We start from the raw sequence: 72,089 nt of genomic DNA, 5'->3' as shown, positions 1-72,089 counted from the left end.
TTTTATACCCTTGGATACATGCTTAGAACATCATCATATCATTACTTGTCCAATGACTAAAACTGTTGCTATCCTTTCCCTGCTAGCTTCCTGCCTCTCAATCCATCAATGTCTCTCTTATCTTGTAAGTACAAGGATGCATTTACATCTTGTTACAGCCCTGTACATTCCCATCTCATGATGTTTTACCTTACACTATTCAAATGTTAAATGTTAAAATTGATCCCGCATTCAAGTCAATGCATTCACTTTCTTCTTTTACCAATGCAGCCATGAGCTGTTTGAGTGACTGAGACCCTGTCTCTCAGTGAGCAGTGGAGTTAGGACCCAAATCCATTGTCCTTCCACAAGGAGCCTTTTATGCTGGCTCCACTGGAATGTGCCAGTTGGTAGCATTGGCTCGTTGTCATCTTGTTGCACTGAAAGAGCAACAAACTTCAGGTGGACCACGATGTGTCTTCCACTGAACAGATGATCTTCTGCTGCAGTTGATGTTTATTTCAGGATGTGTTCCCAGGAACAGCTCCGACGTCATGGAATCCTCTGTTTCATTGAGTCTCGGATCAAGCCCCAAAAGGGATCATGGTGCGTCTCGGGTCAAGCCCCAAAAGGGATCATGGCATCTGTTTCATCGTTGCATGAACTCAGGCAGGGTAGTAATCTGATATTCATTCCCTCTCATTCCTACCTCCTTTACAAAATACATTGATGCCTTGAGAACGAATGCAAATAATCTCAATGAGGACAACTGCTTTGTTGCCCTATAAATAGTGCTATGGGATTTAATTTTACATCACTCAAAACAACAAATGGAATTACCAACTGTGGTCATTATTAAACAAAAGCACTACTTACCCACTAACTAAAACTCAGGAGAAGGCCATTCTACCCATTAGGTCCAAGGCAAGTCCCAAAAGAACAATCAGGACAATCGCCTCTCTCCTTATTTCTCTGCAGACCAACAAGTTATTCTATGCCATCGATCCATCAACTCTTTACCATCGACTTAACTGAGGGATAATTTACAGTGACCAGCTAACCTACTAGCACATCTCTGGAACATGGAAGGAAACTGGAGCACTTAGAGGATATCCATGCTTTCACAACAAGAATGTCATAAAGGACCCCCATCACGCTGATTATAATCTCTTCTCACTGCCGCCTTCAGGCAGAAGGTACAGAAGCCTGAAGACCAGCACCTCTAGGTTCAAGAACAGTTTCTTTCTAACAGCTATCAGGCTCTTGAAACTCCCCTCATTACACTAATCATGACCTGCTACCACACCACAAAAGGACTGTCTACATTATTGCTGTCACTTTCCTTTTGTATCAGGTTGACTGTGAATATTTATCTACCCATTTTCTCATATTTATTGTCTCTTTTTAATTCAATTAATTTTTTTTTTACAATAAATTTTAGCTGCTGCAAGTAAGAATTTTGGTGCAATGGAAATGACATTAACTACAACACAGGAGAAGCCCCTTCTGCCCATCATTATTATCGTGCAATCTCCATACACACAGCAGCCGAAGGGAGGATTTAACCTAAGTCTCCAGAGTTACCTTGCCATGCACAAGTGACCCAAACAGTTTCTGCATCATTACTTGCAGGCATGGGAGTTCTCCCTGACATTGTGGCTAAATATCTTGCCTTCAATCAATATTATTGCACAAAAGATTATCTTCCCGAAGGGAAGACTGACAGCTCACCAGAGATTCACCACACATGTGTTCTTGGATCTCACCTGGGACAAATTGGTTGTCACAACTCCTACATTACAAGAATTTAACTTCAAAGGGATTTCACTGCCCATAAATCACTGTGAAGACTTGTGATCATGGAAAGGTGCTATATAATTGCCAGACTTGTCTTCATTCTCAGTAGTATCTGGGGGTAAAAAGGTCTCTGGAGCAAGTTCAGAAAGCATTTAGACTGCATTGAGGAGGAGAATGTGACCAGTGTACAAGATGAGGAAAGCACAATTAGATCTTTAAAAACAGTGAGAAATTAAAGGGACACATTCCTGGTGAAGGAAATTAGAGTGTAGAATACACAGGGCAAGATTATAAAAAAGTATTTTTCATAGCAGAGTAATGACACAGAGCTGGGCGATTCAAGCTGTGCAAACCAATCCATTACTCTCTCAGTCCAGTCACTACATGAACACCAAGAGAAATATTCCCTCATGACAGGAAATAATTAATCTCCAGATACATGGTCTTTCAATTATGAGACCAGAAATGTTCCCAGGGTAAGGTTTAATACAGTCAACATCCAGTGTGCATACAATAGTACAATAGAAATTTTCCAGAAATTATACATTTAGGAAATATATTTGCATGCGCATTCACCAAACATGAATGGAATTTGTAATTCTATAAATTCAATTAAAAATGATGCAAAGGATAAGGGTTTCAAAGGTGTTTGAAAGAGAGCAATACAAGGTGGATGTTCTGTAGTTCTGTTGCATGATGAAAAGCAACAGAATTACAGAACAAAAGTCGATTACCAATTCAGGTTAACATCAAAGAAATGTGGGATGAGAGATCATTGTGTGCAGCATATTGTGGCTGTGCCAATTCTTCATTGAACTCTCAAGCTAGTTCCCTTGCCCCTTTACAAGCAAACTTTTCCCTTTCAGTTCCAAACCAATTCTTCTCTGAATGCCTAAGTCCGTTTCTGCCTCAACTTTGCAGCTGTGCTTTCCTGATCATAGAAGCTTACTGTGTCAAAGAAAATCTCCTAACGTCAGCTCGGATTTTTCTGCAAATTACCTACGTCTATGACCTTTGATAATAAAACATACAAGCATGACAAAATAGGAACAGAAGTGTGCCATCTGACCAACTCCACCATTCAATGCCATGCTCATCTTTTACCTCAGCACCAGGTTCCTATACTCTCTACAATTCTGCTCATTCATTGAATAGAGAAAGGATCTAATTGAATTGGAAAAGTGGATCAAAGAATGGTTGATGGAATTCAAATGAGAAGTGTTGGTCTGGTAGAGGACCTGGATTAAAGGTGAAAAGTGAAATATTTAAAGGGAACATTAGGAGGAATGCCTTTATACAGAGAATGATGAGAGTGTAAAACAAGCTGCCAAATGAAGTGGTGAATATGGGCTCAATTTCAACGTTTAAGAAAAATTTGGATAGATATATAGATGGGAAGGGTATGGAGGGCTAGGGTCTGGGTGCAGGTCAATGGGATTAGGCAAAATAAAAGTTTGACAGACTAGATGGTCCAAAGGCCCTGTTTCTGTGCTGTAGTGTTCTATGGTTCAACTTGGGTAGAACTTGCACAGTGAATGGTAAAGCTCTGGGGAGTGTTGCAGAACAAAGAGACTTGGGGGTTCAGGTACATGGTTCCATGAAAGTGGTGATGCAGATAGTCAGAGTGGTGAAGAAGGCAATTGACGCACTTGCCCTTATCACTGTGAAGGAGCAGTGTCGTCACATTGCAACTGTACAAAATGTAAGTGAGACCGTGTGCAGTTTTGGTCACCCAGATGTAGGAAAGATATCATTAAGCTGGAAAGGGTAAAGAAAAGATTCACAAGCATGTTACTGGGACGGGGAGGATTGAATTATAAGGAGAGACTAGATAGGCTGGGACTTTTCTCCTTGGAGCATTGTAGGCAAAGGGGAGATTTTATAGAAGTTCACAAAATCATGACAGGCATTGATAAGGTAAAGAGTTGTATCCCTTTTCCCAGGGTAAGGGAATATAAAAGTAGGGAGCATAGATTTAAGGTGAGGTGGGAATGATTTAAAAGGAACCTGAAGGGAACCTTCTTCACACAGAGGGTGGTGGGAACATAGAATGAGCTGTCAGAGGAAGAGGTAGAAGAGAACAATTACTGTATAACGTATCCAGGGACCGTGATGGAAGAGTCCAGAGAGCCTGCACCTCAACAAATATCTCACAAGTAGGTTTGCCATTGCCTTCAGGGAAGTTTTAATCCAGTTCAGGAGAGAAATGGGAAGCTGAGTAAAAGCTCTCATGAATGGAGGGAGAACAAATGCTTTTATTAGCTTATAACTAAGGGTAGGGTCTTACAGTGGATTTCAGAAGGGCTTTGGGTTTTGGCAGGAAACCAGGGTTATATATGGGCAGATGGGGGCAGAGCTGGGAGGCAGGGCCAGCCATTAGCACAACACACTACCAGTGAATTCAACCTCACTGCATTCACCCCTTCCTGTAGCATTTAGCGTCTATGAATGAAGACAGAGAACATAGGTTCAGAAACAAGTGGTAAAAAAATATCCAGTTATTTCCAAATTTACAATTTTAAGCGGTCTGGGGGCTCTGGAGATCCTGGTGGAGCACCTTAGCACCGGGGAGCGTTGGACTCCTTGGGTCTCCTGGTCTCCTTGTGAGGTGAGTTGGGTCTCCAGCTCATCGATGGAGGGGGTGCACTTTCCTCCTGAACCGGATCCCCCGAGGCCCTGACGGTGAGAATGAGCTCCATGGCTGGCAGGGCATCTGAGGCAAAGGACCCTTTGTTCCGGTGGGTGCCAGGTCCCTGATGGAGACGGTGTCCTCCCTGCCATCCGGGTACTCCACATGTGCATGGGATTGGAGAGGAGCAGTTTCACCCTTTCCACATGCTTCCTGAGAAGGACTGGACCAGGAATAGTGAGCCATATTGGGAGTGTAGTTCCCGATGACAACCTTCTTTCGAAAGTGAATAGGAGCTCATGAGGAGTAGCGTTGATCATGGTACATAATAGCAACTGGATGGAGTGGAGCGCCATGGGGAGGATCCTGCCAGCGTGAGTCCAAAAGGCCTTTTGACTTCAGGGCCAGCATTCTCCTTTTCAACCTGTCCATTCCCCCAGGGGTTGTAGCTATTAGTTCTGCTGGACACAATGTCCCTCACCAGCAGGTACTGACACAGCTCATCACTCATAAAGGATGAGCCCCGGTCACTATGAATATAGCTGAGATACCCAAACAGAGTGAAAATGGAGTCTAGGGCCTTCATAACTGACGAGGTGGATGTGTCTGGGCATGGAATGGTGAACGGGAAGCAGGAGTACTCATCAATGACAGAGAGGAAGAAGGTGTTCCTTTTCGTGGAGGGGAGAGGTCCCTTAAAGTTGACACTGAGCCGTACAAAGGGCCTGGATAACTTGATCAGGTGCACCTTTGCGGCTTGCACTCAGCACAGGCCTGGTAAGACCTGGTCATTCCCCTGATGTCTTCCATGGAGTAGGGCTGATTGCGCACCTTGACAAAATGAGACATGTGGGTGACCCCTGGATGGCAGAGCTCATTATGCAGAGACCGCAGCTGGCTGGTGTGTGCAGAAGCACATCTTTCTCTGGTTAAAGCATCTGGAGGGTCATTAAGAGCTCCTAGTTGATAGGTAATGTCATAATTGTAGGTGGAGAGTTCGATCCTCCACCTAGCAATTTTGTCATTCTTAATTTTGCCCCTCTTGATATAATTGAACATGAATGCGACCAAGTGCTGGTCAGTGAGGAGAGTAAATCTTCTATCATCCAGGTAGTGTCTCCAGTGCCTTGTAGCTTCTACAATGGCTTGAGCCTCCTTTTCTACGGATGGGTTCCGGAGCTTGTAGCCTTGTAATGTCCATGAAAAAAATTCAACTGACCTGTCCGCTTGGTTGAGGGTAGCGGCCAGGGCTATGTCCGAAGCGTTGCTTTCCACTTGGAAAGGAGCATTCTTGTCCACCGCATGCATGGCGGCTTTCACAATGTTGTTCCGGAGGTAGGTAAAAGCCATTTGGGCTTCAGTCGAGAGGGGGAAATTAGTGACTTTTAAGAGAGGGTGAACCTTATCAGCGTATTGAGGGACCCCCTGGACGTAATATGAGAAAAATCCCATGCATCTCCTCAAGGCCTTTGTGGTCCTGGGATAAGTAGCTCTAAAAGGGGGTGCATCCCATTGTGATAAGGGCCAATGATGTCATTCTCCACCACATAGCCAAGGATAGCCGGCTGTTTAGTCCTGAACATGCACTTGTCAGAGTTATAAGTGAGGTTCAGGACTATCGTCGCATGGAGAAAACTCTGGAGGTTGGCGTCATGGTCTTCCAAGTTGTGGCCACAGATGGTGATGTTATTGAGGTAGGGGAAGGTAGCCTTCAACCCATACTCATCCACCATTCTGTCCATCTGCCTCTGGAAGATAGAAACCTTGTTAATAATACTGAAAGGGATCCTCTGGAATTGATAAAGACAACCATTAGCCTCAAATGCCGTATACGGATGGTCCTCGGAACGGATTGGCAGCTGGTGATAGGCAGCTTTCAGGTCGATGGTCGAATAGACCTGATACTGCATAATATCATTCACCATGTCTGAAATTCGAGGGTTTGGCTATAGTCAATTACTAGCCTGGACTTGTTTTCCCCCTTTAACACTCCCACTTGTGCTCTCCACAAGCTGGTGCTAGGTTCGATGATACCTTCATCCAGAAAATGCTGAGTCTCTGACTTTATAAACTCTCCTGCTCTTAGTAACAATGGGCTTGCAGTCTGGGGACAGATTCGGGAAGGGAGGGGGGGGGTCAATATTCAGTGTGGAGAGGCTGCATGAGGGTTCTGATTTTATGGGACCTCCGTTCCACACCGTTACAGGGGGGAAGGGATCAGAATACACCAATATCATGCTTTTAATGTGACACAGGAAGTCCAGACCCAACAACACCGGAGCACATAATTCATCAAGTATATACAAACAAAATTTACAGAAATCCCCCCCCCCCTTCAAATGACAGGCGTACTATAAAATGTTATTGAACATGCGTAGAATGTGAATGAGATGCGAGAAATATGCAGTAATTAGGATACATCTTCAGGTGGTATTTTTACACAGTGCATGAGTCTACTAAGCTTTCAGTAGAGCCCATGTCGATTAGGCATTTAGTTGAATGTCCGTTTACCTTCACAGTCACTCCTTCTTCCTCCAATGATGATGGCACTGAGTTTGAATTCTGGTCGCGGAAATATGGCCACTGAGCCTTTTTGTGCCATTTCATCACTGCCACCCTCCGTTAAGTGAGTCGGTGCCTCTCTAAGACCTCATTCTGCGACTTCAGGTACCTAGCCTTCAACGCCTCAATAGCAGCGTCATATGTAGAGCAGATCTTTTTGTTCCTACCCTCAAAACGAGTGCAAGTGGGTTCAGGCCATCTGCCTTGGGGCTGGAATCAGATCCAGGAGCGGTGCAGGCCACACACTTCCCCAGGCTTCCCCTCATGTGGCAAACCCTCGTTCAATGTCCTTTCTTGCCAAGCCGGGACATACTGAGTCTTCTGCTGGGCAACAAGATTGGGTTTTCTGGCTCTTGCCACAGAAAAAGCCCTCCCTGGCAAGGGAAGAGGCAGCTTTTAGGGCAGGGGTAGTGGGAGGAGCCAGTCCTTGGAAGGGTTCACCTGGGTGAGTGAGTTCGCTGGCTTCGAGGTCATCATTCTCGAGCTTGGACTATTCCAGCGATTTGGCCAGTTCGACGTGGCTAGCCAGGTCCTTCCCTCCCAACTCAAGCAGTTACAGCCTCATGTACCTCGAGTGGATCCCGTGACTAGAGTGTCCCGGATCTATTCTTCCTCATGAACGCAGCCCATAGCCGCTTCATACCTGCATTTCCTGGCAAGCGTCCATAGATCTAGCAGGTATCATCGATGGTCTCTCCTGGCTGCTGGTGACCTTAAGTGAGTCGGTGCCTCTCGAAGACCTCATTCTACAACTTCAGGTACCTAGCCTTCAACACCTCGATAGCAGCGTCATATGTAGAGCAGATCCTTTTGTTCCTACCCTCAAAACGAGTGCAGACCTCCTGAGTTCATTGGTGTGGAAGACTTCTCTGGTTGTGTTCAGGTAGGGCTGGAAGCAGTCTACCCAGTATGTTAACTCCTAAGCCATGTCAGGTTTATCAGTAGCATACCTAGCTTGAGTAATGCTTCCATCATAAGGAAATAAGCTAATAAAATTGTAGGATTAAGAAAAGCTCTCTTTACTGGAGGGATAACAAATGGTTTTATTAGCTTATAACTAAGGGTAGGGTTCAACAGTAATTTTCAGAAGGGTTCTGGGTTTAGGCGGGAAACCAGGGTTATATGTGAGCAGATGGGGGGTGGGGCCAGCCATCAGCCCAACACCCTACTAGTTAATCCCAGTTCATTGCACTGAGCAAAAATTCAAAGGAGAAAATTAGCTTCCAAAATAGGATGTTGAACACTCTTGAATGATGAAATAAAGAAAGATTTTAGAACAGACAGATAAGGAGACTGGCTGTGTTTCATGGCACACAGTGAGATTCAAGAAGTTTAGAGAAAAGAGCTGAAGGCACTGATAGGTATTTGGAAATCCAAACTTTCACTTTAGTGAAGTGCAGCTTAACATGGCTGGAGATGAAATATTCCTAGGCATGGGAATCTCAGATATGAAAGAGACAATAATAAGCAAGGAGAGTGAATGGTGTGGTGGTCAAATCACCAGACTAGTAATCAAGAGGCCTGGACTATAATACAGAGATCTGAGTTCAATTCAAGCTACAGCAGCTATGGATCTTAAATTCTCCGATTAATTATTTGGGAAAATGGTTAATTAATCTCACTAATAGTGGCCACAAAAATTGCTGCATTATTCTTAAGAACACAGCTGGTTCAGTAAAATCCCTCAGGGGAGAAATCTACACTATGTGGTTGATTCTTAATTGTTCTCTCTGAAATGACCTGTTACTCAGAACTGCTCCATTCAAACAAAGAAGGAATAAAAGTGGATGGAATATGCGATAATGATCGAGGCACCAAATTCAGACATGGTGAAGTTGCTCGCAACCCAACTGTCCTTCTAAGGTTCTCGTCACAAATATCTGGGATTGGAGGCTACATTGGGAGAGCTGTTGCATTAAAGTCTTCCTCATACTTTATGGGCTCTTCCATCGCAATCACAGATAGACTGCCCTTTGACCCAACAAGAAACATACCATCCCACTATCTGGACAGATGCACCAGGGATGGCATTTCAGTAGGATGAGGGCTTGTTGAGCAAGGAAATCTCCTGATGACCACTACCATCCTCTCTTAGCTGCAAGGCAGTCCTCCTCTGCATTGAACTGCCCTTGTAAGAAGCACTGAGGGCAGTAAGGGAACAGAATGAACTCAAATACACCAGCTTTGTGGTCCTCCGCTGTCTGAGCTGGCCATTTCTTCGAGGACACAGATTCTAGTCAGAGTCTGCTACAGAACCAACACAGAGGTACAGCTATTACAGACTAACTGGTGGAGTAATCTGTGCTCAATCCAGGAAATTCTGATGGACTACAACCAGCACCCACCACTTCTACAGCTGCATCCTAAAAGGTGCTGATACGGTGAGTCTGAGAGGGATGGATTGGAAGAAGTATGAACACAGATCAATATCAGCTCAGTTGTCCAAAGTATTTCTGTGCTGAATGTTGAACAAAAGGACTCAATATTTGTATATCACAAATTTTCCTCCATCTATGTCCTAAATAGAAATATCAGACAATTAAATATTACTTGTCTGATTGAAGAAACAGCTCAGCAACCTTTTGCACATCTTCAAAGGATTTTTTTGTCTTACTCTCTCACTTGCTAGGTAATACTAAATATGATCAATCTTTGCCTAAAGACAACCTTTCAAATGTTTTATTTAACTTCACTTTTCACCACATCCTGCTTAAATGAAGTGCTCTGTCATCAAGCAGATAAAGCATTTAATGTGCGACTTTGTAGATGAGGGTAGCACACAGGATGGAATGTAACACTTGAATACTTGGTGATTACTGAGCTACTTGACTATGAACCTGTTGCCATACCATGGAGACGACTGAGAGTTATTCGCCTACTGCCTCTGTCCTGTGATATGCAGGCAAAAAGAACAGCAGTTCAGTGCACTGAAGCTATCTCCTGAAAGAAAGAAGAAAGGATTGCACTCATAAAAACACTGATGACCTCAGTGAATCTCAGAGCAGTTTACAGCCAATGGAAGCATAGTTGCTGTCATAAAGTGGGAAATATGATGGCCAACTTATACACAGCAGTACCGTGGTAATGACCAGATAATATGGCCATGAAATACTTGGAGAGGATGTTTCCAGTTACGGAAGCATCTTGGAGCAGAGAGGTCAGCTTCAGAATAAAAGGATGTCCCTTTAGAACAGAGAGGAGGAGAAATTACCTGCTAGAGGGTAGTGAATCTATCAAATTTGTTGCCACAGACAGCTGTTCAGGACAAGTTATTGAGAATATTTAAAGCAGAAGTTGACATGTTCTTGATTAGTAAGGGGGTCAAAGGTTATGGGGAAAGGGCAGGAGAATGGGATTGAGAGGAAAACTGCCTCTGCCATGGTCTAAATGGTGGAGGAGACCTGATGGGCTGTGTGCTGCTGTGACTTTGTTTGGATTAACTTTGGCCAAGACCTTGCCCTATGAAGTTGAGCTGCATCCTGACCAGCTACAGTGCATCAAATCATTCTGAGAACCACTCTTGTTAAACATCAACAGATAACTCGTCTTAAGTTGTTGCTGCTTTTGAAGGTGCAGTTGCTAAATTTATTAACAGTCTGCTCAGATAGTTTCCAGACAAGCGGAGTCAACAATAATTTCTGCTTTGCAAGTAAATGTGCAGCACGCAGTTTGGCCAGAGACAGTGGAATTCACAAGATGCATAGAATTTCATAGTTCCCACTGCCTCTTGATAATTCCTTGTCCTCCTGGCTTGTAAATACATCACTGGAAGTCCCATCCAATAACACCGTGTGAGCATCTTCACCACTTGCTCATTAAAGCAGTCATCCATCCAGTGTCGCACTAAGGTATTGCGAGGCCTGTAGCAAATACTTTAAAGGGATCCTAAATTGTGCCAGCTGGTGCGTGCGCGGTGAGGAGGATTGTACGCTGGTGTTGAGAAGATTTTCCTTTCACACTGGACACTTAAAAGGCCGATTGGCCATTAATTCCTGGGACCACTTGCAAGTGTGAAAGGTGCTATACAAATATAGAAAACCTACAGCACAATACAGGCCCTTCAGCCCACAAAGTTGGCTGAACATGTCCCTAACTTATAAATTACTAGGCTTACCCATTGCCCTCTATTTGCTAAGCTCCATGTACCTATCATAAAGTCTCCTAAAAGACCCTATCATATCACTTCCACCACCATTGCCAGCAGCCCATTCCACACACTCACCCCTCTTTGTGTAAAACAACTTACCCATGGCATGTCCTCTGTACCTACTCCCAGCACCTTAAACCTGTGTCCTCTTGTGGCAACCATTTCAGCCCTAGGAAAAAGCCTCTGACTATCTACATGATCAACGCCTCTCATCATCTTATACACCTCTATCAGGTCACGCCTCCTCCTCCATCGCTCCAAGGAGAAAAGGCCGAGTTCACTCAACCTGTTTTTATAAGGCATTCTCCCTAAACCAAGCAACATCCTTGTAAATCTGCTCTACTCCCTTTCTATGGCTTCCACATCCTTCTGGTAGTGAGGCAACCAGAACTGAACACAGTAATCCAAGTGGGGTCTGACCAGGGTCCTATATAGCTGCAACATTACCTCTTGGCTCCTAAATTCAATTCCACATTTAATAAAGGCCACTATATCATATGACCTCTTAACCACAGAGCAGCTACTTTGAGCATCCTATGGACTCGGACACCAAGATCCCTCTGATCCTCCACACTGCCAAGAGTCTTGCCATTAATACTATATTCTGTCATCATATTTGACCCCAAAATGAACTGCTTCACTCTTATCTGGATTGATCTCCAATTGCGACTTCGCAACCCAGTTTTGCATACTATCAATGACCCTCTAATCTCTGACAGCCCTCCACACTATCCACAACACCCCCAACCTTTGTGACATCAGCAAACTTACTAATCTATCCCTCCACTTCCTCACCCAGGTTATTTATAAAAATCACAAAGCGTAAGGATTCCCAGAATAAATGCCTGAGGTACACCACTGGTCACCAACCTCCATGCAGAATGTGACCCATCTACAACCATTCTTTGCCTTCTGAGGGCAAGCCAGTTCTAGAATCACAAAGCAATGTCCCCTTGGATCCCATACCTCCTTACTTTCTCAGTAAGCCTTGCATGGGGTACCTTATTAAATGCCTTGCTGAAATCCACATGCACTACATCTACTGCTCTTCCTTCATCAATGTGTTTAATCACATTCTCAAAATATTCAATCAGGCTCGTAAGGCACAACTTGTCTTTGACAGAGCCATACTGACTATTCCTAATCATATTCTACCTCTCCAAATGTTCATAAATCCTGCCTCTCATGATCTTCTCCATCAATTTACCAACCATTGAAGTAAGACACACTGGTCTATAATTTCCTGAGCTATCTCTACTACCTTTTTTGAATAAAGGTACAACATCCACAATCCTCCGGAACCTCTTCCTTCCCCAGTGATAATTTAAAGATCATCACCAGAAGCTTAGCAATCTCCTCCCTCACCTCCAACAGTAGCCTGGGGTATATCTCATCCAGTCCTAGCAACTTATCCAACGATGCTTTACAAAAGCTCCAGCACATCCTTTCTCTTAATATCTACATGCTCAAGCTTTTCAGTCTGCTGCAAGTCATAACCAAGATCCTTTTCCGTAGTGAATACTGAAGGGAAGTATTCATTAAGCACCTCTGCCATTTTCTCTGGTTCCGTACACACTTTCCCACTGTCACACTTGAGAGGTCCTATTCTTTCACATCTTGTTCTCTTGCTCTTCACATACTTGTAGAATGCCTTTGGGTTTTCCTTAATCCTGCCCACCAAGGCCTTCTCATGGCCCCTTCTGGCTCTCCTAATTTCCTTTTTAAGCTCCTTCCTGTTAGCCTTATAATCTTCTAGATCTCTAACATTGCCTAGCTCTCTGAACCTTTCGTAAGCTTTTCTTTTCTTCTTGACAAGATTTATTAAAGCCTCTGTAAACCATGGTTCCTTTACCCTACCATAGCTTCCCTATCTCATTGGAGCGTACCTATGCAGAACTCCACACAAATATCCCCTGAACATTCACCACAATTCTTCTGTACTTTTCCCTGAGAACATCTGTTCCCAATTTAAGCTTCCAATTTCCTGCCTGATTGCCTCATAATTCCCCTTACTCCAATTAAACACTTTTCTAACTCCTCAGTTCCTATCTCTCTCTAATCCTATTGTAAAGGAGATAGGATTATGACCACTGTCTCCAAAATGCTCTCCCACTGAGAGCTCTGACACCTGACCAGCTTCATTTTCCAATTCCAAATCAAGTACGGTCTCTCCTCTTGCAGGCTTATCTATAAATTGTGTCAAGAAACCTTCCTGAACACACCTAACAAACTCCACCCCATCTAAACACCTTGCTCTAGGGGAGTAGTTTTCAAACTGTCCCAAACTCACATTCCACTTTAAGCAATCCCTCTACAATAAGGGATTGCTTAAAGTGATATGTGAGTGGGAAGAAAAGGTTGAAAACCACTGCTCTAGACCCAATTTTTACTGAAATATTTTGCTTCAGAAAAATTGTCATTGGCCCATTTCCTTTGGAGTTATGAAACCGTGCACATAGTGAGTCCAGTTATAACAGTGGTTTTCAAACCTTTTTCTTTCCATTCACATAACACATTAAGCAAACCTTTATTAATCACAGAGCACATATGGTATAGAGATTGCTTAAGGTGGAATGTGAATTTAGGTGGGCAGTTTGAATACCACTGCTCTAGGGAGATGCCAATCAATATTTGGGAAATTAAAATCTCCCATCACGACAATTATTATTACACCTTTCCAGGATCTATTACTCTATCTGCTCCTCAATATCCCTGTTCCTATTGGGCGGCCTATAAAAAACACCCAGTAAAGTTTTTGATCCCTTCCTGTTCCTCACCTCCACCCACAGAGACTCCATAGACAATCTCTCCAGAACGTCCACCTTTTCTGTAGCTGTGACACTATCTCTGATCAACAGTGTCACGCCCCCCCACCTCTTTTGTCTCCCTCCCTGTCTTTTCCGAAACATCTAAAACCTGGCACTTCCCTGAGCCATCCAAGTCTCTGTAATGGCCACCACATCATAGCTCCAAGTATTGATCCATGGTCTAAGCTCATCTGCTTTGTCAACAATACTCCTTTTGTTGAAATGGACACAACTCAAACTGTCCGTCTGAGAATGACCCTTCTCTATCCTCCCTTATATACTGTCTCCAAGCTTTCTCTATTCGTGAGCCAGCTGTCACAATTTATTATTTAAATAATACACCACCTTTCCTCTTTCTCCAACAAAATGGACACCTTCAAACTTATCCACATTGTACTACATCTACTGTGTACTTGCCCACTCACTAAACTAGTCCCAATTGCCTTAAAACCTCTTGACATAGTCCACGCAACTCAGAGTCCTACCCAATTTTGTCTCATGGGCAAAATTCAGCAGTATGACATTTGGCTTCTCTCATCCAAATCATGGGTGTAAATAGTGAATAACTGCAGCCCAAGCACTTCCTGCAATCCCAAGGAAATCCCACTTAGTCCTACTCTCAGTTTCCTGTCTATCAATCCACATCAATCAATTTATCCCCCCAACCCTGTGTACAGGTTTATGTGGAGCTTTCTGTTTTAATTATGGAAGATGAAATATTTAGTGAGTCACAATGTTGATAATTGGAAGATCTCTGATTGGAAGACCAACGCCCTTTCCATATCTGCTCTGTTGAGCCCAATGCAATTTCAATAAACTTCAATGGGCTCAACTTTCATTTTTATCAGTTTGGAAGAATGGACTCTTAACTTAGTCCATCTTTCTTCATGGAACAGGCCTGCCATTCCAAGAATATGACTGGTGAATTGATGTTGTGCTTTCTTAGTATATCCTTCCTTATAAAAAGAAGGCAAAATAGTCCAGGCCTATAGAAGTGCGATAAAATAGAACTATAGAACATTACAGAAACAGACCATTTTGGCTCTTCTAGTCTGTGCTGAACCATTTTTTTTTCCCTAGTTCCACTGACCTGTACCCAGTCCATAGCCCTCCACACCTCTCCCATCCATGTACCTCTCCAATTCTTCTTAAATGTTAAAATTGGGCCTGCATTCACCACCTCAGCTGGCAACTCATTCCACATACCCACCACTGTCTTTGTGAAGAGGTTCCCCCTCAAGTTCCCGCTAAACTTTTCCCCTTTCACTCTTAATTCATGTCCTTTGGTTTGTATCTCACCTATCCTCAGTGGAAAAAGCCTACCTACATTTACTCTGTATACCTTCTCCCATAAATTTAAATACCTCTATCAAATCTTCTACACTCCAGGGAATAAAGTCCTAACCTGTTTAACCTTTCTCTGTAACTGTTCTTGAAATCTGGGCAATGTCCTCTCTATCTTATTGATATTTTTCCTGTAGTTAGGTGATCAAAATTGCACACAATACTCCAAATATGGCCTCACCAATGTTTTAAATAACTTTACCATAACATCCCAACTCCTGTACTCAATACTTTGATTACCTTTCCTTCTTTACTTAAATCTTCTCGCAATGGAAGACAACACACCATTTTCCTTTTTACATCATGTTGTCACATGACTTGCACATCCATGTCCCTTAGAACATCTACATTTGCCTGTCTATCATCATTAAATGAGTACTTGGCATTTCAGTTTTTCCAAGTAGATAACCTCAAATTGATCCATAATTGAACTCCATCTGCTAACTTGTTACGTCAAGTCAAGTCAAGCCAAGTTTATTACCATCCCATTGCACAAGTACAACCTAGCGAAAAAGTATTCTCTGGTCCTCAGTGCAAAAAATGCAGACACATATACATACAGACAAGAATATATATACAAGTATCCATATATATATGTAATATATATATTTCACATGCTCCTGACCAGGACACTGGTGTGGAGGTGTGTTGGGTTCTGCTGAGGGCCTGACTGGGACACTGGCGTAGAGGTGAGTTATATATATATAAATAAATATTGCTTTGAGAATATGAGAGTCTCAGGTGGTTAGTGTGAGTGGTTCCTTTGGTCATTCAGCATTCTCACTACCCGGGGAAGAAACTGTTCCTCAGCCTGGTGGTGCTGGCTCTGATACTTCTGTATCTCTTTCCCAATGGGAACAGTTAAAAGATGCTGTGTCCAGGGTGATAGGGGTCCTCAATGATTTTGCATGCCTTCTTCAAATTACGATCTTGGTGTAGATCTCAACAACGGTGGGGGGGGGGGGGGGGGAAGGGAGACTCTAGGGATCCTCTCTGCCACTCTTATGGCCCTGCAACTTGACCACCAATCCATTTCTCTGCAGCAACCGTTCCACATTGTGATACAGCCGGCCAGCACGCTCTCGATAGAGCTCCTGTAGAAGGTTGACATTAAACCTTGCCCTCTTCAGTTTTCTCAGGAAGTGCAATCACTGTGGCACTTTCCTGACAAGTCAGGAGATGTTGTGTGCCCACGATAGGTCACTAGATAAATGGACTCCAAGGAACTCGGTGCTCTCAACTCTCTCTACTACAGAGTTGTAGTGGAGGCTGTTCACTCCTGATCCTCCTGAAGTCCATGATCATCTCCTTTCTCTTGTGTACAATGAGACTCAGGTTGTTACTCTACATACCATGTTGTTACTCTCACAACATACCATGAGATTTTTGCCCATTCATCAAGCTAGTCCCTGTTCCACATTCAGAGGCTTACTCACAGCTCGTCACTACACTATAGGAAGCATGTGGATGCTTTGGAGAGGGTGCCGGAGATTTTGGGAATAAATAATTTTTTTTAAAAATTTGGACATACAGCACGGTAACAGGTCATTTCAGTCCATGCCACCAAATTATACCCAATTAACTTACACCGCTGGTGTTGAACAGTGGGAGGAATATGGAGCCCCCGGGGAAAACCTATGCAGACATGGGGAGAACGTACAAACTCCTTACAGACAACACTGGACTCGAACCCCAGTCTCAGTTGCTGGCGCTATAAAGCCATTGTGCTAACCGCTACACTAACTGTGCCGCTCTACAGTATTAACTATAGGGATTGGACAAACTTGGATTGTTTTCTCTGGAGCGTCAGAGGCTTAGGGGGCGACCTGATAGAAGCTGCTAAAATGATGAGAGGCTTAGATAGGGTAGCTAATCAGGCTCTTTTGCCCAGGGTGGAAATATCAAATCCAGAGGGCACAGCTTTAAGGAGAAGGGATGGGAGTTGGGGGGGGGGGGCAAAAGAGGGGTGTTAGTTTAAAGGAGATTTATGAGGTAAATGTTTATCACAGAGAGAGATATGGTGCCAGGAGAAGTGATGGCAACAAACACAATAGCAATGTTCAACAAACATTCAGACAGACAAACAGACAGGAAACAGAGGGATATAGACCATGTGCAGTTTACATTGTCACCAAGATCAGGATCGTCATGGTGGGCTGAAGGGCCTCTTCTCATTGAGGCCTTGCTGCATCCTCATCAGTATCAGCAAAATTGGGAGATGTTACTTTTAGTATAAATATGAATATCTGGGATTTAAGTTCTAATCCATGTGCTATCCCACAAGACATAGGCTGGCAACTGGGGAATGACTTGTATATGCCTCCTCTTTGTTTTATTTCTGCTGACAATGTCTCACTCCACAGAAGTATATTACCACCAATACCATGTGCACTATATTTGTTTTCCAGCCTCTTGTGTGTGTCACAATCAAAAGCCTTCCGAAAATTTCTTCTGGTTTTAATCACATCCTTCCTGCAGTAGTTTAACTGTGGCCTCGTGTTTTTTTTTGCATGTATATGTATGCTTATACATGTATGTATATCCTTTTGCATCTGTGTGCATACACACAAACATGTGTTCATACACATAGACAGTATATCCCTGTATGTGTGTTTGCACATCTGCATTCGTGTGCGTGTGTGTGTACGCACACACGTTGTGTACATGTGCGCACACATTCTTAGAAAATTAACGAAATTCAGCATGTCCCCTTGTCCTTCAACAACTTCTACAGGTGGACCATCGAAAGCATATTTGCATGGTGTAGGGGTGGCTCAAGACCGGAAATAGCTACAGAAGATAGTGAATGAAGCACAGAATATCACACAAACTTTTATCTCCTCTCTGGATTCTATCTGCAACTCCTGCTGCCCAGGAAAGGCAACCAACATATTGAAAGAACCATCACATTCCAGACAGACTCTCCTCCCTCCTCACATCAAAGAGAAGGCAAAGAGCGTGAAAGCATGCAGCAACAGGCTTAAAGATAGATTCTAGATTCTTCCCACAGCCATCAGGCTCCTGAATGACCCCCATAACAATGTTATCATGTTGCCCTTGCTTGATGCTTAATTGATCTTTTCATTGTAATTGCGCTCTTTGTACAGCTGTTATGAATGTTGGAGATAACCTGTTAGTCTGTTCACAGAATAGCCCTTCTCAATCTGCTAGGTATCTTAGCAAAAATAAACTTAAATGTGTTCTTATGTACATAGGGTTTATGTGTCTATGTCCATGGATTTGTATCATGCATGTGGACATGTTCTTGCATGTACTTGAAGGTGTATGCATTTATGTGTGTTTTGTGTCCATCTGTGTGGTGTGTGTATCTGTGTGCATATGCTTGTGTATTTCTCGGTGTAAACACCTGAATGTTTTTGTGTGCACATCTGAGTTTTAATCAGTACGTGCACATGTATTTATAAGTGTGCGTTGTCTGTTGTGACGTGTGTTGGTTGTAGAGGAATCCTTTCTGATGGCTCAGTTTCATGGTCTAATTACTCACAATGCAACCGCCTCCAGGTTAGAACAGAGACTTGTCAAAAGAGATTAGAATAAAATTTTAATGGCTTTCCCTCCAGCGTTGTCCCAAGGACACTCCCTTCTCTGACAAGCTGACTACTATTGGGTTGGTGGGTGACAAGCATTCCTGAGAGCCTTAACAGAGACTATTAATAGGTTGCTGGATCAGTGGGAGAAGAGGAGGGGGAGGGGAATCATGGCCCAGGCCAGTGATGTCACTGCCCAGCATCCACATATACACATTATCTGATCAAGTTGTGCAGGTGTGTAAGTTATCAAGAGTCCTCACCAATTCTTATCCCTCCCCACTTTTGAGCCCTAATTCAAGCTTTACTTTAACATTACATCACCAACTTGATTTTTAAACATTTATTTAGAACACTGTCGAAGCCAATTCTGACATTAAAGTCCATGCCAATTACACTCAATTAAACGACAACCCCGTACTTTTTGGAGGGTGGGATGACACTGGTGCATGCAAGGAGAATGTACAAACTCCTTCCAGACAGCACCTCCTAACATGTGAGACCAGTTTTTAATTTTAATTTAGAAATACAGCTCCTTCCAGGCCCTATTAACTTCATATGTCTTTGGAAAGCAGGAGGAAACCAGAGCACCCAGAGAACACCCTGTGCTGGTGGAATAATGAGTGGCGAGGTGTCATCATCCCTGTAATGCTGAGAACACACACTTTATACAGTAGTGAACTGTCTCAATGTCTCATTGCACTCTCTCTCAATGTGGATATGACAAGGAGTCATCAACCCTGCAACACTGAGAACACACACTCTCTATACAGCAGTATGTCTCACTCCATCCTCTCCCACTATCAGTGCTCTGCGGATGTGTCGTACTCTATTTGCAGTTATTATTTCAGAATCAGATGCCTTTTTCTGTGATGTTTTGGCTCCTACCCTGGAGACTGAGCCACTGTCAATTCAACAATTCTTATCAACCCATTTCATTGCTTATTTAACCAGTTCACGATGGTTTTAATTTCAGCATTGCAATGCAATTACAATAAAATCCCCATTACCCAGCATCTACAGGGATTGCAGATGATGGATATGCAAATTTTCCGGTTAAGTGAGACTCAGTCTTTCAATGCCCAACTAATACATCTGCATTAAGATTACACCATTTAAAAGACAAAAGACAATGCTAAATGTAAAGTGATTCGAAAAAAAATCAGTATTGTAGTCTTTAATTATGTAAAGTTCATGTTAATCAAGTAATTCCCGTAACTTACAAAATTAAAATTTAAACTTTGCTGGTGCTGTAACAGTGCTGTGCTAACTGATACACTAATCATTCCAACTTCAAAATTAACCCCCTCCCACAAGTTTCATATAAAGCCTTACTAATATACCTAATGCTAATAAAAATAAAGAGTCTTACTAGGCAGGTATTGAGAGAAACTTTGGGAGAGTTGCCCCAGCGGCGAGTGGTATTAACTGGCTTTTCATCCTGGTGATCCAGTCAGACCCTCAGCGCAACCTAACTCATCTCCAACCAAGTGCCCTGGTCAGACCCTTAGTGGAACCCAACTCACCTCCACACTAGTGTCCCGGTCACACCCTCAGTAAAACCCAACACACCTCCACACCAGTGTCCTGCTCAAGCCCTCAGTGGAACCCAACACACCTCCATGCCAGTGTCCCGGTCAGGCCCTCAGTGGCACCCAACTCACCTCCACGCCAGTGTCCCAGTCAGGCCCTCAGTGGAACCCAACACACCTCCACACCAGTGTCCTGGTCAGGCCCTCAGTGGAACCCAATAAACCTCTATGCCAGTGTCCTGGTCAGGCCCTCAGTGGAACCCAACACACTTCCATGCCAGTGCCTGGTCAGGCCCTCAGTGGAACCCAACACACCTCCACGCCAGTGTCCCAGTCAGGCCCTCAGTGGAACCCAACACACCTCCACTCCAGTGTCCCAGTCAGGCCCTCAGTGGAACCCAACTCACCTCCACACCAGTGTCCTGGTCAGACCCTCAGTGCAACTCAACACACCTCCATGCCAGTGACCCGGTCAGGCCCTCAGTGGAACCCAACTCACCTCCATGCCAGTGTCCCAGTCAGGCCCTCAGCAGAACCCAACACACCTCTACGCCAGTGTCCTGGTCAGGCCCTCAGTGGAACCCAACACACCTCCACACCAGTGTCCTGGTTAGGCCCTCAGTGGAACCCAACACACCTCCACGCCAGTGTCCCGGCCAGGCCCTCAGTGGAACCCAACACACCTCCACACCAGTGTCCCAGTCAGGCCCTCAGTGGAACCCAACACACCTCCACGCCAGTGTCCCGGCCAGGCCCTCAGTGGAACCCAACACACCTCCACACCAGTGTCCCGTCAGGCTCTCAGTGGAACCCAACACACCGCCAAGCAAGTGTCCTGGTGAGACCCTTGGTGCAACTCGACTCACCTCCAAGCAAGTGCACCGGTCAGGCTATTGGCGCACCTTCCTCTCACTGACAACCCAGCTCACCTTAACGCAAATGTCCCAGTCAAGCCCTCAGTGAGACTTTCTAGCACTGACTACCTGATTCACCTAGATGCAAGTGTCAAAAGTGAAAAGAATGCATGCACATTGAGGGACATTTCTCGGTCAGCAGGTCAAACCTTCACGTATCCAATGAATTCTCAGCACTCCCCTTCGAGGTCCATCCACCCAGTCTTATTTATTTGACTTTATTTATTTCCTCTACTTTTTTTGCCGCTTGTTTGAGTTTCCAGTTGCTTGAATTCCAAATAATGGAGATTTTACTGTAGTTCATTATTCTCATCACTTCCTCCTTCCTTGCACATTAAATTAAATTTATTTACAACATGGTAGAAGCCGACTCCAGCAATTTACACCCAATTAACTCACAAACCCTGTACATTTTTGGAGGGTGGGAGTAAACCAGAGGTTATGGGGAGAACGTACAAACTCCTTACAGTCAGCACCGATTCAAACCCTGGGTCATTGGCGCTGTAATGTGTCCCTTTTCCCATAATGCTGTTCTGTAAGGTGAGCAATGAGGTTACAGTTTTTAACTCAGCATCCTTTATTCAAACTAAACACAAACAGCTGGGGGAATTCAAAAGGTCAAGCAGCAACAGTGGGCAAAAAAAAGAATGATTGACGTTTCAGGACAGAGCCCTTCATCCAGAATGAGAGTGGAGAGAAGTGAGGCCACTGTAAGGAGGACAGGGTGGGAGGACCAGGACAGAGATCCCATGTGGGATTGGTGAACCAGGGAGCAGTGAAACATGGTGGACATCAGCAGGAGATTGGAGGATGCCAGACAAAGGGAAGAAATGCAGTGGATGATGAAGAGTCATACAGGTCGGAGTGGGTGAGTGGAAGATGCAAGGTGCCAGTGCTGGAATCTGAGGAGAAAGAAAAGTGATAATTGTGTTATAAATTTGCACTCTCCTGTGTATCTCCATCCTTTGTTGAAAGAGAACACTCAACTTATTGGAATTTAATAGTGTTGCAGTTTGGGAAGTTTAATATGGGTAGGGCCTACACAGTGAATGGTAGGGAACTGGGGAGTATGGTAGAGTAGAAGGATCTTGGAGTACAGCTACATAGTACAGGTACAGCCCGTTTTACGAATACTCGCTTTATGAAAATTCACTTTTACGAAGAAACCTGCGTTCGCTATTACGAAAGGATTTGAATGGGTTTTTGCTTTCACGAAAATAGCCTTCAATAGTAGTGAATGACATTTGCTTTACGCCATTTCAGCTTATAAAAGGAACGCTCTAGTTTCGTAAAGCGGGGTATACCTGTAACTTTTGGTACATTGTCCTTCAGGAGTATAGAAGTTGGGAGATCATGTTGCAGTTGGATAATATAGTCCAGTGCCCTTTCCCACCTCAAAAGGGTCCACCTATTACCTGGATCCATTGGGTTCAAATATATTTGGGAATGACTTTGCTCCTGGTTTCTCGATGAAACCAAAGATAGGTTTAAGGATCTTCTGCCCTCTGGAAGGAAAAACAGACCAGTTTTTAAACCCATAAATTGTGCAGAATTTTGGATTAATATTTTGAATATAGATGTACTAATGGAGCAGGGCTTAGATGGAGGCCGCTGAACCTCTGGTTCTCTTTACACAGACGCTGCTTGACCTGCAGAGCATTTCCAGTATTTACTGCTTTTGTCTCCAACAGAGCACAGATTGGTTTAACAGAAGTATCAGAACTCCTCTTCAGGGCTGACATTTGAAACTTTTTCCTGTCTCTGGCTCTTTTTATGTCTGAATTATGATTTTAAATCTCTTTGGCTTGGCTTCGCGGACGAAGATTTATGGAGGGGGTAAAAGTCCACGTCAGCTGCAGGCTCGTTTGTGGCTGACAAGTCCGATGCGGGACAGGCAGACACGGTTGCAGCGGTTGCAGGGGAAAATTGGTTGGTTGGGGTTGGGTGTTGGGTTTTTCCTCCTTTGCCTTTTGTCAGTGAGGTGGGCTCTGCGGTCTTCTTCAAAGGAGGTTGCTGCCCGCCAAACTGTGAGGCGCCAAGATGCACGGTTTGAGGTGTTATCAGCCCACTGGCAGTGGTCAATGTGGCAGGCACCAAGAGATTTCTTTAGGCAGTCCTTGTACCTTTTCTTTGGTGCACCTCTGTCACGGTGGCCAGTGGAGAGCTCGCCATATAACACGATCTTGGGAAGTCGATGGTCCTCCATTCTGGAGACGTGACCCACCCAGCGCAGCTGGATCTTCAGCAGCGTGGACTTGATGCTGTCGACCTCTGCCATCTCGAGTACTTCGACGTTAGGGATGAAAGCGCTCCAATGGATGTTGAGGATGGAGCGGAGACAACGCTGGTGGAAGCGTTCTAGGAGCCGTAGGTGATGCCGGTAGAGGACCCATGATTCGGAGCCGAACAGGAGTGTGGGTATGACAACGGCTCTGTATACGCTTATCTTTGTGAGGTTTTTCAGTTGGTTGTTTTTCCAGACTCTTTTGTGTAGTCTTCCAAAGGCGCTATTTGCCTTGGCGAGTCTGTTGTCTATCTCATTGTCGATCCTTGCATCTGATGAAATGGTGCAGCCGAGATAGGTAAACTGGTTGACCGTTTTGAGTTTTGTGTGCCCGATGGAGATGTGGGGGGGCTGGTAGTCATGGTGGGGAGCTGGCTGATGGAGGACCTCAGTTTTCTTCAGGCTGACTTCCAGGACAAACATTTTGGCAGTTTCCGCAAAGCAGGACGTCAAGCGCTGAAGAGCTGGCTCTGAATGGGCAACTAAAGCGGCATCGTCTGCAAAGAGTAGTTCACGGACAAGTTGCTCTTGTGTCTTGGTGTGAGCTTGCAGGCGCCTCAGATTGAAGAGACTGCCATCCGTGCGGTACCGGATGTAAACAGCGTCTTCATTGTTGGGGTCTTTCATGGCTTGGTTCAGCATCATGCTGAAGAAGATTGAAAAGATTTTAAATCTACTCTTTTACTAACTGCACAAACTGAAGCCCTCTACTTTAAGTTTAATTTGAAGGTAAAATATTGATAGATTCTTGATTAGCCAGGGCAACAAAGGTTATGGGGAGAAGGGCGGGCAGTAGGTCTGAGTGGGAAAATGGATCAGCTCATGAGTAAATGGTGGGATAGACTTGATGGGCTGAATAGCCTATTTCTGCTCCTATGTCTTACGGACTTTAACGATTGTTGTTCTTCACCTCTTGGGACTTTTGGAGCATAGTGGTAAAACTGGCATTTGATTGGTTAGAAACCAATCTACTTTACAGCTAGGATTTAAAATCATTGTTGATGTTGCCTGACCTGTGCATTCCTCCAGCATTTTGTGTGTTGCCAGAAGCACAAAAAGGACCAAAAAAAAAATCACAGGGTTCGTATCTCTAGCCTCTAATTTGTATACAACACATTTACTGCTGTTAGTTCGCTGGAAGGAGGGTTACCAAGGCAGTTAGCACAATGCTATTACAGCGCCAGCAACCCAGGTTCAAATCCGGCGCTGTCTGTAAGGAGTTTGTACTATCTCCCAGTGTCTGTGTGGGTTACCTCCGGGATCTTCAGTTTCTTCCTACCCTCCAAAAACAAATGGGGTTTTGTAGGTTAATTGGTGTATTTGGGTGTATGGACTCGTGGGCCGAAAATCTAAATTTAATATTTAAAATAATTTAAATATTAGTTGTGGGGTGCATTGTGTAGCTGGTGTAGTACCATCTGGCTTGCAACCTCAGCGCCAACCAGCCCAAGAATTCCTGAAGGGAAGGGACCGAGAAGGTTAGCTGGCATGGAATTGTGTATCCTTCTACAGCAGAGCAGGAATCATTGGAAGGCCCTGAGCAACCCCACACCATCACCACGGTGCCCGTGTTCTCCCAAGGCTGCTTGAGTCTATCAGACACTTGCATTAGGCATCTGAAGCTTGACCACCACAGCTCTGCCACAGAACTAAGGCTGTGCCAGGAAACTTTTGTCACCTGCTATAAACGAGACAAATGGACGGACACCCAGGTGACTTTACAGGGCTTGGATTCAGGTTAAATTATCACAAACTTGCATGAATTTCATGGAGGCATGTTATATAAATATCCTGGAGTACATAATGTGGTTTACCAACAAACAGCAGACATGGCTTACACTCCCGACATTCTGAGCTAGACCGCAAAGTGTCTCTCTGCAAGCATTTTCCACTCAATCCTTTAGCCGAAGATATCTTGTGCATGAGATGTGCCTTTATGTTCAACATGAAATTAAGATTTGCTTTGAGATGTATTTTCCTGCCCCTACTTCAGCCAAGTAGGGATACATTGGGGAATGAACAATTTAAGACATGCTGGAAAATAATGAAGGTGGTGGGAGAGAAAGTATGAGGCAAAGTGCAAATTATTCATGCAGTGATCTGGAATAAGATTGTCCTTTATATGCAAACACATGAGTCAAATGGTTGTGTTGCTGGATGACATGCCCATAATACTTCACCGTGGGATCTTATGGTGCCTTGCTTTTACAGTTCTAAAGATGACGGACCCTCACTCTGTTCCCCACAGTGCGTCCTGCTCAATAAATCCATCTGATGGAACTCTGTGACAGTACCTTCCTATGACACCTTCCCATTTGACATCATCGTGGACAATATCCCCATGTAACAATATCTCCTTGTCATAAATGTCACCTGATGACAATATCTTCCCTTCCCCACCCCTTTCTGCATTTTGCAGGGGATGTTCTCTTGTGACTCCCCGGTTTGTTCTTCTTTCCTCATGCACCCTTCCAACCCTTGTCTCACACCTCCCCCCCACAAAACATTTCCAACTCCATTTGTAGTAGGTGCAAGACCTGTAGCATCTCCCACCTCACCTCAATCCAGGGATATAAACAGCTGTTCCAGCTGAGGCAAAGTTTCACATGCTCTTCCTCCAACCTCGACCACTACATTTGGTGCTCACGATGTGATCTCCTCTACAACAGAGAGACCAAATGTAGATTGGGTGATTACTTTGTTAAGTACTTGCACTCTGTTCTCACGCACCAGGTGGAACTCTATTGTAGTTCCTCTCCCCATTCTCATATGGACCTGTCTGTCCTCGGCTTCATCTGTTGCCATGTCATATCCTGCCTACAACCCAACAGGAAGGTCATTGACTTTTCTTATTTGAGGTGGTAGCCCAACACAGATCAACATTTCTCTCTTTTACTGGTTTATATTCTCCAAGCCTATTCACCTTTCACTCACCATCAGCTCCCACGGTCTCCTCCCCCACCAGTTTCCCCACCCTACCTCTCCAACTTTCATCTGGCCTGGTATCCTATGGCTCCCTTTCCAGTCCTTGTGCCTTCCTCTTTATTCCTGCCATCTCCACTTCCCACCTTTGTCTTGGAAAGAGCCTTGATCTGAAATATTAACCCTTCACTTCCCTCCATGGTTGCTGCTTGACCTACCAAGTCTCTCCAGTTTCTCATTGTGGTCTCCCAGTAACTTTACCCCCTGCAACGACTCCTTCATTTTCCAAAGATGGATCAGAGAGTGGAATTCCAGGCATGAGGTGGGAGTGATTGCTTTGATAACTGTAAGGAAGCTGGGAGAGTGCAGCATCAAGTAACTATGAAGTCCATAAAATCAGGTGAGGAAACGTTCCATTGGCTGAAATTCTCACAAAGGAAGTTGTTTTGTAGTTGTTCTGATCATATCATCCCTCATGTGGTGAGTGGTGGTTGCAGTGAATGAGCTGCTCGCAATGGTGGTGGAGTCAGGTACACAGAGCTGAGAAAAATGGAGGGTTATGGAGTTTGAAAATTCTAGGCAGGTGTTAGAATAGGGTTAGTTGAATTTCAAGGACAAGTTCAAGATTATTACCATCCGATTGCACAAGTACAACCCAACAAAACAGTGTTCTCTGGTCCTCGGAGCAAAGCGTGCAGACACACAGCCAGACATAACACACATACAGACAAAAAATGCATATGCAGGACCAATATGTATATATATATATATATATATATATAGGTATAGAAATAAATATTGATTAGTGAATATGAGAATCTCAGATGGTTAGTGTGAGCAGTTCCTTTCGTCCTTCAGCATTCTCAATGCCCATGGGAAGAAGCTGTTTCTTGGCCTAGTGGTGCTGGCTCTGATACTCCTGTGTCTCTTTCCCGATGGGAAAGGTCAGCAGAACATTATGGGCTGAAGGGCCTGTACTGTGCTGTCAGTTTCTGTGTCTGATGTTCTAACACTGGAAGGATTCCTCGGAGGGTGTTGTACGCCCATTTCCAGTTGCAATAACCTTCCCTTTTTAAGATCAGAATGTACTGTACGTTCACCATGGTAAGAGCTCCATTTACAATCCTGCACACAGTAAAGCAGGTAGCAGCACCTGGCCTGATGTAACAACTATATCATTCAAAAGAGAGAAAGTGCTTTGTCTTGGTCACTCTGAGTCATGATGATTGATGAACCTCCCCCATAAACTGTGTCAGTTAACATTGACCAGAAATATCACTGCACAATGATTGCAAGAGCAAGTCAGAGCTGGACATTTCTCAATCAGAGACCATTCCACAAAACCTTCCCATCATCAGAAGTCAAGAGAGTGAAGGGGTTGTTCCTTTTGTCTTGGTGAGCGTTGGCCTAGAAACGTTCTAGATTGAGACCATGTCTGTGACTTGTCGGCTCGGAGGTTAGTACTTCATGAACTAGCAAGACAGAGGATTCAAATATAACTCAATAGCAGCTGTGGTTACAGTAGTTCTACCACTGGTGCTGACCCAAGAGAAATGGGTGACATGAGACGTGGTCTCCCACTACTCCTCTGCAATGTCCTACTGCCCAGTGATCCTGCCCAACAACCCTTTACAGATTTAAACTGCCTACAGGATGGGATAGGCAGTGTTCATTTTACATTGATACCATGGGGGTTTGTAGTTTGGAAACCAGGAGCCGAGGATATGCCTAGAGCTCAGGTTCATGGCTGGAATGGACCGGAGGATGTACTGCCTCAGATGTTACAGGGGATAGAAAGCAGTGACATTGGAGGACGTGGCGGGATCCATGGACACTCGATGTCTCTGAGAGAACTCTCTGTGACTTCTCTTTCTCATCTTGATAGTGGCGCTGGACTAGTACTGCCTCTTTTTGTGCCTTTACATGCAAACAAAGGAAAACTTTTTTGTGCATTTTATGTACATGACAATAAGTGGAATTTTGAGTCTTGAGACCAAGAGTCTCACATCTCATAAAGTAATGAGGCGATCATTAAATCATCTTGTCAACTGAGTAAGACTGCATTCTAGCTGAGTGAGGCATCCTGTGTAACTGTGAATTAACTGAGACAGTGAGTGCATCGATTCAGGAGCAGAATGAGACAGACTGGGAGCATTACTCTTCTGTATGCGGGAGATAGTGGTGTAACTGCACTATAATTGACGAAGGCAGTAATCTTCCTGTTGACACAGTTGACCTTCAGTGAAATGCTTTTCCAAGTTGATCAGTCTGGATGATGTAATCAGCAGGTCTGTTCTGGGAAGGGTCTGGTTGTTGCTCTGTCTCTGACAGCTCACACATGTTGCGATCACTAGACTGTGACTGGATAGCTGTGGAAAAATATTCGATAAGTGTTGGACTCCTTCCCCAACGGCTTGTGGATTGCGATGGCTTAGCTACACCTGACCAAGGAGACCATGGCCCTCGATGGTACCATCAATCTTCCTCCTTTCTCACGTTGAGAGCTCTTACTCTCCACCCTGCTGAGGGCTGACGATGGGCAATCTGTTCTAAAGGAGCAGTGATGGAAAAAAAGGGCTTACCTAGGCAGCAGGAGAGAATGGCATCAGAAGAGAAGCAAATTTCCACTGCTTGACACGCAAGCCTCTGGAATCCTCTCTCTAACAGCGATGTGGGGTTCAAGGTCAATGGAAAAGTCAAGTGAGGTTTATTGTCATCTGATTATACAAGTACAACCCGATGAAACAGAATTCTCCAGTCCTTAGTCCAACCAGACATAACACAACCAGACATAACACACATGCAGACAAACAATACATAATACAGGACAAGCATTCATATATACAAATAAATAAATATTTTTTACTGAAAATGAGAGTCTCAGATGGTTAGTGTGAGCAGTTCCTTTGGTCGTTCAGCATTCTCATTGCCAGTGGGAAGAAGTTGTTTCTCAGCCTGGTGGTTCTGGCTCTGATACTCCTGCATCTCAAGATCAAGATTGAGATGGATAGATTTTTCTGAGGTTATTTTATGAACCAACCAAAGGATGGGTTGACTTGATTGGACAGCATTTTTCATTGCATCAGTATATGCGACAATAAACACGTCAATTCAACTCAGCAAACAGATCTGTTTGCATTGGGTTAAGGTTATACTGGAATATACATTATAACCATGTAATATGGTTATAATGGTGTTACACGTGGGTTACACATCACCTTGTTGTACCAGGAATGAGTCTGGAGAATTCATTCCCAAAGTGAACATGTCAGTAAGTTCACAATCATTTGACCCCATAAATGGAAAGTCAAAGGAGGAAGGGTATCTTGTGGAGATCAATCCATACATTGACTAGTACAAAGATGGCACGCATGCGCACACACGCGCGCACGCACACACACACACACACACACACACACACACTGAGCATAAAAGGTCTCCATGGTGCAGATGAAATTTTCTTCATTTGCTGGTCTCTTACTTACACCAAATTGGTGTTTCCCCAGTTTTGATAATTGATGATTTTATTATATTCAAAATACTTGGGTTATGAAAGAATGCCACAGTGATGACAATATTGCAAAAGAAAATGGTTACAGAGAGAATAAAAGAGTACTTGAATACCTGTTCTTGTGCGCATATTAGAATCTGTAACCATGAGCAAAATGATTCACCTTGGGATCTATCAGGGCCTCTTTCAATGAGGAGAGTATGCGATTATAGAGAGGATAGTGTGAGATGTCAGAGATTGTTACAGAGAACGTAGTGAGGTGTCTTGAAGAATTTGTGAGGGAGTTGCAGGGTTACGAAGTATCACCCTGTAGACAGAGGACATGGGACCTGTTGCAACTTCTCAGTGGCCAGGTTTCATGTTCGCAGTCCTGCCCCTCCATGAGTTATCAAGACCTCTGTTTAGCCAATTTCAGGTGGCCAGAATACCAACGTAAAGCCACCTAAAATACCCGAATGCGGCTGTTGGGAGGCCACCTGAAAGCAGAGAACCCTGACTCAAGGAGTACTTATCCAACCCTCCTGGCGTAGGTGTATTCTCTGCTTCCGAACGCTCCCCCTAGGCACCTGAAAGCAGGCGGGACTACGGCCACAATCAACAGGAGTCCGCATTTGCTCCGTGGCACCTCTCCCCGCTGCGGACCTTTCAGGTGTCAGAACAGCGCCTTTAGTGCTGCCACCTGAATATCGCTTTGCAGCCGGCTCCGGAGCCACATTCTCCTGGCTATTCCACCTGAAAATGGCTTTTGTTTGACTGGACTCCTCCCTTTCCCATTCTTCCACCTTTCTCTCTCAGTTTGTATTGAGAAGCCTGCCTGCACCCATATCTATAAATTGAGGAAATTAATTTATAAATCTTTTAAGCTTTGACCCTCGTTAACCTCCTTTAGATGTATTAAAACATAGAAATGATTGGTGCCGTGTGGTGAAGGGGGCCGTCCGGCCACCAGGTTTCTATTCTTCCTTCTTTTTTCTTTGCTATTGGGGTTTATTTAGGGGAGGGGGGTTGGGGCTTACATCATCATGTAATTGATTTTTCATTTTATTATAATTTGTAAGTGGCTATGATTACATATATGGAAAACTTTTAAATAACAATTTTCAACAAAAAGAGATGCTTGCCTGCTTCTTGCTTATACCTTGAAGAAGGGCTCAGGCTCGGAGGTGAACATATCTTTTCTTCCTCTGGACGCTGCCTGACTGGCTGAGTCCCCCCAGCATTGACTGTGTGCTTTTTTTTTACTATCAAGGCCTTCAGTTAAGTCTTGAGCGTCGCGTACAGGTACACCAATTCCGAAATAAAAGTTACCAAATGAAACCAAAAGTCCTGAAATGAATGAGGATCCGCCAGAGGGAGGCGATGGAGTCCTGGTCTCCGATCTTGAGCCGCCCCCGCCTCGGCCAGTCGTTGTGTGGAGAGAGTGGCGCCCAGCTGCAGCGGGGGGTATCGCAGTTACCTGCGCTGCAACTTGTCGGAACTGCGCCGCGGGCTCTCCCGGCTGGTATGCTTGGAATCCGTGTTATCTGCAAAACATACCCAGTTGCTTCGGAGACCAGCAATTACGGCAATGTAAATAGTGAGCGGTGGCTTCTGTTTATATTTTGCTGTTTTCTTATTAAACATCTGCTTCTAATGGTTTGACCATCTTTTAGTGCAAATTGTATCTCGCTCTTACATTCTAGTTACGAGTTCGAACTCCTGTCGCAGTCCCCGCCTGGGGAACCGTCACTCATTCTGACATTGGGATTGAAGTTTAAAAAAAAACTTTAAACAAAAATGCACACACAATTTTTGGAGAAAAATTCTTTGGAAGAATTACATTGCAAAACTGAATACTTTCACAAATGTTACTTTGAGAGCGAATTTACAAAATACCTATCGAAAGTTGTCCTTTGCTCAGAATTAAGGCACATGGGACCCAGAGAATAAATACATGGTTATCGTGGGATGACTACGGTTCTTTTAAAACATTGAATCGTAAATTTAACAAGACGCTTTGTGCAAGTTAAATAAAGAAAACTATTTGGGAACCAGTTTGTTAAAGGCTCTGTTTTCCCTCTCTTATTTGCCGTTCTATTTCCTTTTTCTTGGCTGCGTTTCCACGGCGGAAGGTGTTTGGGTCTGGCGCCGGGGATCTGTGTTCCAAGTGCGGCCAGGCGGTGACGCGGGGCGGTGGGAGGGGAGAGGGAGACGGCGGGGGGAGGTGACCAGTGCTCATGGTTATAAAAACCAGCGAGCTTTCACAGTAGCTCAATGAGTCGCGACGCACGGTGTTGGATGTTTGACACCGTCTAGGCAGACAAGAACATCAGTGAGAGCGGCACTTTGAAGTCATTCAGGCCGAGAAAAGTCACTTCAGATCTCGACTGGTGCGCACTTTAATTCTAAAAAGCAACCAAAAAATGAGTTTTCCTCTTCAGTAATTTACAGGAACAAAGTGGGTCTCGCGCCGCTGAAATCAACACGACCATCTCGACTTGGGTGACAAGTTTAGAGTTCTTTGCGTTTGCACAAGATTCTCTTTATTTTTTTCAGTCATTAGTGCACAGGGAAGATTTTTTTTAATTTACGTTTTTGGTCTAGAACATGGAAGCAGTCGTGTATCTGGTCCTTATGTTTTGCATTACTGTGGAGGTAAGTGTTACTTTAATATGTGATACATCTTGTATCCTCTATACGCCGCTGTCTAGATCCAAAGGTGGGTGGGGGTTGAGGGACAGATTCCAACTTATCTGAGATTAAACTTTACCCCAGTTATTTCGGACAGGTTAAAATAGCACCTCTCACGAACTCTGATTTTAAAAGGGACTGTTGTGATGGTTGCCATGTGGAAGTGCATCTATTCAGCGGGTTCAAGTGGTATTTCAGAGAGGAAGTTGGTGGTGGGAGGTGTAACATTCCAGATCCCAGCCATACTCCGGTGGGAAGGATCTTCACCTCCACGTGTGACGCTCGGTTGGCAACATTCTCCTCCTCGCGGATCTGATGGTTTTAGCGGAGAACTAACGGTGGCGGAGAGAGCCCTTCCTTCTGGGTGGGGGGTGGCGATGGAAGAACGGTGACACCGTGCGAAAGAGCAGAGAATTTTAAACCATCAAACATGATCAAAGCCACTGTCACTTAGCTCTTTGCAGTGATCGGCGCCTGTGTTTCATTGATCAATGAAAGCACGACTCCAAAGTACTTCATCGGCTCGAAAGCACCTTGTGGTTGTGCAATTTGCAACGTGACGCGCAGCGAAAGCTGTCAGGCTCTCAGTGCGGGCTTTGCTGTTATCTCATTGAGTTGGCACTGGAAGCAATTGGTGTAAGTGGCGCGTCTCTGACCGCCCACCCACGCCGGGGAAGCAAAGGGAAGCTGCAGCGGAGAGAAAGGGGAAAAGCACCAAGACTGCAGGGGTCCCTTCCCGAAGTCTTCCTCGCCATGGACTGATTGACTCCCTCCAACCTTCTCCTTGTTCCCTCATAGATTCCAGCAGCAATATTTCTTGAGGGTTTCCCCCTCCCCTTCCCAGCTCTCACCACTCGTGGCCCCTCTGCACGGTGGCCCCGGGTCCAACCGGACCTCGGCTTCCGTGTGCGCGTTCTCCCCCCGGCGATGTGCATGGCCTCTCACTCCCCTCGCATGGTCCCTGGTGTTGTGGGTGAGCGGTGGAATCTGGGAAAAGTAGATGGGGAGAGGAGGTGAAGAGGAAATTTAGAAGGGAATGGAATTGCTCTGAGTTGATTTGGATCGTAGAGCACCTAATTGGCCCTCTCCTATCCATAAATCTGTCCAAATGACTTGAATATCCAAATTATGGCGACTTCTACAACTTCCTCTGGCAGCTTGTTCCAGAGGCAGACTATCCCCTTGAGTTAGAACCATAGAATATTACAGCATAGAAAACAGACCCTTCGGCTCTTCACAGAGCCGAACTCTGCTCTCACCTTTCTTATCATTTGGACCTTTTGTTGGACTCCCTTCCAGTCTTCAGTCTTTATTCTGAAGCCTTCTTGTTCTTTGCTCATTCCTTGAGGAAGGGCTCAGGTGTGAAATGTTATATGTTTACCTCCAATAAATACTTAGTGAGTGTTTTTACTATAATCACAGTATTTGCAGACTTTCAAGTTTCACTTAAGTTTATTATCATCTGACTGTACAACCAGACAACAGTGTTGCTCTGAGCCATGCTTAACACATTACAGAACACATAATAATCGCGTACATACAGACTTAACTTTAAATAAATACATCCTTACATAAATATATAGGAATTATTTACTCGCTTATAAGATATCAATCAGGAAATAAACGATTTCCCAGCCTGGCAGTCCTGATTTTGAAGCTCCTGGACCTCCTTCCTGATGGCAGTGGGTCAAAGATACCGTGTGCTGGATGGAAAGGGTCCTCGCTCATTCTTGGAGTCCTTGTTAAGCAACACTCCCAGTGAATGTCATCAGTAGATGAAAGGGAGACCCCAATGATCTTCCTGGCTCTTTTGATGATTGATCCTCTGTCCTAAGATGATCTATTTGCCTGCATTCGGTCCAAATCGCTCTGAACCTTTCCTATCCAAGTACATGTCTTTTAAATGTAATTATTCCTGCCTCAACAGCTTCCTCTCGCACCTCATTCAGCATAATTACTGCCCTGGGTGGAAAAATATATCCTCAGGTGTTTTTTGAAATCGTTCCCCTTTTCACCATAAACTAGTGCTTTTTAGTTTTAGACTCCCCTACCCTGGGTAAAAGACTGTTACTATCCACCTTATCTTTACCCTTCATGATTTTATAAATCTCTTTAAATTAACCCCTCAGATTCTTACATTCCTAGGAAAATCCAAGCCAATTCAGCTTTTCCAGTAAAATGAACCCTTGAGTCAGTGGCAGGGTTTGAGCCACAACCCAGATTAGCCAGACACTGGAAATATGAGCTCCAACATCCATGGAAACTTGCATTCGTGTTGTGTCCTTTTGTCCATGGGGTGACAAAAAAAATTGACTCAAGTGCTCCGATTTCTCCCAACTTCTCAGAAGGTGGGTTTAATTGGCTGCTGAGTCTTGCTCATTGAGTAGTGGCAGAGAATCAGGAAAGTTGATGGGTGGGTGAGGGAGAATGGATTGCAGGGGAAAAGGTCCAGGAATGGCACTGATGGGAATACTTTGAGAGTGGGCATACACTCATGGGCCAAATAGCCTCCCCCTATATAGTAAGAGAAAATAAATTTGAGTTTTAAGGAAGGAATTCCAGACCTTAGAAGTCACAGATATTAGTGAAAGGGATAAACTCAGTGTTTTCAGAAATATTCTTTATTCAAGATGTACAACTGGGAGATGCAGACAAGACAAACTGAGGCCTAGTGCAGTACACAAAAGTGCTGAAGAAACTCTGCAAGTCTCACAACATCCATAGAAAATAGAAGGAAGGCAGTTGACTGGTTTTACTTTCTGTGAATGCTGCCTGATCTGCTGAGTTTCTCCGGCACTTTTGCATACATCTGGGATTCATTTTTCACTACATTCTTTGTAGCATTAACTCTACACATAATTGTTTGATGCATTAGCATCAGTTGTGCTTCCTCCATAATAGAGCCCCGTCAAAAATTGGGGAGACTAATGTACAATCCCTTGATGTCCAAAGATGGCAGGACCCAGATTTTGGTCCATTCCCCAAGACACTTTTTCACCCAACTTCAGAGTGTCCCTCATCATGTAGCCGTGCTCTACCACTATATTCTGGGCATGATCACAGGGGCTCATGAAGTTCATCAGTCAGATGATGGTCTTCCTTGCACCGTTTCCCATGGGAATGGAGGGTAAACAAAGTAGAGCTGGGGCCTCTGCTGACTGAAATGGAATTCCTAAGATGCTGGGCATCCCTGATGTGCATGCAGGATACCAGATAGCTGGAATGAATGACACTGTTTAGAAGCTTGTCCATGGGCTCCATATTTCCCCTTCATAATTACAAATCAATGACAGAGGCTACATTGGAAGTTTTCACTCTCAGCTGTGGTAGTGCAGGGAATAGGGTTGAAAGATGAGCATTCATCTTTAAAGGAACTGTGACCTGATCTGCCAGGATATAAATGCCATTGAGTGGCTCTTTATTCTGTTTCTTGTAAAAAGTCAATGTGATTTTTCATCATGGTAAGAGTTCTTGTCTAATTTAGGTGTTGATTTGTTTGGAGAATATTTTGGCATTGTTTTCTTGATAATTGTAGCTTCTGTCTTTGAAACAAGGGTCTTCTCTCTTCTTGCTGTCCAGAAATCCAAAAGGCACTCAAAGAGTTAAATGGAGTGGTTTCTGCTGTGCAGTCTCCTGTGACCCAGTCAACATCCCTGCCATATAACCGTTTACAGCACGGAAACAGGCCATGTTGGTTGGCCCTTCAAGTCCATACCGGTTCACTTGAACAACTCCACTAGCTCCTCCACAAACTCCTGAGGAAATAGAGGCTTTCTTCATGATGCAATTGGTGTTATTGTTCTAACATGGAAAATATATTAGATAGAAATAATCTTTTAAATTGGGGTACTCTGTTCAAGTCATGTAAATTTAAGGAACTTGGATTATAAACAATCTCCTTAGGGCTTTAAATACAGCATCAGAATGTGTATTATCATGAACACGTGATGGAATTTGTTGTTTTGCGGCTGTGGTAGACTTGGCCTGGATGCCTCAAAAATTATTATTTTTAAAATATTCATTTTTTTTCCCATAAGGTACAAGTCCAGATTAGAGACGGGTGTTTAGCATTGGTCAGGATTTGCATTAAAAGCAGTGATCAGTTGCTGAAAGTAAAGCTGCTCGTATAGAGGTCAGAACAAGAGGGTGTAAGAAATAGAAGGAGTAGACACCATCCAGTAAGATCATGACCAATCCTTTAGTTCAATGCCGCTTTCCTGAACTAACCTTCTATCTCTTGATTCTCGTGTATTTAAAAATCCATCCATCTCGGTCATGTAAATACCCAGCAATTGAGCCTTCATAGCCTTGTGTAGAGAATTTCAAAAATTCACCAACATCTCAGTGAATAAATTTATTTTTGGAAGGGCTGGAATTTATGTAGCACCCTCCACAATCTCAGCTCCTCAAGGTGTGTCATAAATCTTAGAAGATGTAGACCTTTGGTGGGAAAATAAAACAGATAGCACAGTCTCACTGGAACCTGGATGATCTTCCTACATTGATGTAACTTTTGGGATTTTTGTCCATCTGGTGGAATAAATGGGGCTTCTGCTTAACCTGTTGTTGCAAAAGGTAACACCTTCATCAGTGTGGAACTTTGCTGTAGCTCCAAAGTATCAGTGTGAACTCAGTGCTCATGATGTAATTCACTCAGCAGTGGGGAGTGCAGGTCATTCATTCACAAGTAGTACCTTGGGTGGGGAGGGGGGGGCACTAATTCCACCTGGATGCTGCAGGTAAGGAGCAGTAAAATGGTTTGGTGGTGAGTTGCTGATGCCAGGTCAGTAACACTGGCCTTGCCTGCGTCACCCAGATCTCCCCCAAAAAAAGAAAAACATAATGAATACATTAATCTACTGGTACAGACTATCCACTTTCCCCAATGGGTATTGATTTCAGAAGGACCCATTCTCGAAAGAAACTGCCCCATGTGTTTCTCATTTGGAAATGGGGAACTGGGTGCATTGATTGTCACATGTTACTTTGAGTAGGGAACTGTGACATGTGACAGAAGAGGCATTCAACCTGGATACCTTGGAGATTTGATGAGAAGAAAGGTCAACTGGTGCATCAAACCTACCCCTCACAATTAACCTCTACAGCAACATGTTTTTCAATTGGTTCCTGATCTAGTTAATTTCAGAAGGTTGGGCTTTGGGTGGGGAGTGGGAAAAATATCTCTCAGTGAAGTACAATCAATAGAAATGGTGAAATGCAATAGAAAAGATGGAATTGACAGTATCGGCACAAGCAATATCCGTGCTTTTTAAACTTCCCTTGTGTTAATTTTAGTAATGAACCTGTTGCTTAGAATTGAATGCATCAGCATCACAGCCTTTGAGCTGAATTTTAAAATTATGTTGGCCTTTAAGGCAAGTCAATATTTCCCTGGGCCTTTCAGGGTTAAAAGGCAGCAGCGTGTTTCACAACAGAAAATTCTTGGTGGAGTATAATTACAAATCCTGTAAAGAAGAGTGCCAGATGTCATTGGCACAAATGACAAGTCTATTTCTAGCTGTGCTGAGTTATGTTTCTGAGTGCAACATCTCAATGGGTAATGCAAAGAGTGTACAAGGGGGTGGCAGGGAACAGTAACCGTTTCCATCACTACCTCCCTCCCCATAGGCTTGGGAGGTTGATGGTGCCAACCATTAGGAGTGATGATGAATGGACAGGTTTGTTAAGTTATCCCAAAAGGATCCTGTGGACATCCTCAAAATAGTTGGGCAAGAAATTTCTTCAGTGGTTGGATCTTTGAACTCTGTTGAGGGCTATGGAATATCCCAGTCATTAAGTACTCTCAGTCATCAAAGTCAACTGGATGTTTGGAATGGGATACTGTAGGAAAGAAGCCAAGCGTTGATTATTAGAAGGCAGGGCAGGTGCACAGGACTGGATTCATCCCCTTCTGCTTCTGTTTCTGATGTTCAGTATCTCACTGAAAAGAAGGTTCTTTGGCTTTTAAGGTCCATTCCAATTGGCAGCATTCCCAGTGCTCTCCCTGCACTGGACAGAGTGTCAGCTTTTGTCCCTTGCTGTCCTGGCCACTCCCTTAACCTATACTAAAATAATAAAAGCTGCCAGCTGTTGCTGGGGGTGGGGGGGGGGGGGGTTGGTGGAGGAGAGATGAGGATGGGTGTGAGGAGGACAATCACATTAGCCTTCACTTTAATGTCCACTTTTCAAGGTAGAGGCATACTGCATTGTCAAATTGACTCAATATCGAAGATTAGGAGTGTTGCTACATGGCTTTAATATAAATGAGTTAGAAATTCAGCTGTTGGTGCCCATTGGAGACTAAACAATAAACTGGATCACTTTCTTCTGGGATCCTCCCCTTCCCCTGCCTGCATATTTGCCTGGGAGGTGGGAATGTTCTTCTGATGTATTGCCTCAAGTAGGTAGCCAATCTCAAGAAAAATGTTGATGAATAGGAACTGAGCTCTCTGAACACCCTTACTCAGCAATCATACTGCCCATGAAGTTGCGGTGGTAGCCAGTGTGTTTATTTTCACCCATTTAATTCCTGTCTGTATAATTGGTTCATTCACAAATGGCAGGTTAAAGAATTTCAAATATGTCTCTCAGATACTCGCACTGTAAGCCTTCGAACAGTGATTCCTTGCAAGGCTGGATGATATTTCAATACATCATTGCACACTCACATATAAATGTACATGCATCCAAGCAAATCTCTATGTATTTTCTTTAATCAGCCAATTCAGTATATGATTTGCATGGATGTTTTGCATCATGTATAATATCCAGCAGATAGACAAGTTCACAAAATAGAGGTGTAGAAAATGATCTCATACCTTCTCACAGAGATTTTTATATCTTGTTTATTAAAATTGGTTACACGCTGTTGTATAAACAAGTACCCCGCTGTATAGGTACATGTGTTATATATATTTTGCACTTCTTGTGAACTAGATACTGCGTAAGCAGGCAGATTTGTTATTGGTATTACTTAGTATTTGTTGATTTTATTTAATTATAGATTCTGCAAGATGTGCTCTCCATTTTATAGCACAATTTGCTATATTTATCTATAACTACAATTTGAATTGGGAGTTTTTAAAATGTATTTAATTAAGACCATTCTAACACCTTCATCTTGAAACCTACTCCTAAATATCATTACAGTTAAGATCAGAGAACACACCACATCTAATCCGTACCAAACTATTATTCTGCCTAGTCCCAGTGGCCTGCGCCCAGAGCACAGCCCGCCATACCCCTCCCATCCATGTACCTATCCAAATCTTTCTTAAATGTCAAAATTAATTCTGCAATCACCACTTCATTTGGCAGTTCATTCCACACCTTCACCCCTCTCTGCATGAATATTTCCCCCTCATGTTCCTTTTAAATGTTTCCCTTAACCCATGTCTTCTAGTTCTCTTCTCACCTAAATATTAATTCTGGAATTGTGGACCTGATATTTTTTTAATTAAAATCAGCTCCTTTCACTGTAATTCATACCTGAGTATCTTCCTTCAGATATAGAAAACTTGAGTCCTTCAATTAGCTGGTAGCTAGTAACTCACTCTCAGGAAAGAAGACTTAAATCCATGAAGGTGTGCAGTGAATTTGAGTAGGGTGATGGGTTTACATTATTTGGCTGATTCATATTTAACTTTAAATCACAGTCTGTCACCAGTTTTTTAAAAAATTTCCTATAGTACAACTATCAGAGACAATGTTGGATGAGTCTGTCAATTTAATTTTTTTGATTTAGACATACTGTAAGTAACAGGCTATTTCAGCCCATGAGTCCATGCCGCCCAATTAACCTACACACCCAGTTCATTTTGAATGGTGGGAGGAAATCAGACCCCCTGGAAAACCCACGAAGGCACAGGGAGAACATAAAACTCCTTACAGACAGTGTGGTTTAAAATTTTATGTAAATGTGGGGAACCTTGTCTGATCTTCACCTTGCTTCACCCAGGTGCGAGGCAGCTGTGGACCTGAGTGTCACTGCCCCAGTACCCCTCCAAGCTGCGCCCCAGGCACCAGCCTGATGATTGATGGTTGCAACTGTTGCAAGGTTTGCGCGCGGCAGTTCAATCAAGACTGCAGTGTTATGGAACCTTGCGACCATGTCAAGGGACTCGAATGTAACTACGGCTCAAATGATGGCGGCTCGCGGGGGATCTGCCGAGGTAAGTCGAACATTCGACCTTGTAGATCGTGCTGGGATATTGGGGAGGAAAAGTTACTTTGTTCATCTGTAATAGCATCACATCGGGGCAGCATGGGAGCCCAGATGTAGAGCCATTGCCTTACGGTGTCAGAGAACTTGGTTCAATCCTGACTTGTATTTCTGTATGTTGCACATTCTCCCTGTGACTGCAGGATTTTCCTTCCATGTCCTAGAGACCCGCAGCTCAGTGGGTTAAGTGGGTAGTGGATGAATCCAGTGGTGAGGCTGTCAAAGAGGGAGAGTATGGGTCACTGGAAAAATCAAGGTCAAACAGGATTGAAGGGGGATGCTCAGAATGCAGGCATAGACTCCTGTATCGTAAGGAAATGCACGATAATGACATCCCAAGAATCTGTAGAAAACTTGTAATTTGTAGCAATCTTCATGATTATTAGTTATCAATACTAATCATCAGTCATTGCTACCTACAATAACTTTTATTTTCAATCCTAAATCGATTAAACAGCAAACAGTAGGATTCAACAGGTCAGGCTGTATCTATGGGTAGGAAAAGTAAGTCACTGTTTCAGATTGGGTCCTTTTATCAAGACTTGAAGATGTTCTATAAATCTACATTGACATTCTTGTTATTAGAACACCATATTACCGTGTGGTTATTAGTGACAGCAGGACAAAAGTCCTGGCATCTGGTTTCACAGCAATACTGATCGAGGTCAGAGGTAAAGCCAGGATATCATTGCTCCAATAGCATACAAGTCATCCATGCAGCCTAGCATGCTGTGCCCACTTATTGCAAAAGCAATCCAAAATTAATCCCAGAGCTCCCTACACTGCACTTCCACTCCAGCCCTTCCTAGTGCCCTGCAAGGTTTTAAACAGATAGGAGGTGGTGGAGGAAGGATTTCTTTATGTATAAACTTACAGCTCAGTAACAGGCCCTGATGGCTCAAGAGCTTGCACTGCCCAGATGCACCCATGTGACCAATGAACCTACTAACCCTATACATCTTTGGAGCGTGGGAGGAAACCGGGCCATTGTACCACATGGACATGGATAGAGCATACAAAATCTTTACAGACAGCAGCGAATTCAAACCCTGGTTGATGGCACTGTAATTAGTGTTGTGCCATGGACTATGCTAACGATGCCATCCTATTTGAAAAAGAAGATTTAATCATCATTGAGAATAGAGGTCAAACATGGAACATCTGTTTGTGCTGGCTTTTTGAAAGTCTTATCCAATTAGAACGGCCCACCAACTCTTTCTCCATGACCCAGTGACATTTATCACATTGCTTTTTGAAAGTTATTATTGCCTCTGTTTACGCAGATAGTGGAGGCCTAGTATGAATGATTTTGTGGCTTTTCCAAAATTTGCTCCTAAAGATTTAGGCCTAGGAGTTTCTTTTGTTTATTGAAGACTCTGCATTCTTAATTTTCCAGCAAAATCTGAAGGAAGGCCTTGTGAATTTGCTGGGAACATCTATCAGAATGGAGAGAACTTTCAACCCAACTGCAAGCACCAGTGCACTTGTATTGATGGCGTGGTGGGATGCATGCCATTGTGTCCTCAAGAATTCTCCCTACCAACCATGGACTGCCCCAAACCTTGGCTGGTCAAGGTGCCAGGTCAGTGCTGCGAGGAATGGGTTTGTGACACCAACCACATCGGTGAGGATTCTGGAGACAGCACTGAAGAAGCAGAAGACTCGATGAGTTATGAGGAGATTGGCGATCAGCCAGATGCAGAGCCATTATCGAGCAAGGAGCTGACTGACCTTGTTCGAGCGGGCTTGCAGATAGAACCAGGTAAGGCAGCAAGCATGTATTCTCTTTTGGGGTGGTTTCTTCTAAGGAGTTTGAGGTGGTTGCGTTTGATGGCCAGTTTGCATCTGGGCTTCAATCTCCAAGGAAGTGCCAGTTTCAGCGTTTGGGTCTCTGCTGGCCAGTCTCACCAATCCTGAACCTCTCCAAAGAAATTTGACTGACCACTTTAAGTACTTAACTGACATATAACTGTCCTTTGTGTGCTACTGATGTCCCAAGGAACATCTATAAACTGTGCCCTTGATTATGTGTTGTAATTCTCATTGTTATTAGTTACCCACAATAATGACCATAATTATGTCCATCTGCAATAATCTTGATTATTTTTGTCTTGTAAACATCCTCCGTAGCTTGTATGGCTGACTCGTATTAACAGCAGGGTCAAAGGAGAGTATGTTTATGACAAGGACCTATGTATCTCTGCAGCTTGGAGAGTGCAGGGTCGTGATGTTAAGTCGAAATGTCTCGTGCAGACCACGGAGTGGTCACAGTGCTCAAAGACCTGCAGTGTTGGCATCTCCACCAGGGTGACCAGCGATAACCCCCAGTGCAAACTGATGAAGGAGACACGACTTTGCCAGCTCCGTCCCTGTGACTTGCCACTCAACACCAACCTCAAGGTAAGGGCCTGCTTGTAACTCTGCATGATGCAACCTGCCTGATTCTGGCCAACACAGGGAAGAGGTTACATTCATTTATAGGATATTGTGATTCTGTCCCAGGATCTAGATCATGAGACCTGGCAAACACTCTGACTGTAAGGGGTGTGCTGGGCAATGCTCATGGCAAATCTTCAAGGCAATTTCATGTAACATCACATTTCTGTTTTATTACATGACAATAAACAGCATTTGAGATCTGAGTTGAAAGTGTGGAAGTGTGAGGTCGTGAACTTTAGTAAATGAAATTAAAGGTGTATTATCATCTAAACAGAGAGAATTTTCAATTGAGTGAAGTTCAGAGGGATGTGGGCATTCCAATGTATGAATCACTAAAGTCTGCTGGCAGGTCCAATAAGTAGTTCAGAAGGCAAACAACATGTTGGTCTCCATTGTGAATGGATTGGAGTTAGAATATGGAAGTTTTGTCATAGTTGCACAGGGTGCTCAGGCCTCACTTGGAAAACTCCACAGTTTTGCCCAAGAAAGTGAACTAAAATGCCATTGGAGAGGTAGGCAGTTTTGTCTGTAGTCCTTGGAGTTTAGTAGAATGAAGGATGAACATATTCAAATGCACAAGATCTTAAGGGGACTGGAAAGGGTAGATGTTGAAATGTTTTCTCTGGTGGAGAGTCACACTCTCACAGCTCCAAAGTGAGGGGCTGGTCATTAAAAACTGAGGTGTGTAGAAATGTCTTCTTTTAGGGGGGGCAGTAAATCTCTGGAATTTTCTGCCCTGTCAATAATGGAGGCCAGATCATTAGCTCTATTTAAATTTAGATTTTTAAAATTTAGACATCCAGCATGGTAACAGACCCTTTTGGCCCATAAACCCGTGCCGTCCAATCACACCCAATTGACCTACAACACCCCCCCAGTATGTTTTGGAGGGTGGGAGGAAACCACCTGCGGAGAAAAACCATGCAGACATGGGGAGAATGCACAAATTCCTTACAGTAGGTGGCAATAGATGTGTATTTGAAAGATCAGAGGTTTATGGAGAATGGGCATAGAAGAGGAGCTAAGCCAGCCGGGAACACAATGAATGGTGGGGTAGGTTGAGGGGACTCTCTCTGCCCAAAAGCACCTTCACTACAGGATGTAAGTGGTCATTTGCACCTTTTCGTGAATGATTCAAATAGGCATTGAACGATGGTCCTCCTCAAAATGAATGAGAAAATATATGAATATGGCCCACTGTAATGTCTTCAGAATGCATTGAGATATTTACTTAGGTAGCCTTTTCTGCTTCAATGGGCAGCAAATTCCATAGTTTCACCACCCTCTTCATCTCCATCCTATATCTACTACCCTGGATCTTGAGGCTAAGTCACCTTGTTCTAGTATGCCCCACCAATGGGAACAACTAACCTACCTCTATCTTATCTATGGCTTTTATAATTTTATATGTTTCTATAAGATCCCCTCTCATTCTTCTAAATTCAGCAAATACAGCCCCAGACTATTCAAACTCCTCATAGGCTAACCCCCTCATCTCTGTAATCAACCTGGTGAACCTCCTCTGGACCACCTACAAAGCAAATACATCCTTCCTCAAGTAAGGAGACCAGAACTGCACACAAAACTCCATATGCAGCCTCACCAGTGCCTTGTACAGTGGCAGCATAACCTCCCTGCTCCTAAATTCAATTATTCTGCACCGCTGGCCTGTTTCTCATCCTTGACTTCTATCACCAAGCCATCAGTGGCCATGGCTCCACTTCCTCCTGTCCTGATATCACAAGTAAGATGTCAGGGCCAAAATAACTCAGTTGGGAGAGTGTTAGTCTGAGGATCAAAATGTCCTTGGTTCAGTCCTGGGCTTCAGCAGCATTTGAATCTCCTTTTGTGATTTAACTGAGGTTTGAGGGCAGCATTGTGGTTCATTGAGTTGCTGCCTCACAGCTTCAGTACCACAGGTTCAATTCTGACTCAGTTGATGACAATGGGTTTATTTTTGTATGCATCATGTACATCTGCACTGAAATTTCCGCCTGCTGGGATGCTCTCCCTGTGATTTCATGGGTCTCCAATAGGAACTCCAGTTACTTCCCACATCCAAAACACATACGTGGTTAACAGGTTAATTAGCCACTGTAAATTGCCCATACTCTTGAAGATGACTGGTAGAATCGCAGGTGGCTGGTAGGAAAGTGGGTAAAAGGGTGAGGGTCAGATTACAGCACAAACTCGATGGGCTGAAGGGCTTGCTTCTATGCTGTATCCCTTGGAGTCCGACTCTATGATGGATATGAGGGTTGTGAATTGGCCTGCATTTGGCTAGTAGCTGGTTGTAGGAGGATCCTGTCAAGCGTCTTGTATTCTTTGATTGCAGAAGGGCAAGAGGTGCTTCAGAATGAAGAAGGCTAAGGAGGCCGTGCAGTTCACCTATGCTGGCTGCACCAGTGTGCGGAGGTACAAGCCGCGCTGGTGTGGCTCCTGCACAGATGGGCGCTGCTGCACCCCGGCACAGACCCGCACCATCCACGTGCGCTTCCGTTGCGAGGATGGCGAGACCTTCTTCAAGAGCATGATGTGGACCGACAAGTGCCAGTGCCATTACAATTGTGCCTACCAGAACGAGATCTCCTACCCTTACTACATGCTGCACAACGACATCCACAAGTTCTCCGAGTAAGTGGGGCCCAGAAAAAGCAGACTGCTACATTGTCAAGACTGGCATCAACTTGCTGTGTCCACTCGCCAGTCTCGCTGCCTTTTTCGTGGCAGCCATATCAATCCAGTTCATTGATCTATTTAACCAGCCCTGAAGACTAAACTAATGGCCATTCGTAGCATTGCTCCCATGACACATCTGAATTTTGTTCATGACCATGGCTATTTGTGGTGTCTGTTCTAGTGGTCCATGCACAGTACACCTGCCGTGGCTCTTCAAGCCTCCTCTTAGCTGGTCTGTAGCTCCATTTACACACAATTGCCTTGCAAACCAGTTTACCATTAAACAGGAAGACTATATTAATCTGAAAAACAAAATCAGATCTCCTAGTTGATTCAAAGAATGACACTGGCTGTTAAGATTTGCATCCCTGAAAAAGATTTTTTTTTCAAAGAATAAAAATTAAAGTCTCCATCAAGCCAAAAAAGAACATGTCTTCAAGCTTCAATAGAATAGGTTGGTTTGTGTCTTGAATCTCTTCTAAACAGGTTTTTAGACTTGGTTTAGAAAAGATCAAATTAACTGTAACTATAAAGAAATTCATATTGATAATTTCTCCTTGCTTAATTTAATTAGAGTTAACATTGTTGTAAATAAATCTGCAGATGAATTTTTTTTAATGTTATTTAAGGTCATTGGACATAGTTTCTCTTCAAAGTTGAAAATAGAATAGATGGATCTCTGAATGTGACACAGACAAAATAAGAATTTCTTATTTCTGAATTGTGACTGGTTTCTGTTTCCCCCAACGGTGCATTGCAGAAACCATTTGAAGCATACTAAAAGGTTGGCCAGCTCTGACTTTAAGATGTGTATGTGCTACATAGTTCAGTATTGCTGTCTCTGAGGTGGCTTGAGATGGGCACCATTCAGCTTGACTCTGCACAGCCTCATTTAAAGCTTTGTTTTAACTTCTCATCATGACATCAACTTCTTCTGAAAATATGTCCAATGGCACCAACAACCTGGTAGATTCTAAGACGTTTTGCCTTAGCACTTCTGAATGAGTTGATGAGTATTGCATTGAATGGAGGTTCAGGATCTGAATGGTTCTCTGTTAGAGAAATAGACCACTGTACTCTGCTGTCAGTAATGGGTAAGAGTTAGTAAAGATTTCAGAGGATAAATTGAGTCAACTAAACCCAATGTTCCAATCTTAGTCAGATTTGGATTTAGATGAATATTTTATCCTCCTTTTCTTTCCCTACTTTTGCATTGTCTTGCCTTGTGCCACTCCTACTCCCAAATTGACCAGCAAATTTTGATGTCAACTTTTGAATCAAGCTCCCAATTTGAACTACAATGAGGAGGAACTCAGTAGAACAGGCAGCATCCATGGGTAGGTGGTCAGTCAATGGTTCGAGTCAGGACCCAAACTGTTGATGAACCATTTCTCTGCACAGATGATGTCCGACCCTCTGAATTCCTCCTGCTTCTCATTGTTTGCGCAAGGTTCCAATCCTTGCTGGCAAGGAAAAGCATGGTTTCAGACTGAATTGACCAGGTTTATGCTGCATTGAAGTCAATAGCGGTGGACATAATCTATCCCCTTGAGTTGGTGTTGTTAGAACTGGGCCTCAGATGTTGGTAGTGTTGATTTATTATCTAAAAACTTTACCCTGCCAGCCCAAAGTTCCAACAATTGGTGCATGGGGAAAAATCTCTAATATATGACACTACTATTGCGCCACATACTTCTCTGATTCCCTTATGGACTCTTTGACTTCCACATTAATGGGAGGTTCTCTGACTGTAAGATATTTTAAAGGATCTGTAATCAACTGCCCTCTAACACAGTGGTTGCCTGCAGTTTGGCAGTTCTTCCTTTTTATTCTTCAGCTAGAAATAATACCTGAAGGTGACTGCAGGCATTAAATTGGAGAGTTGGAGAAGCTCTTTTAGCAGTTCAGTCCATAAAATTAAAACGGGCAAATTAAGAAGCACTTTGCCCTGAAATGGTCATGGGAGTTGAAACTCTCTTTCCCAAAAGGCTATAGGCCTAATTGAGGTCATTAGCTCTTTGTAACTGCGATTGAAAATTATTGTCTAATAACGGTATTAAGTGTTACGGATAAAGGTTAGTAAATGCACACATCTAGTTGAAAGATGGGGTAGATTTCATGGCTGAATGGTCTCTTTCTGTTGCCAGGATCATAGCTTTGTTTCTAGAGATGGGAGAGTCAGCAATTGGCAACAATAAAGCTGAGTTACTTAATTTTTTTTATGGAGAAGGTCAGAATGGAACCTTTTGCATTGGTAAACAGATGAGAAAAGGTTTGACAAGTGCTTTGATTGTGGTTGGTGCAATAACAATAAAGATAAGATGATCTGGGGGGGGGGGGGGGGGGTTGTTCAACAACAACCATTTCAGACCATTTTTTTCTAAATATCTAAATGCTGCCTGAGAGTGGAGGTGAAATTGGAAGCTAAACAATGGGCTGTTTCATTAATTTGGTCTAATGAAATCAAGTACAGGAGAGCTAAAAACCCCATTAGAAAGTGGAGCCCTCTGTTATCAGGAGACTGTTGTAAAAGACACAAGCCTTGAGGTTACAGAAACACACATGCTCTATCTGTTAAGGCATTAGAGATGAACTCTGTGCAATGCGAGATGTGAATATTTTAGTTTCGGGCAGCTATTGCCTGTGCACTGAGGTGGACCTTCCTACAGAAATTCTATTTAATGTATACTCCTGGTATTTCCTTGTCTCCTTATCCCAGCCTGCAAAAACAAACTTCACTGCAGTGGAGTGATCCAAATTGAACATGCTTCATTGTTGAAGTACGATAAGACAACTGTAGAGGGTCATGTATAGTAAATATTCTGTGTGTGTGTGTGGGTGTGTTTGTGTGTATATTTAAAGACTTTCGTTCTGTATGTGTTTTAATATATTTCTTGGTGTCTGCCAGTATTACTGTAATGTGGAGATGTGGCTGTATTGTTATCTAACCTATGTTACAATAGATACATGTACAAACCAACACTCATGTGTGGGTCTATAACTTTACTAAGGGAAATGTAGAAGAGAATAACCTTGCTGGGTGAACTGTGACCTGGTGTATTTGAATTAGTCTGGGTGACAGGATCTTCAGGTCAAGATCATTCAACTGAAGTAAAACACTGGCCAAATTAGGGGCTACCCTTCCTGCTGGTTGGCTATTGTACACATGTCTTTGCTTCGTACCCAAGGCTAATAATGGTTCAAAGGTTATTGATTGTAGATGCAAAAGGACACCAGAATGCGAAAGCAAGGAATGCACTTGTCGAAAATGTGGCACTGCACTGGGAGTCACTGAGGGAAGTGTAGGAGATGCCATAGTTGAGGGGTGGCTTATCCAACAATACACTGCATGTCCTTCTCATGGACCTTGCATGATCTGTCAATCCCCGCATCAGAGACTGGGCCAACCAGAACACTTAAGTGGAAGTGGACATGGCTCTTTTATTTAGATATAGGTCAGCACAACATGGTGGGCAGCATTCTTCTATGCTGTAATATTCTCTGTTCAATATCGATCCTTGTTCCTATTTTTCCTGAGTGGGGAGGATGGAATGAGTGTGTAGTAATGTTGTAAACTGGGAGTTAGTCCTCTGCAACCCAAACTAAGGTTTCCCTGAAGGAAGTTCTTCCTACCTGTTCTGTCATCCACTTGTAGCAGGCTTGGGAAAAATTGTAGGTGATAACTTCTCCGAGGAGTGTTGCAACTGTTGATGCACAATGAGGAAGTGAAACGATAACATCCTGAAATCTCACAACTCTAGTCTTTAACATTTTGGGGTGAAAGAAAATCGCTCACTGGTGTGCCCATCTCATTAGGTTTGTACCGTTTGCATCAGTACACTGTACTGGCCCATTTGCGCCTCTGCCGATGCCTTAAGCTTTAGGCAAAGACAAACCAAAGTGAAAACCCCTTCTGAGAAAGGATAGAATGCATGAAGGTAGTTCTGGGCCCTCAGCAAGGAGCCCTGTGCGGAGGTTGGTGGATTTGTATTGAGAATATTGTGGATCAGGTAGATTATGGGATAGGTGCAGTGACTGTTTCCACCTTCCCTCTTCCAGTTGCTGATCTGTCACTGAACCTAGCTCAGACCATGTCTGCCTGACATGACACCTCCCGGATTGTGTCAGCCACGTTGGCTCATCACCTTGCTAGAGACATTGAGTTCTTTGCTGAGGTAGATGTGATTTAGCACAAGGAGGAAAAAAAAAGCAATAAAACCCATTGGGATCTCCATCCTGACTGCTTTCCAGTCAACACGACATGGTTAATTTCTTGGCTCCAGTGTTGCTACATGGTTAGAAGACAGGGCAAGCATGAGAAAATCAGATCCAATGTTTATGCTTGTGAAGTAGGAGTCAAGATTGGCCAGGGTAGTGGGAACACCAGCCAAGGGGGTGGGGGAAGGAAGAAACTGTTTTCAGAGTGCAGTCAGAAATGATATTTCAGCCCATCTCTCTACTCCTAGACATACCCCTGCCAAAGGGTCTGAGGCAGGAATTGTGTTTGTAGCCATCCTAGGAATTATGACAACCCAGCACACATCCTGGGTCTAAATTGCAGATGTGTGGGGGGTTGAATTTGTTCACTCCCTTCATTGTGGCCCGAATGTTCTGCCTTGTACTTACAAATGCTGAATGCAGCCACATTCTGTCTCCTTGGGTCACACCTGCAGTCTATTATTTGCTCTTGTTATTATCTTATTTCAATATGTTTGCAGATGAATAATGTATATACTGATGTTTTGCACACAATGTAATTAGAATAATGCCTTTATGGAACATAAATACTGAATTTCTTAATAAATATTTTAAACATTTTATAATAAAAACTGGATCTTTTGCTTTTTTTGACATTTTTCATCTTTCCCCTATTAAATTTGTTACCCTGTTGAATTTTCATGATCCGTAACCAGATAACATGCTTCCCGTTCACAAACCTCACTATCTGTTGTCTCGATCTTTGCCTGTGCTTCAGTACTATCATTTAACAAACTGCTGTTGTTTGCATCTACCATGCCAACATTCAGTGTAGATCCAGCCTATAAATAGCTCTGTGAGTTCCCAAAACCTCAGCCCTAATTGCATCATGAATGTGGACAGAAAATGGTGGCAGAGAGGCTGGATGGAACCGAGGGAGGGTGGAAGAATCTCATGGGAGATGGCGTGAAGGGGGATGGAAATAGAGAGGAATGGATGAGAAAGGGGACAAAAGATGGAACTACCCTGGCACCCCCAACTCTTCCTTTATCATCAGAACCCATGCAGAACTTGTCAATTTTATCAACATTGCTACTGACATCTATCCCCTCTGAAGTTCACATTGACCATTTTTGACACCTCTTCCAATCTCCATATCTCTCTCTCTCCATTTCAGGAGACAAGCTACATCTTGACATTGACTACAAAGCTACTGGCTCCCATAGATACCTTGACTCCAATTCTTCCCCCAACCCTGTCTCCTGTAAGGATTCTATCCCTTTCTCCCAGTCTCTCCAAATTTGCCACATCTGCTCTCAATCCAGGACAACTGTAATGACCTTTTTCAAGCAGCACGGGTTCACCTCTGCTGTGGGTTCTTATTCTCCACCTCCCCCCAAAAAAGCAGCACAGGAATAGGGTTCCTCGTCCTCATCTTCTTCCGCACCCCCTTCACTGGGCACATCTACCCAAAACTATCCCTTTCCACCCTCTGCAAGAATTAATCTCTTTGTGATTCCCTTATCCACTTCCCCTTTCCCTCCAACCTTTCTGATATCCCTGGAACTTCTCCCTGCATCTATAGGAAGTGTACCCCTCCTCCCTCACTACCATCCAGGGACCTGAACAGCCCTTCCATTTGAGACAAAGCATCGTGTTACCTCCTCTAACCTCATTTGCTGCCTCATGTGATCTCCTCTACATTGGTGAGACCAAGTGCAGAGCATCTACAATCTATCCACAATGGTCAGCCAGTTGCTGCCTTTTCAACTCCCCTTCCCATTCCTACGCTGACATGTCTGTCCTGGGCCTTCTCCACTGACCGAGTGAGGGCAATGTAAACTGGAGGAACAACACTTCATTATCCATCTGGGCAGTTCACAGCCAAATCAGTGAACAGAGAATGTCCTAACGTCAGGTAATGAGTCCCCTCTCTCTTTTTCTGCTCTTTCCCCCCACCCCTTCTTTGTGTGAAACACCATGAATTCTTTCTGCTCCTTTTGTGGTCAATGCAGTGGGATTTTTGTTCATGCATATTCAAAACATCAAGTAGATTTGGTGGTTCAGCGGAAATGTTTGCAAATTCACAGCACGCACCAAAGCACCAGTTCTTGAGTGCCATTCGAGCCAAGTTTTCCCCATGAGAAACATGGTGGAATTTGCTCATGATGGATCTTCTTCCTTTCCTTCACAGCTGGATTTTGCTTAATAAGACCTGCTGGCAGCAGCCATCACCACTGCATTAATCCTGTGGTTGCAACCACTTGCTGCAGCACTGCCAAGTAAATGTGTTGGAGGGTCCTCTGCACCAGCCTTCCACAAAGTGCAGTAGGCTGCAACTGGCAAATCCCATTTAAGGGGAAATCTATCCCAGGACTTTAATGTAGTGAGAATGGATTTGAAGCAGACAAAAATGTGATTAAACATAGCTGCATACACAAATCTGCTGGAGAAACTCCGCAGATCACACAGCATCCATAGGAAGTAAAGGGTAACCAACATTTTAGGCCTGGGCCCTTTGTCAGATATGATCCCTTGACTTTATGTGGATGCTGCATGACCTGCTGAGTTCCTTCATTATGCTTGTGTGTTGCCCTCAATCCCAGCATCTACAGACTTTCTTTTTTAACTCAATTAAAAATATCTGATTTGTTTGAGGTGAGTGGAGGGAAGTTTAGGGGAGATGTCAGAGCCTGGAATGCATTGCCATGGGTGCAGTGGCAGATTAACTACCACCTGGGCCCCTAGGCTGAGCTTTAGTAAGGCCCACCTGACCTTCCCCCACGCCCATGTTCCACATGCTTCATTGAATAAAATAATGTGAAATTATTCCAACAAAATAACTTCTGTATCCTCCTCGGACATTTTGGCATTTGCAGTTTGGCGCCGGCTCTCGCGTTTGGTGATGGCATGTAATTTATTATAATTTTCATTAAATATAATAAACATTAAGCATTGATTAAAATTGTTTCTTGGCACTAACGGTTAGGCTACAACAATTTATTCACATTACATTTATTATGAACCGAGGAACAGCGCTTTGGGTGTCGGGCAGGACCCTGCACTCAGGATAGCAGCTGTCACTCTATCACATCAAGCTGACCGACACAGGACTATGGGCGCTGGAGGCTTACCAGCAATGACTGAGTCAATGAGTCAATGGAACCCAGGGATGGGGGGAACTGGGTAGAGGGGACTGGGTGGCAGAGAGGGACTTGGAAGTGGAGGGTGATCAGGGATCGTATGGGTATTGGTGTTCAGTCCCCGGCCCCAGGACAACCTACCTCCATACCACAAAAGGACTCGGCAACAGGTTCCCTCCCACTGTCCACTGCTGCTTCTTTCTTACCATCCATGGTAAGTATCCAGTGCCCATAATACCCTATCAGTCATTTTGATGAGATAGAATGATAGCTGCTGTCCTGAGTGCAATGGCACAAGGCAGCTTGAAGTGCTGCTCCTCGCTTCATAATAAATATAATTGTTGTAGCCTAACTGTTAGCAGCAAAATGTCCAGCACCAAACTTAATTAAAATCAAAGAATTTACCTTACAGAAGCTGCTTGCTAAACTCAAATAATTTGAAAAGTCTGTTAGTTACAAAAGGATAAATAAAATCAGTTATAAAAAAGTCTCAATACAAAATAATACAGAAGGGAGAGTCTTTTTAAAAAAAGTAAACCTCAGCTCCACAGAAATATAATGATAGTCAAGACTCTGTACCTCTTGTGGACACTGTGAGGCCTGCTGAGTTCCTCCAGTATTTCTGTGGTTTTACTTCGCAAAAGACGTGTGGTTCCCCCTACCCCTCAGGGTGCCCAGTGCGCAGGTGCGAGGGAGCATGATTGACAGTTTTCATTGCTGAATCCGATGGGGAGAATGTGGTGGCGATTATCCTAGAGGTGGGTCCGAGAGATTGATAGGTTTCTGAAGTCGAGCATTGGGAGGAAGATGGGGAATTGGGATGAGTGGGTGGATGCTGTTCATGATGGTGTCATTATGGGAGATCATATGGTTTAGTTGCAGTTTGTGTATTCTTTTTAAGGTGGGCGAGATGGAACAGTTTCTGCACTGTTTTGCAGTGGGTAAAAACATTGGAATTTCTCTTGCTGCGCCCCACGTTAAGAATTCTACTCTGGCAGCACTGCACCAGCCTATGTTGGTTGTGACAGGTCCCCTAAGCTTCAGCCTACTCATCCTAATAGTTAACCCGTCACTGCATGGGTGGTAGTAGAGGCTGGTATGTTAGGGACATTCAAAAATACTCATGGATGTAAGAAAAATAGAGGCTCATGGGTTTGAGGCAGGGAAGGGTTAGATTGTTGTGAAGTAGGTGTACATAGGTCAGCAAAATCTTGGGCCGAAGTGCTTCTATTGTAATGTTCTCTGTTTTATTAAAAGAATATATAATTCTGTCATTTAAGAGAAGGTTGGATGTGTACATGAAGGTGAGAGGGTTGGAGGGTTATTGCAGTGAGCGGGAGGTTTCAGCTAGTGGAGTTGTTCTAGTGAACCGGTGCGGACTCGAAAGGCCAATATGGCCTGCTTCTGCTCCATAAATGGTTATATGGTTATATAAATTTAATTAATACCACCTCTGTTCAGCAATTAAAAATATAGAGTGGAGCAAAAATTGTTGTGAAAATTACCTTTTTAGTGATGTACAAGGCCACGGCTGACATAAAGCTAAGGGACTAGATGCAGTTGCAGTGCACAGACACAGACATGCTAAAGAAAGAGGAGTGAACGGAGGGTGGTGCACCCCACCCCTTCCCCACACACACCCAGTGAACTCTCCTCTCTTCATGTAGCTTCTGATGACACTGAAAGGAGAAAGAGGAATAAACTCTCGATGGGACTCCCATCAGCCAGCTCCAGTTACAACACTGGTCACAAATATATCCAGGGAGATGTGTTTACGGACAGCATTCTGGAGGAAACATGTAGTCAAGAGCATATGGTGTCACATAACAATCAGTGACCCAAATCTGATCAGCACGTCAATCTCCCGCTGTGGAAAACTTGCTGCCTTATTCTTAGCAATGGCCATGTGTCAGTTTCCTGAAGGATGCTCCTCTGTTTTATATCAGTCAACAAGTAACAAACAAACAGTCTGCATAGCAACTTCAGTGGATCAAACATCAATGCAGATTGTACAGGGGGATTGGGTCATGGGGTTGGAATTGGGGGAGAACATTAAGGGCATATGGTCATAGGGTAAAAACATGCCAGAGTGCATGGAGGGTGGTCATTACTGATCAGGTTTAGAGAGAGGCATGGGGCGGCAGGGAACGGGCGATTAATTTAGAAGTACAGTCCTCAAGCCCATGCCACCCAAATGCACCAATTAACCTATTATCTCCGTGAAAGGAAGGGAGGAAACGGGAGTATCCACAGGAAACCAACGCAGACGTGGGGGAGAATGTACAAACTCCTTACAGACAGCACGTGATTTGAACCCGGGTCGCTGGCGCTGTAATAGTGTTGCGCTAACTGCTGTGCTAACTGAGCCGCTCTTAGATTAGAGAGGCCACGGAGTGGGGAAGGTGAGTGGAATGGGGCTATGAGAGAGAGGAGAAATGGTAAAGTGTGGGGATTCGAGAGAAGATTGTAGTGGAGTGATTAGAGAGTGCTGGAAAAATCAGTAGGTCATTCAGCATCCGTGGAAAGCATTTTGGCCCTGAGCCAAAAATCAGGCAGACGGTCAAATCAGGTGCGCCAAAAATCAGGCCAACACCTCAATGAAAAGGTGGAGGGGTAGGGGGAGGAGCACAGCTATCAGGTGATAGGTGGAATAAGGATGGGAGGGGGAAAGGAAATGAAAGGTAATGGGGGGGAGAGCAGAGGGCTGAGGAAGATGCTCTCTGATAGGAGAAAGAAAGGGAAGTTATGGGAAACTGGAGTCAAGGAATCAGAGGAATAAGGGAAAGTGAGGGAAAGGGGATTACCAGAAATTGGAGACGTTGATATTAATGCCATCTGGCTGGACACACCAAGACGGAATACAAGGTGCTGTTCCTTCAATTAGACAATTGGAGCAATTGAAGATGAGTAGATGGACGGGGCCATTATAAAAAAAATGACAGGATGGGAAGTTTAGGTAAGTGTGGAGATTAGAGGGTGGGTGATAGGATAGGGAAGTAGAGGCGATAGATCAGGGGATTAGAAGGAAGAAAATAGGCCTGAGTAGATAAGGGAGAGAAGGAATAAAGTGAGCATACTAAAAGAGAGAGATGATGGGGTGGGGTGATGGGAAAAGGATAGCAGGGTTTAGGTGAGGGGTTGCATGGTTAATAAGATGGCAAAGGATGGTGGCATGGTTAGTGTAGTGTTATGGGCCCAGAGGATCCCAAAACCCAGCAGCAATAGAAATTCACCAAGACAAATGGTTACTTAAACAAAAGTTGCTTTTAATTTTCTTTAAACACAAATACAGGATCAAACTTTAACTTACTACTATTAACCTAACCTAACTTAACCCACTTCTAATTCTAAGCGCATGTGTGTGCAATGAATATATGTTCAGGAAAGTTCTTTGATTCACAGTCCAATCTCACTTCTCACTTCTCCAAGTTCACCGGTATCAGGCAATTCTTCTACTGTACACAGAATTTAACATTTATGCATTTCCACCAGACTCTGGTTCTTAAAGTTAAATGGTTTCCACTCAGGAAGGTTCTTGTTAGTTTCAGAGAGAGATTCGTTGCTCGCTGGACATCCACAAACTGATTTATTTCCATCAATCACTTTAGTGTCTTGCCGAAGAAACTTGCCCCATCAGGGTTTTCCAAATGATAGCCTCTTCTTCCAGGTCACAACAGAGTTCCTCTTGTTTCCCCTATTTCAGGTGAAACATTCTAAAAAGTCATTTCCTCCAAGGGTTTTCAACAGGCTGAACTCAGAACTCACAACCTGTCTTCCAAAATGAGGTCGTCAACAAGCTGTCAGCTTCCAAAAGCCAATGCAGAACTGAGTTCTTTCTCTCTCTCTCTCTCTCTCTCTCTCTCCCTCTCTCTTAAGTCCCTTTCACACTTGCATCCCATTAAATTGGCTGTTCAGTGTCCTAGGATAGGAATGGGGGTTTGACTTTTCACACTTGAACACACTTGCAAGGAGCCATCCCTGGGGTTAGAACTGTTCTACCTTCTATTGGTGACATCATGACGCATCGAGCGATGGTGAACCTGCCCTAAATCCTGATCAATGTATTATTATCTTATATTTGAACAGACTTAATCATGCCTAATTATAACATATTTATGAACACCCCAGTATGAGCCCTTCTGGTCCTGTTGTTGTTGAGCTGACCTTCATAAGCGACCGTGGGAAAGTGTGAGCAATAAATTGTAATACTGGACAATTTTCCAACAGGGTGAGAAAGTTTGTAGTGCTATAGCACACAACTTATACGGCATGGGAAAGTTGGTAGCACTATCGCGTACAATTTAAACAGTGTGGGAAAGTTGGTAGTGAAATCAAGTACAATTTATAAATACTATGGGAAAAGCGATGGCGGACCTGCTCTCCCAGAATTCCATGCAGGAGAGAAAGAGCTGTATGCACGGCTGCATACATGGAGCATTCATAGAGGGGTTTTCTTCTGGGAAGTCAGGTATGCCACTACTTTTTTCCCCACAGTCTTTATAAGTTGTGTGCTATAGCACGTCCAATTTTCCCACACTGTTTAAAAATTGTCCACTATGACTATTAATTGCTATTTATTTCCTCTCTCTCTCTCTCTCTCTCTCTTTCTCTCTCTCTCTCTCTCTCTCTCTCTCTCTCTCTCTCTCTCTCTCTCTCTCTCTCCCCACGACAAAGTTTATACCTTTTCTTCCCTCACTCATGCAAAAACTTGGGTCATTTCAATCCCACAATGCAATCATACTTGCCTGATTGCAATGCCATCATCTGCAGACACCGGAGATTGAACAAGGGGTCGAGCCATCAATCCCCGGCGTGAGATGGCATCATCTGACGCTGGCATTGAGCTGAATTTGCTTTCACTCTCTCTTTAAAGGCCAATTGGCATTTGATTCCTGGGATCACTTGCAAGTATGAAAGAGGCTTTAGAGAAAGCCTGTTTGGTCTTTTCTCTCTCTCTGCTTCTTGCAGGGCTCCAGACCCAGTCTTTGAAAGATCTTATCAGCCTCTAAGCGGGGACTGTTTCATTTACACCTGCTTTTGAAGTTCCTTAGCAAAGCATTTCCAAAATAATTTTTATTGTCTTTGCAAAGGCACTCAGTGCCTCAATATCTCACTTCAGCAAAGCTCTTGCATTTTAAATGAGATGTGGTATTACTTTGTTTGTGAAGTGAACTACTCTCTAAATTCCCCCCCACAATCTATCTCTTCTAAAAACATATTTATATATAATATAAAATATAATATACCTCGTCACAGTAGCAATTAAATCATCAGCGATCAGAGTTCAAATCTGATGCCGTCTGTAAGGAATTTGTATGTTCTCCCCATGTCTGTGTGCATTTCTCTTGGGTGCCCTGTTTAAAATGTTCTGGGGTTATATGCTAATTGGGTGTAATTGGGCGACACTGGCTCATGGGCTGAAAGAGACAGTTACCGTGGTGTATGTGCAAATTTAAAAGATATTCTTCCGGAATCAGGAAGATTAAGGTGATTGAAGGTGGGTCTGGCAAGAGTTGGCGTGGGACAGATTGGAAGGGTAGGGTTAGGGAAGGGATGGTATGCTAGGTTGAGGTGGGGAGGGGATGGATGAATAGGTTTAGGTGGGGAGATAATGGCATGGCAGGATCTAACCTCCCGGGAACCTCCTGGTGAACACAGCCACATGAAATCTGTTTCCCCACCGAGAAGGGTTGCATTTGGGAGATGCTGATGGGGAAGGGTTGAGATGGGCAGGTGTAATGGATTGGGGCTGTGGTGCCAAGGTAAGATCATGTTGGTGTGGAAATGATGGATTAAGGAAGATTGTGTGGGGACAGTTCTGAGTAGGGGCAGTAAAAATGTAATTGGGAGGTGTTGGAATGGACTGGCATATCAGGATGACGAGGGTAACAGAGTGGAGCAAATTCACAAGCATCTTTGCTTGGAAATTTGTTGAAGTCAACATAACTGAATGACCCTTGAAGACAAACCTATTTACCACTGCTGTAACCGTGATGGCCCCACCCTTTACACCCATGGTTCGTGTGCCGTGGCCAAGCAAGCTGGGACGTGGCAGCGAGGTCCTTGGGTCGTAGGTTTTATATCGGAGTGGCCTTCTCCTATGCAGGTTTCTTACCCGGGCTGGAGGGGTCTGCCTCCCCTCTTAGGTCGGTCCATACTGCCCGGACCGGGGCCGAGGCCGCCGCAGCTCACCCTGTGCCTGGACTGGGGCCGCCGCCTCCCACTCTCTGCCTGGATCGGGGCCTCCGCCTGCCTCACTCGACCGAGGCCGGGGCCGCCGTCTCCCCCTTGCTCCTGCCCGGATCGGGGCCGCCGCCGTCTACCCTTCGCTCGGACCGGGGCCGGGGCCGCTGCTGCTCTCTCTGTGCCCGGACTGGGGCCGCCGCCTCCCACTCTCTGCCCGGATCGGGGCCTCTGCCTGCCTCACTCGACCGAGGCCGGGGCCGCCGTTTCCCCCTTGCTCCTGCCAGGATCGGGGCCGCCGCCGTCTACCCTTCTCCCGGACCGGGGCCGGGGCCGCTGCTGCTCTCTCTGTGCCCGGACTGGGGCCGTCGCCTCCCACTCTCTGCCCGGATCGGGGCCTCCGCCTGCCTCACTCGACCGAGGCCGGGGCCGCCGTCTCCCCCTTGCTCCTGCCCGGATCGGGGCCGCTGCCACCTACCCTTCGCCCGGACCGGGGCCGGGGCCGCTGCTGCTCTCTCTGTGCCCAGACTGGGGCTGCCACCTCCCACTCTCTGCCCGGATCGGGGCCTCCGCCTGCCTCACTCGACCGAGGCCGGGGCCGCCGTCTCCCCCTTGCTCCTGCAATGAGCTCTCTGAACCCTTCTCCATTAACAATGGCGTGAAGCAAGGCTGTGTTCTCGCACCAAACCTCTTTTCAATCTTCTTCAGCATGATGCTGAACCAAGCCATGAAAGACCCCAACAATGAAGACGCTGTTTACATCCGCTACCGCACGGATGGCAGTCTCTTCAATCTGAGGCGCCTGCACGCTCACACCAAGACACAAGAGAAACTTGTCCGTGAACTACTCTTTGCAGACGATGCCGCTTTAGTTGCCCATTCAGAGCCAGCTCTTCAGCGCTTGACGTCCTGCTTTGCGGAAACTGCCAAAATGTTTGGCCTGGAAGTCAGCCTGAAGAAAACTGAGGTCCTCCATCAGCCAGCTCCCCACCATGACTACCAGCCCCCCCACATCTCCATCGGGCACACAAAACTCAAAACGGTCAACCAGTTTACCTATCTCGGCTGCACCATTTCATCAGATGCAAGGATCGACAATGAGATAGACAACAGACTCGCCAAGGCAAATAGCGCCTTTGGAAGACTACACAAAAGAGTCTGGAAAAACAACCAACTGAAAAACCTCACAAAGATAAGCGTATACAGAGCTGTTGTCATACCCACACTCCTGTTCGGCTCCGAATCATGGGTCCTCTACCGGCATCACCTACGGCTCCTAGAACGCTTCCACCACCGTTGTCTCTGCTCCATCCTCAACATCCATTGGAGCGCTTTCATCCCTAACGTCGAAGTACACGAGATGGCAGAGGTCGACAGCATCGAGTCCACGCTGCTGAAGATCCAGCTGCGCTGGGTGGGTCACGTCTCCAGAATGGAGGACCATCGCCTTCCCAAGATCGTGTTATATGGCGAGCTCTCCACTGGCCACCGTGACAGAGGTGCACCAAAGAAGAGGTACAAGGACTGCCTAAAGAAATCTCTTGGTGCCTGCCACATTGACCACCGCCAGTGGGCTGATATCGCCTCAAACCGTGCATCTTGGCGCCTCACAGTTCGGCGGGCAGCAACCTCCTTTGAAGAAGACCGCAGAGCCCACCTCACTGACAAAAGGCAAAGGAGGAAAAACCCAACACCCAACCCCAACCAACCAATTTTCCCCTGCAGCCGCTGCAACCGTGTCTGCCTGTCCCGCATCGGACTTGTCAGCCACAAACGAGCCTGCAGCTGACGTGGACTTTTACCCCCTCCATAAATCTTCGTCCGCGAAGCCAAGCCAAAGAACCGTGATGGATTTCTGGACACTTATCAGGATAGCTGAAGGATAGCTGTTTTATGCTTGTTATTATTTGCATCACATCACCAGAATGTTTTCAACAGCAAATCTGGGTATGGTGTCTGACCTGTGGAGTGATCACAGCCACATAATATTTTCTGCCCCAGTGAGGGCCAGACATTTATGGATGCCTATCTGTAATGTGAGTTAGGTTTCAGCTGCCTTGCTCTTCTATCCTACCAGCATCAATACAAAGTCCCAGCTAGCAATGGATTTTATCTTATCTCCTTATCTGCTAACAGACAAGCACTGTGTCTTTCCAACGTTCACACCTGTCACTGATCACCGCTAGTTTACACAAGGCATGTGATTACTTGTAACTGTTTGTCTTTTGATAAACTCAGACATCACTGCCCACTTTAGTCTACTTGCAACATGTAGAGACTTATTTCATTCAATGTATTATCTTCTTTTCTCACTGCAGCTCACAGTTAAACCAGAGCAAATCAGAAAATCATAAGCCCCTTTCACACCTGCATCCCACTAAATTGGCCATTCGATGTCCTGAGATAGGAATGGGGGGGTTTGGCTTTTCACACTTGACCATTCCTAACTGGGACACTGAACACTTTCACACTTGCAAGGAGCCATCCCTGGGTTTAGGACTGTTCTACCTTCTACCAGTAATGTCATGACACATGCCCTAAATCCTGATCAATGTATTATATTTGAACAAAATTAATCATGCCTAATTATAGCCTCATGATTATAGTTTATGAACAGCACAGTATGAGCCCTTCCGCCCCTGCTGTTGTTGTGCCGACCTACATAAACATTTATAAGGGACCGTAGGAAAGTGCTAGCAATAAATAGCAATAGCAGACAATTTTTAAACAGAGTGGGAAAGTTGGTAGCACTATCACGTACAATTTATAAATAACGTGGGAAAAAGCGATGGTGGACCTGCCCTCCCAAAATGCCATGTGGCAGAGAAAGGGCTATATGCCCGGCTGCGTAGATGGAGCATTCAGAGAGGGGTTTCTCTGTCACATGGCATTCTGGGAAGTCAGGTATGCTATTGCTTTTTCCCATGGTCTTTATAAATTGAGTGCTATAGCACTATCAACTTTCCCACGCTATTGCTATTTATTTCCTCTTTCTCTTGGTCCTTCACTGCAACTTTCCCATGGAAAAGTTTATACCTTCATTTTAATCTTTACTTCCTGCACTCATACAAAAACTTGGGTTATTTCAATCCCACAATGCAATTACCCCTTTCACACTTGTCTGATTGCAACACCAGCATCTGCAGACACCGATGATTGTACTGGGGCCGTCAATCTCCGGCATGAGATGATGTCTCCTGACACCAATGTTAAACGATTTTGCTTTCACACTAGGCACTTTAAAGGCTGATTGGCAACTAATTCCTGGCATCACTTGCAAGTGTAAAAGGGGCTACAGTCATCAGCCAAGAGCAGCAACTGTCAATTTTTCCAGGTATGCAAACTTCATTGCCTATTTATTTCTTTTCTTTTTGTTTTCATTTGAAGAAACCTCCTCCAGAGCAGATGCAATGAGGATCACTGCATCTCGATTATTTTCCACTTGCAAGTTCAAGAGGGTGATTGGATATCTGCAATGCGCTGTCTTTGAAGTGATGGTGGCAGGGACTCTCACCACCTTTAAGAAACATTGCAATGTTTAGGAAACATGTGGACAGATAGATGGATAGACTGGGTTTAGAAGGATGCAGGCCAAATGCAGGCTGGTAGATCTAGCGTGTGTGGGGTATTTTGGACAGCTTGGGCAAGCGTATATTAATGATCTGGTAAATTGGATTAGTAAGTATACAGAAGATACTAAGATTGGTGGTATTGTAGACAGTGAGGAATGTTTTAAAAGCTTGCTTGGATAAGGCCAGTTAGAAGAATGGTCTAAAAGATGGCAGATGGGGTTAAATACTGATAAATGTAAGGTGCTAGATCTTGGTAGGACTAATCAGCAAAGGTTATACACGTTAAATGGTGGATAATTGACGAATGCAGTAGAACAAAAGGATTTAAGAACTCTGGTACATAATTGCCTGAAAGTGGTGTCACATACAGATAGGGTAGTGAAGAAAACTTTTGGTTTGTTGGACTTCATAAATCAGAGGATAGAGTACAGGAGTTGGGATTTCATTTTGAAGTTGTATAAAGCTTTGGGAAAGCCAAATTTGGAATATTCTGTGCAGTTTTGGTTGCTGAATCATAGGAAGGATATCAACAAAATAGAGGAAGTGCAGAGAAGGTTTACAAGAATGTGGTCTGGGTTTTAGGATTTGACCTGCAGGGAAAGGTTAACCAGGCTAGGACTTTATTTCCTGGAGTGTAGAAGATTTGATAGAGGTATTTAAAATTATGAGGGGGACAGACTCAATGTGGACAGGCTTTTTCCATTGAGAGTGGCGGGGGATTCAAACAAGGGGACATGGATTGAGATTGAAGGTGGAAAAGTTTAGGGAAAACATGAGGGGGAATTTTTCACTCAGATGGTTGTGGGAGTGTGAAATGAGCTTCTGGCTGAAGTGATAAGATCAGGTTCGATTTAAATGATATTTTTGAAAAAAATTTTTTCCAAACAAGCATGGTGTCACTTTTGAAAACATAATTTTTTAACATATTTACGCATTATTTTAGTACAAATCGCTTCTGAGATTCAAGTACAATATTAATTCACTTGTAATTCCCCTCCCTCCCCTCCAAAATAACAAAAGAAAAAAAAATCAATTAAAGAGATAAAAAAAAGGAAAGAAAAGAAAAATTACAGCATCCCATCAGTCTTTCTAATCTACTTCCACTCTTTCAGATATTTCACTGCTGTTGTCTTTGTATATTATGTCCAATTATTAAATCTGCGAGCTGTTCTTATAACTGGACCCCAAAGTACTCTAGATAAGGTTGCCATATTTTGACAAAAGTGTCGTATTTATTTCTTAAATTATATGTTATCTTCTCCATGGGCACACAGTTGTGCATCTCCATGGTCCATCGAGTGATGAACAGGGGCAGTCAGATTTCCAGGTAACTGCAATATTTTGTTTTGCTACTGACAGGGCAAATATCTGCAAGTTTAATTTGGAATTTTGTTAATTTTCTGCCCAAATCCACCAGGTTTCCCAATAGATACAGCTCTGGGTCCAGCGGGAACTCTGTTCCCATAATCCTAGTTAATATATTAGATAATTCAAGCCAAAAGGGTTTCCACCTTCATGCAGGTCCATGTATAAAAGTACAAATTTCCAACCCACACCTGAAGCACATTTCTGATATCCTTGGTTTTCCTTTATGTAATTTTTGTGATGTGAGGCATAATTGGTGTAAGAAATTGTATTGTACTGATCTGAGTCTGACATTAATCACTGATGTCATGCTCTCCCTATATAAATTTGACCAACACTCTTCATTAATCATTATTCCCAACTCCAACTCCCACCTCTCTCTCAATCTTTGCAGGCCCAATTTTGGGCTCTGCTTCTGAAGCACAAAGTACATTCTGGATATAAATTTGGGAGCACCTCCCAGTCAAAGTAATTTTTCCACCTCGTTCCCTTCAGGTGGGGTCATTGTAGGGCCCCATTTTTCCCTCAGGAAGGATCTTAACTGGACAAAATAGTGAAAGGTTCCATTAGGCAAATTGTATTTATCCTTCAGTTGTTTGAAGGACATGAGCTGTCTATTTTCAAAGCAATATTTCGGATCCAGAATTTTGTTACCTAAATTCAAAGGCATGTTAAGTATTAAAGATATTACAATATCTTTACACATAATTTCCTTCCAGATTCTTATGTTTTACAATGGGGTTGTCTGTTCTTTTGTTTATTAATTTAGTATTTGTTTTATAAATGAAATATTTTGCCACCCCCTCCTCCCAATATTATGTAGTCCCAAGTTAACCCATTTTGGTGGATCATCTTCTTCAAATGAAGATACAAGGAATCTCAGCTGGGCTGCTAAATATTACTTAATATCTGGTCATTGTAGACTCCCCAATCCAGAATCCCACATCAATTTTTCCATGGAGACCATGGAGACTTCACCATTCCAAAGAAAATTTCTTATACTTCCATTCAATATTTTTTTTAAAATTTCCTTTTTAAGTAAATAAGAATGGTCTGAAAAAGATACAGTAGTCTCAGCAAAACCTTAATTTTGACACAATTTACCCTGCCCATCAAAGTGATGGGCAGGTTTCTCTATCTGTTTAAATCGTCTTTGATTTTTCCAAGGACAGGGGTATAGTTAAGTGTATATAAATTTCCCAAATCTCTATACATCAATTATTCCTAGGTATTTAATACTACCTGGCTGCCACTTAAAATGGTTCCACTCTTTATATCGCTCATAATCCAGATCAGTTAAGAGCATAATCTCACTTTTCCCAAAATTTACTTTATAACCAGAAATTGTACAGTATTCTTTCAGGGTGGCCTGTAGTTTGGACAAAGATTCAGCTGGTTCTGTCAAGTACAATAACATATCATCTGCAAATAAGTTTATTTTATGCTTGACCTGCTCCACCTTGTATCCCTTTATGTTTGGGTCTTTTCTAATATCTTTCTTTTCTTTGGCTTGGCTTCGCGGACGAAGATTTATGGAGGGGGTAAAAAAGTCCACGTCAGCTGCAGGCTCGTTTGTGGCTGACAAGTCCGATGCGGGACAGGCAGACACGATTGCAGCGGTTGCAGGGGAAAATTGGTTGGTTGGGGTTGGGTGTTGGGTTTTTCCTCCTTTGCCTTTTGTCAGTGAGGTGGGCTCTGCGGTCTTCTTCAAAGGAGGTTGCTGCCCGCCAAACTGTGAGGCGCCAAGATGCACGGTTTGAGGCGTTATCAGCCCAGTGGCGGTGGTCAATGTGGCAGGCACCAAGAGATTTCTTTAGGCAGTCCTTGTACCTTTTCTTTGGTGCACCTCTGTCACGGTGGCCAGTGGAGAGCTCGCCATATAACACGATCTTGGGAAGGCGATGGTCCTCCATTCTGGAGACGTGACCCATCCAGCGCATATAGTCCACTAATAATTCAATAGCCAATACAAACCAACCTGGAGACAATGGGCAACCCTGTTTGCTAGATATTAAGAGAAATGTTGATGAAATTTGGCTATTTGTAATGGTCCTTGCCTATGGTTTAGAATATAATATATATTTATCCCAATCCAAATGTTTCCATTATTTTAAATAAGTATAGCCATTCCATTCTATCATAGGCCCTTTCTGCATCCATAGAAATTATTAGGGTCCTTTCTAGAGTGTGCCAAATGTATTATATTGAATAATCTTCCCAGGTTGTTAGCAGATTATCTCTTCTTCATAAAGCCTACTTGGTCCAAATTTATTAATTTTTGTAAATAATGGTCCAGTCTCTCAGCCAATGGCTATTATCTTGTAATTTGTATTTAATAGCAAGATGGATCTATAAGATGAAGGATTTAACAGATCTCTTGTAATTTGTATTTAATAGCAAGATGGATCTATAAGATGAAGGATTTAACAGATCTCTATTTGTCTTAGGTAGCATCATAACTATTGCTGTTGAAAAAGTGTCTGGGAGAGTCTTTGACTTCACTGGTTGGTTAACCATGTTCATTATGAGTGGCATCATCAAATCTTTAAATTCTTTATAAAACTCAGGAGCGAAACCATCCTCCCCTAGAGACTTATTGACTTGTAACAATCCAAAAACTTTTAAAAATTTCTTCCCTTTTCAAGGGGGCATTGAACCTCATCTGATCTTTTTGGCTCAATCTTGGCAGCTCGACTTTATTCAGAAAGTCATCTATTTTTGTTTGGACCTGCGGTCATTCTGATTTATACAGATCTGTGTAAAACTGTTTAAAAGTATCATTAATTCCTTTTGGATCATAGGATATCATCCAATGAGGGGGGGGGGGTGGCAAAATATTTCATTTATAAAATAAATACTAAATTAATAAACAAAAGAACAAAAGAACAGACAACCCCATTGTAAAACATAAGAATCTGGAAGGAAATTATGTGTAAAGATATTGTAATATCTTTAATACTTAACATGCCTTTGAACTTAGGTAACAAAATTCTGGATCCGAAATGGCACCAGCTGAACTGCATTGATCATCCTTTAGGTTTCCTCTACCTTTAACTGCCAAGAGAAAATTTTATGTGCTCTCTCCCCTAGTTCATAATATTTTTGCTTTGATCTCATTATATCTTTTTTCCATTTTATACGTTTGCATTGTATATTTTAGTTTTTTTATTTATTAAAGTTTGGTATTTGTCCTTTGAGCTGGATTTTTGGTATTCTTTCTCTTATGCCATAATTTCTTTATCCAGATTGTTGATTTCTGCTATGCATTTTATCTTGATATTCTTGGTGTATGATATTATTTTCCCCCTCAAATAAGCCTTCAGTGTGTCCCATATCAAGAAACTGTAATTAATAGATGGGCAGTTAGTTTCACAAAATATATTAATTTGCTCCCTTATAAATGAAGAGAAGTCCGAGTTCTTCATCAGCATAGGATTTAGGAGCCACATGTTTTTCAGGCATTATTATTGTCAATTCCGAAGGTGCATGATCTGATAGTAGTCTTGCCAAATATTCCGATTCGACCATTTTGCTTTCCAACATTAAAAATTAGTCAATTCTGGTGAAAGAATCAAGGCGTTTTGAGTGAAAGGAATAGTCCCCAGCGTGACAGTGCAACCATCTCCAGGCATCTATTAAATTTAGATCTTTCATAAAAGCTAGTGCAGCTTTTGCTGCTTTAATTTTTGTCACTGTCTGTTTAGATTTATCTAATATGGGGTCTAGACAAAAATTGAAGTCTCCTCCAATTAAAACGTTGTTGTGTCCTCCCACTATTTTGAGAAAGACATTTTGTATAAATCCTCTGTATTTGGTGCATAAAGGTTCATGAGCATCCAAGCTTCTGAATATATCTGACAGTGTGCTATTATATATCATCCATTCAGATCCACCTCTACTTCCTTCACCACTACTAGAAACTTTTTATTTATTAAAGTGGCTACCTGCTCACTTTGGTATTATATGAAGATGATATTACTTGTCCCACCCAATCTCTCCAATTTCTTGGTTTTGAGAGATATGTTTCTTGCACAAACATATCTGTCCGTAATTTCTTGAGGTGTGCCAAAACTTTCTTTCCTTTAATACTTCCATTCAATCCATTTATATTAATACTGAAAAACTCTCGTCTTATTCATTGATGTCTATAATTATTCTTATCTGCATTCTTCTCCAGCAGTGTACATACCTCATTTCAAGTATTTCTTTCCTTTTCACTGGCAGTTCCGCTGAAACATGCACAAAAAAGGCAAAGGTAAAAGAAGACAAATCCCCACTTTATAAGCACTAAATACCCTCCCTTTCATTTTGGCACCACTGGCTATCCCCTTGGTACCATGGCTCCCCTTCAATCCAGGAACAGCTGCCACTCTCATTGGAGCTTTCAGCTTTCTGTCTAATTCTCATTCATGCTCCTCATTGTAGACTTATATTATCTACATTGCCTATCCTCATTTCCTCTTGCTACATTATGTCATTTAAACTTTATGCCCTCTCAATAGTAATGGGTTCTTCATGTACTTCCATGCCCAGGGCTTTTGAAACCCACTTCACAAAGAATCCACCAAATCTTGACCCTCCGCCCCCTCCTTCAGCCCTATAATCCTTATGTTCTGCTGCCTGCTATAATTTTCTAACTCGTCCAGCTTCTCCAGTAATTCCTCTCTCTCAACCTTCCATGCATTCATGTCATCCTCAATCTTTCCCTTTCTTTCTTTCTTCCATGGCCTCCATTTTATCCTCGGCAGCTGCCATGTGAGTAGCTTGAGTGGCAAATCCAGTCTTCAACTCATCCACTCTTTCCATTATCTTCTGAATCTTCCCATCGAGGGTTTCAATCCTGGTTGCTAGCATCTGCATGATGCTCAGAACATCACCTATTGTTGGCATCGATCTACTGTTTGTCAGGCTTGGGCCCTCCCCCCTCGTGCTGGATTCTTCTCTCATCTTGTTGCTCCTTTGCAACAGCTCCAATGGCATTTGTCCTTCCCTGTTGGGTTCACCCATTCCTAGAAGAGCTGCTTTGTTCTTCGTTCCCATAGGACTATGTTTTTTGACATTTATTTTTTCGACAGTTTGATGTTTTCGGTCAATTCTCCTGTGAGCTCCTGTGAGTCCATCCACTCAGCTCCTCTGCATCACATGACCCTCCCAACTTGATTTTAATATTGAAGGAAAAGTTGGATAGGTATATGGACTAGAGAGGTGTGGAAGGTCATGGGATTGGTGTGGGAGAAGATGTTTGGCATGGACTAGAAGGGCCAAACTGGCCAGTTACTGTGCTGTAATTGTTATGTGGTTATATGGGCCTGCTTCCATGCTAACTGACTTTAAGTAACTTGATAAGTAGTTGATTTTCCAGTGCACAGAGGGCTACAGGTCAAACGCTGGAAAGTAGGATGAGATAGATAGGTTCCTGACGCTCAGTTTTGCTGCTGGCCTTTGCTGTATGTACTGCAAGAATCATTAATTGCTCTGGCTGTGATGATTTAAAGGGATGTTGCTCAAAGAGATTTTTTTTTGGTTTTCTCGATGTACTGCTCTGGTGGAAAATGTAGAAATAGTGGGCCAGAGAAGAAGTCACAAGAAATGGAAGAAGAAAACTAGAAGTCTCACGTGACTGTTTAGGTTGTCAAAATCTTTTCCCACCCCCCACCCCTACCCCACCCCCCCATATAGTGATATTAAAATAAGAGGATATAGGTTTAAAGTGGGAGGTAGTAGTTTTAATGGGGATCTGGGAGAGAGAGTGGTTAATAACTTCAACTTGCTGCCAGAGGGGACAGTCGAATCAGGTACAATTCAACATTACTACACATTGAAACAGGCACTACTATAGGCAAGACAGAGAAGTAGACGGACCTAATGTGGGCAAATGGGATTCATGTAGATGGATAATGAGGTCAGCTTGGCTGTGATGAGTTGAAGGGCTTGTTTCTGAGCTGCACAACTATCTGCCTATTAACTTCTGTTCTTTTAACATCATGCAGTGGACTGGGATTCACTGGGAGAGCGCTGTATTGATGACTGGCCCCACCTCCTGGCTCCACCCCTGTTTACCCATATATAACCCTGGTTTCCTGTCTAAACTTAGAACCCCTCTGAAGCCTACTAGTGAAACTTACCGATTGTTGAAAGCGAATATAAGCGTTTGTTCTCCCTCCAGTCGTGTGAGAGCTTTTATCTATGCTACAATTTTATTAGCTTTTAAAATCAGGATGGAGGCGTTACTCAAGCCCAGTATGCTGCTAATAGACCCCTAGTTCCTTGATGCAGCTGAGGAGTTTGCATATTGTTGGGACTGCTTCCAGGCCTACCTGAACACAATCAGGATGTCTTCCACACAGACGGACTCCGGAGGTCAGCACTCATCTCCAGAGTAGGAATGAAGGGGTACACAGTTGTCAGAGACTGCCAGATATAAGAAACCACCACTGAGGTACTGAAAACTCGCTACATGAAGGCCCCGAATGAGGTCCTAGCAAGGCACCGGCTCGTTCTAGATCGCTAACATCCAGGAGAGTCAATCGACAACTACCTGCTGGATCTGCGGACACTTGCTAAGAAGCGGACACTTGGTAAGAAGCGGCTTTGGGCCATGTCCAAGAAGACGAGCAGATCCGGAACACTCTGGTCGCAGGAGTCCACTCGAGGTACATGGGGCAGTGACTACTCGAGTCAGGAAAGAAGGACATCGCTAGTCATGTCGAGCTGGCCAATTCACTGGAACAAGCCAGGCTCAAAAATGAGATCTTGAAGCCAGCGAACTCGCGCCCTCAGGTGACCACCTCCAAGGACCGGCTGCTCCAGCTATGGCTGCCGCTGCTCTAATGCCTGCCACTTCCTGAGCCAGGGAGTGCTTTTTCTGCAGAAAAGGTCAGTACCCCTGAGTCCGTTGCCCCGGTAAAGATTCGACATGCTCCGGCTGTGGGAAGAAGGGACAATGGGCAAGGGTCTGCCGCGCGAAAGGAGGTCTGGGGAAGTCCACAGCCTGCTCTGCTCCTGAATCTGATTCCAGCCCCAAGTCGTCTGCCCCAACCTTGCCCAAGATCGCCTGATGCCCATCCCACCGCCTTTGGAAACAGCGCAAAAAGGCAAGGTGGCCATCTTCCCGTGGCCTGAATTCAAATTTGGCGCCATCATCGTCAGAGGAGGAAGGAGGGTGGCCATCTTGCTGTGCCACGAGGTTGACACCATCTTACCTACACAGGTCGACTCAGGACGGAGGGGGCCACTTGAACAAGGCATCCCCTGCGAACTGGCATCGCAGGTCCTCGACCAGAACAGACCTCAGTAACTTTATGGTATAGGTGAAGGTAAATGGACATTCTACCAAATGCCTAATCGACACGGGCTCCATGGAAAGTTTTATAGATTCACAGACTGTACGAAAGTATAACTTAAAAATGTATCCTTCTAATTTTCAAATTTTCCTCACGTCTCAGTCCCATTCAGCACGTGTACAAAAACATTGTATAGTTCATTTATTGTTTGAGCGGGGGAGTTTTGTAAATTTTGTCTATTTGGATGAATTGTGTGCTCCGGTGCTGTTGGGTCTGGACTTCCTGTGTCACCTTAAAAGCGTGACCTTGGAGTTTTCTGGTCCCCTCCCCCAGTAACAGTTTGGAATGGAGGGCCCTCAAA

At 43.9% G+C, this 72,089-nt stretch overlaps 1 protein-coding gene across 1 annotated transcript; it reads left to right on the top strand.

The window, feature by feature from the left end:
• Positions 1-32,243: 32,243 nt before the first annotated feature.
• On the top strand, positions 32,244-50,831 carry ccn1l1 (cellular communication network factor 1, like 1). Its single transcript, XM_069933292.1, has 5 exons — positions 32,244-32,610; positions 40,604-40,817; positions 42,264-42,629; positions 43,074-43,267; positions 45,642-50,831. Exons 1-5 carry the CDS (start codon positions 32,563-32,565, stop codon positions 45,942-45,944), a joined length of 1,125 nt encoding a protein of 374 aa, XP_069789393.1. The 5' UTR covers positions 32,244-32,562; the 3' UTR covers positions 45,945-50,831.
• Positions 50,832-72,089: the final 21,258 nt, after the last annotated feature.

The sequence above is a fragment of the Narcine bancroftii genome, chromosome 1 (assembly GCF_036971445.1).
Source record: "Narcine bancroftii isolate sNarBan1 chromosome 1, sNarBan1.hap1, whole genome shotgun sequence".
In the NCBI taxonomy this organism is placed as follows: domain Eukaryota; kingdom Metazoa; phylum Chordata; class Chondrichthyes; order Torpediniformes; family Narcinidae; genus Narcine; species Narcine bancroftii.
Note: the sequence above shows the minus strand (reverse complement) of the source record. Positions and strands in the feature narration are given on the sequence as shown.

Bases quoted from the DNA above. Each gene is read 5' to 3' on its own strand.
- ccn1l1 (XM_069933292.1), top strand. From the start codon at position 32,563: ATGGAAGCAGTCGTGTATCTGGTCCTTATGTTTTGCATTACTGTGGAG. The intron at 40,818-42,263 runs GTAAGTCGAACA...TTAATTTTCCAG, and splicing joins CTCGCGGGGGATCTGCCGAG to CAAAATCTGAAGGAAGGCCT. The intron at 43,268-45,641 runs GTAAGGGCCTGC...CTTTGATTGCAG, and splicing joins CACTCAACACCAACCTCAAG to AAGGGCAAGAGGTGCTTCAG.